The 71,587-nt window shown below is 42.7% G+C and overlaps 8 protein-coding genes and 1 pseudogene across 8 annotated transcripts; 8 read left to right on the top strand and 1 right to left on the bottom strand.

Annotated features, from left to right (window-relative positions):
* Window positions 1–945: 945 nt before the first annotated feature.
* On the bottom strand, window positions 946–1,893 carry LOC128331115 (olfactory receptor 4D9-like). The gene has a single exon (XM_053264470.1). It carries the CDS (start codon window positions 1,891–1,893, stop codon window positions 946–948), a length of 948 nt encoding a protein of 315 aa, XP_053120445.1.
* A 7,766-nt stretch (window positions 1,894–9,659) lies between these two features.
* Window positions 9,660–10,610, top strand: LOC128331114 (olfactory receptor 6M1-like). Its single transcript, XM_053264469.1, has one exon. The coding sequence runs from the start codon at window positions 9,660–9,662 to the stop codon at window positions 10,608–10,610; it is 951 nt and encodes a 316-aa protein (XP_053120444.1).
* A 1,796-nt stretch (window positions 10,611–12,406) lies between these two features.
* On the top strand, window positions 12,407–13,351 carry LOC128331113 (olfactory receptor 6M1-like). The gene has a single exon (XM_053264468.1). It carries the CDS (start codon window positions 12,407–12,409, stop codon window positions 13,349–13,351), a length of 945 nt encoding a protein of 314 aa, XP_053120443.1.
* A 10,983-nt stretch (window positions 13,352–24,334) lies between these two features.
* LOC128331112 (olfactory receptor 6M1-like) lies at window positions 24,335–25,285 on the top strand. Its single transcript, XM_053264467.1, has one exon. It carries the CDS (start codon window positions 24,335–24,337, stop codon window positions 25,283–25,285), a length of 951 nt encoding a protein of 316 aa, XP_053120442.1.
* A 6,684-nt stretch (window positions 25,286–31,969) lies between these two features.
* LOC128331111 (olfactory receptor 6M1-like) lies at window positions 31,970–32,974 on the top strand. The gene has a single exon (XM_053264466.1). It carries the CDS (start codon window positions 31,970–31,972, stop codon window positions 32,972–32,974), a length of 1,005 nt encoding a protein of 334 aa, XP_053120441.1.
* Window positions 32,975–42,424: 9,450 nt separating this feature from the next.
* Window positions 42,425–43,372, top strand: LOC128331110 (olfactory receptor 14A16-like). The gene has a single exon (XM_053264465.1). The coding sequence runs from the start codon at window positions 42,425–42,427 to the stop codon at window positions 43,370–43,372; it is 948 nt and encodes a 315-aa protein (XP_053120440.1).
* An 8,484-nt stretch (window positions 43,373–51,856) lies between these two features.
* Window positions 51,857–52,860, top strand: LOC128331109 (olfactory receptor 14A16-like; annotated as a pseudogene).
* Window positions 52,861–62,420: 9,560 nt separating this feature from the next.
* On the top strand, window positions 62,421–63,353 carry LOC128331108 (olfactory receptor 14A16-like). Its single transcript, XM_053264463.1, has one exon. The coding sequence runs from the start codon at window positions 62,421–62,423 to the stop codon at window positions 63,351–63,353; it is 933 nt and encodes a 310-aa protein (XP_053120438.1).
* Window positions 63,354–69,663: 6,310 nt separating this feature from the next.
* Window positions 69,664–70,620, top strand: LOC128331107 (olfactory receptor 14I1-like). The gene has a single exon (XM_053264462.1). The coding sequence runs from the start codon at window positions 69,664–69,666 to the stop codon at window positions 70,618–70,620; it is 957 nt and encodes a 318-aa protein (XP_053120437.1).
* The last annotated feature ends 967 nt before the right edge of the window (window positions 70,621–71,587 follow it).

Genomic DNA, 71,587 nt, shown 5'->3' with positions numbered 1-71,587 from the left:
AATGAACTCTCATGGCCAGGCATTTTAAAGGTAAAGGTAAAGTGTGCCATCGAGTTGGTGTCAACTTCTGGTGACCACAGAGCCTTGTGGTTGTCTTTGGAAGAATACAGGAGGAGTTTACCATTTCCATCTCCCATGCAGTATGTGATGATGCCTTTCAGCATCTTCCTATATCTCTGCTGCCCGATGTAGGTGTTTCCCATGGTCTGGGAAACATAACAGCGGGGATTCAAACCAGCAACCTCTGGCTTGCTAGTCAAGTCATTTCCCCGCTGTGCTGTTAGGTGGCTACAAAGGCATTTTACTAAGATGTTATTGGCTAATGCACTGGCTGGCAGTTGTCTGATGCTGCCTTGTCTGTACGTATCCATTATCAAAATAGGAGTCAATTTTAAAAGTATATCAATCACTGAATGTCGCTTGCAGTGTTAAAAGTCAAGTTATAAATATTGGTGCGGTTTCCTGATTGGAAACTTCCCCCCATATCAAATTAAGTTGCTGTATGAAACCGATGTGGCATATTGAATAAGAGATGTAGTGATAATTCAGGAAACCGAGTCTCACCTCTGCATGGAACCAGCCATGTGATCCACTTCATTTATACTCATCCCTGGGGAAGAGGGATAATAATACTGTCCTCACTTGCAGGGCTACTGTAAGAATTACAGCAGGACAATGCTTGTGTTGCCCTTTGACCAGCCTGAAGTACTATTTGCATGCTATTTAGCATATTTACTCAAATAGAAGACAACACTCTTAAAAACAGAGGTTAAATACAAGTTATACCCTTTTTTACCTGAAAGAAACCGGACTCTGAATTTAAGACAATCCTCTGATTTCTAATACTAGATAATTTGGGAAAAACCTAGTCTTGGATTCAGGTGAATATGGTACTGTATTATTGATTCACTTCCATATGCAAAGTATATGATTGGGAGATGCATATTAAAACTTGCCTTCTGTTTTGGAGAAGAGCATCTTTTCTGCTACTCTCCTAATGGCATTTTTCATCTCAGTATTTCTTAATGTATAAATGACGGGGTTCAGCACAGGTGAAATTACTGTGTAGATGAGGGAGATTCCTTTATCTTCCTTGAATGCATGGAAGCGTCTGTTATAAATAAAGGCACATGGGATGAAGTGCAAGCTCACCACTAGGATCTGGGCTCCACAAGTGGAAACAGCTTTGTGCTTTCCCTCTGAGATGTGCATTCTAATCTTGATCAAGATGACTGTATAGGAAATGAGCAATCCAAGAAAGACTCCTGTGACAACTAGTCCGTTATTGCAGATAATAAACAACTCAAGATGGTAGGTGTCTCTGCAGGCTAACTCGACAACTTGCGGGACATCACAATAGAAGTTATCCAGGGTGTTGGGACCGCAGAATGGTAACTGCAGGACTAATGCAATTTGAGAAATAGAGTGAACAAAAGCCACTAGCCAAGCCCCCGCAACTACTTTTAAGCACATGTTCCTATTCATGATAGCTATGTATTGCAGTGGTTTATGAATAGCCAAGTACCGATCAGCTGCCATCACCATAAGGAAAAAGATCACTGTTCCCCCTACGAAATGGATGAAAAACATCTGAGTGATGCATCCATTGAAGGAGATGGTTTTATACTGGGAGAGCAGGATTTGCAGCAGCTTGGGTGCAGTAATTGAGGATTCGGTGATGTCCAAAAAAGCCAAGTTAGCCAACAAAAAGTACATGGGTGTATGAAGGTGGCTGTCAGAGATGACAGTGATGATAATGGTGAGATTCCCCAGCCATGTGGCTGTGTAGACGAGCAGGAAGATCACAAAGAGCAAAGGCTGGTGCTGTGGATTTTGGGACAAACCCAAGAGGACAAATTCTTTCACGGTGGTGGTGCAGTTGTCCTGCTCCATCCTGCAACTGTGAATGAGACATGTGAATGAGACATGTGAAAAGGAAAGACAAGAGATTTCAAGTGTAGTACTACTAATACTTTCCCCCTTTAGCAGATCATGGTGAGAAAACCGGTCAACCAAACTTAAATGGATATTGTAACTTTTAGAAGAGACACGAAAAAAAGAACTAAAGTTTGTTGCAGCCAAAGTTATGTAAGAATCAGTTGCTAGCAACCTAACAAGGCAATGGCATGAGTGGAAGGATGGGCTGTGGGGATGCTACGGGGACCTGTGCACAATGTACACAGTCCCTCTGCTCATGTGTAGTTTGCAAGCAGGAAAAAACTCCTCAACTCTTCCTGTGCTCCAGAAGTGATCTGTACAGGAAGAAACGCATCACTGAGGGCCAGATATGTGTTTTCTCTTTTATAGATCATTTTTGAAGCATAGGCAGAGCTCTGAGGTTTTGCCCACTTGTACAACAGCATGTGCATAGAGGGATGGGGGAGTTGTACATGGCTCCCATCACTTCCCAGTAATCCCACCTTATGCTTGTGCTTTGTTAGGCTGCCAGTCCATTCATTTTAACTGTGAAGTTAAACCTTCAGCTTTCTCACTGAAACAGAGTTAATTTTAACAAAAATTGCTTGAATAACTGTTTTATACTATTGTTTTTATTGTGTCTCATGTCTTTGACTTTTGTTGACTTTTTTGGGATTTGTCTCATGTCTTTGACTGTGTTGACTTTTAAATATTCTAAATTTTGTATACTGTCTAGAGATGTACATATCAGGCTACATAAACAATATGATGAATAATAAACCAGAAGGACTTAAAACTGTTCAAATTGCCGTGACCATGCTCCTAGTTTGTTGTTGTTGTTTCAATGTAATAACATGTGGAGTTTAACTTTTAATTTGGTTTGATTTTTCAAGAAGAAAAGACACATTTCAGCCAAATTTTCTTCCACACAAATAAAGGTATTTAACTTTGATTTATTTGTACCATATACTCCCGCTCCCCCCCCCCTTCCCTCTATATACAGAATTTCAAATTCCATTCAGTACAATGTAGCCAAAACAGGTGAGATCTAATGAACTGCTTGTATAAGAGAAAACATTTCACTACAAGTTAGGGTCATTGATTTCCAAGAATTCCCCCTCTCCATCTGCAACACTCCTTGCTTTATCCAACAGTATTCCAAAGGATTCCTTGACTTTTGGGGGAAGACTTCTGAAGTGTAGGATGCAAAGAGCTCTTGTGGCAAGACGGTATCAGGAAAGTGTTCTCTGGTCTTTAAAACTGACTAATTTTTTTTTTAAACCAACCCCTATAAAAGTATTTATGAGAGACACAGGGAGCTGTAGGGAGAAGAGGGGATTCTGCCCCCCTGCCTTACAATGGAAAACATTGTTCCACCAGCATGATATAAATTTGGATGTTGGTAACTTTTTTTACACAGGAACGTAGGATGCTGCCTTATACAGAGTCATTGGTCCACCTAGCTCAGTATTATCTACACAAAGTGATAGTGGCATCTCCAAGGTTGCAGGCAGGAGTCTCTCTCAGCCCAACACAGCATCCTGCTAGGTATTCCAAAAATGAAGGGCACCTTCACTTCTTAATTTCATTATTGATAGGTGGGCAGATTTCTTTCTTAATTTAATTTTTTGAGGGACAAGACTATATCCCCATACAATATTTACTAGTATATGATATAGGCTACAAAGTCTGCAATGTGGGGTTATAATTATTGAAGGGAGGGACCATATCCCAAATGGGGAAATAATTTATTTGAAAAATGCTTTAAAATCCTAGCAGTTTAATAGCAATCTCGATGCTTTGGCCATTTGCAAAAGCAAATAAAACATACTTACTATGAAAGGGAAAACCAACTTTCTACAAGAATCAGCTTGTTCTCAAGTAATATATGATTATTAAAGGCTGCAGCTGTTTCATCTCGGTTCAAACAATCTTCCAGAGATGTTGCACCTTAGGTGAAAAAAACAGATGCTCTAAAACATTTTAGCATGTAAAATACATAAAGAGGAACCACCAGCAGAAATAACCTTGAGGTCCCTGAAAGCTTTGTTTAAAAGAAAGCCTGAGAGACTTATTACACACTATTAGAGGATATTACTGTTGTTAGAGATTACCAAATGTCTCCTAGGAATACAGATAAACTGTTGGAAGAATTTACAGCCAGTGGCTGAGATCCTGACAAAATTTACTAGATGCAGCCCTATTGAAAATTAGTAGCCCTTTAGAGCAGGGATTCTCAATGTTCGGTCCCCAGATGTTTTTGGACTTCAACTCCCATAATCCCCAACCAAAGGCCACTGGGACTGGGGATTATGGGAGCTGAAGTCCAAAAACATCTGGAGACCAAATGTTGAGAATCCCAGCTTTAGAGTAACTCCTGCAGAGTACTACTGAGTTGCTTTGTCTGCATGTCAGCCAGTGCCACTGCGATGCAAGTCCACAGCCAAACTTTTAAACATCTTTGAATCTGAGAAGAGTTTCATGATCAACTTGTGATATAACTTGGTAGCTTGTTGCTGGAAAAAGAAGAGAGAGCACAAATCCCCTTGGGTATAGGTTAGCATGCATAGAGACATTCACTCAATGTTTTTGGCAGTTTCAACGTTTTAATCATATCACATGGAGATATTTTAAGAGTTCTGCAGGGGTCTTCCCTTTGTGGAAAACAGTGTGCTGAGCAGGGAGGAGAGCTAATATGCAGGAGGAGAGCAGGTTCCGTGGTAGCAAGCATTTTTATTCATTGTCCTCTTTGCTAAGCAGGGTGTGCCCTGCTTATTTATTTATTTATTTATTTATTTATTTTTACATTTCTATACCGCCTTTCGTTAAAAGAAAACCCCAAGGAGGTTTACAAAAATTAAAACATACAATAAAAAGCAGTAAAAACACCAAGCTAAAAACAAGCATAAAACTAGACAACAGATAAAAACACATAAAAGCAGCAGTAAAAAACTATTATGTCACAGCCTGGGTAAAAAGCCAAGTCCTTAAAAGCTTTCTAAAATCCGTGATGGAGTCCAAGGAACGAATGGCCACTGGGAGAGCATTCCAGAGTCTGGGGGCAGCAACAGAGAAGGCCCTGTCCCGAGTGCACGACAGCTGGGCCTCCCTCATTGTCGGCACCCGGAGCAGGGCCCCCTCAGATGTCCTTGTCAAGCGGGCAGCAACCCTTGGGAGCAGGCGGTCCCTCAAATACCCCGGGCCCAAACTGTTTAGGGCTTTAAAGGTCAAAAACAGCACCTTGAATTGGACCCGGAAACAAACTGGCAGCCAGTGCAGCTCTTTCAAAATGGGGGTGATATGTTCCCAATGGGCAGCTCTGGATAAAACCCTCGCTGCCGCATTTTGCACTAGCTGCAGTTTCCGGATATTCTGCTTAGCATTTGAATGGAAGACTGAATGTGAGCACTGTAAGTTATTCTCCTTAGGGGATGGGGCTGCTCTGGGAACCAGTTATTCTCCTTAGGGGATGGGGCTGCTCTGGGATCCAGTTCAAATTCGAACCAGGGTGGTTCGAAGGTTCAAATTCGAACCGAACCAGCCATCAGGTTCGAGCTGCAGGTTTGAATTCGAACCGAACCAGGGGGTGGTTCAATTCAAACCAGATCAAACCAGTTTGAACTGGTTATGACATCCAAAAATCAGTAGGATGGTAGCTGGCACCCAGGGGTACCTGCCACCCAAACCCCAAAGCAATTGGACACTCGTACAATTTTTTATGAATTTAAAAAAATATTTTTATTTTTTTCTCATAGGGTATAATGGGACTCAAACCATCCCATTATTCTCTATTGTGGAGCCCCCATGGGTGCCAAAACCCACACAAACCCCAAAGCAATTTGACAGACCTATTATTTTTTATGAATATTGAAATATTTTAAATTATTTTTCTCATAGGGTATAATGAGACCCGAGCCAGCCAATATCCCCTATTGTGGAGCACCTAGGGACATAAATGTGGGGTGGGTGGTAGACAACCAGGGGTGCCTACTATCCACAATGTTCCAAAGCAATCAGACACTCCTCTGATTATTGGTGAATTTTAAAATTATTTTGGAATTTCTCATAGAGAATAATGAGGATTGTAGAAAATGTATAGCTTCACGCCAAGGAGAAAGGGGTGTCCTAGAGTGGAGTGTGGTGGGTGGTAGTCCCAAGGTGGCCAAGGAAGCTATCAGAATTATTTGAAAGGAATTGGGCAAAGGGCTGGTTTTTAAGTGATTTTTGAAGTTTATGCATCTTTGAGGTTAGCAGATGAGAGTGGATTCATGGTTTGACATTGAAAATATCATATGCTACCAAAGAATCTACACTCAGAACACTTCAAAAACAACAAAACCCAGTACTCCATGGATTAGCAACCCATGGGGGTGGTTGGCACCCTCTTTGCACTAGACCACCACTCACTCTGGGACACCCCAGAACCCCACAAGTGGCTTCAAGGTTTTTCTCCATAGGTAAGAATGCAGGTTTCAGCAGCCCCATAACTGCACTTGAGGGGTGCTGGGGTGTTCCAGAGCGAGGGTGCCAACCACTTAGTACACAAAATGGTTCAAATCACCATGCTCTCCTAACCACTTCTGAGGAAATGCCGTTAACTACTCCTGAATGTCATTAACCTCCGTGAGCCATTTTTGAAAGGGCGGTATATAACTCAAATAAACCAAATAACTCAAATGACTTAAATGACTCAAATGTATGAATGAATGACTCAACAATGCCTCCTTCAAGAAATCACATTTGTCTTATTGAAACTGTTTTGGTTCCCCTCAGCACCGCCCCACCCCCATGATCTACCACACATTGAGGTGAGTCACACAATTGTCCTTGGTGGGCTGGGAGGGCTTGGGGCAGGCTGCACTTAACCTACCTTCCCCCAGAGGACTGGACTTGCCTCCATCAGCATGCATCCCACATGCCCACATGGACAACCCTGCTCTGTGCAGCTCCATGAAGCATGGAGCAGGGCAGAGGGATCTGGGGCTGGAACTTGTTGTTCCAGCCTCCAGGCATCCCTCAGTGCAATGTCCTGCATGAGCATTGCATTGGAGATTCTATGCGCCCATCTCTGTGACTCCTCAGGCTGCATGGAGCCCAAAGAATCACACAATACCTGGTAGCTGGGGTAAGTGAGAGAGAGTACCCCTAATCTCTGCTAAGAGCTGGGTTTGTTAATTGGGTTAGGCGGGCGAGAAATGGAGGGATCTGCAAGGATCATGCCACTTCTCATGACTTGACCAACCCTACTTGGGGTAGACCAGGCAGGATCAGGCTGGTCGTGAAAACAACCTCATTCTATTTTAAGAGAAATGTCAAAGGCAACTCTGCACTATAGCCACTGCAGCTGCAGCGGGGGGAGGGGTAGGCTGTGACATAGGAAGTTATATTCTAAGAGTGGGAAGACCATCTAAGATCTGAGGACCTGTGGCCAAGCTTGGGCTCCTAATCAAATGCGTGTCAAATATATATCTTTGGATAATCTCTTATTTTGCAAAATAATTAATCATTTACTCAGGACACTTTTAGATATACAGTGAGGTCATTCACACAGTCAAAAAACTGTGTTCTACCTAAGTTTGGGACCTGTGTGTGCTCCCAATTTGTGGTTGTGTGGAAGCAAGGTAGGAGGAAAACCTGGGTAGAAGTGATTGTGTGGAATCAAGGTAGGAGGAAAAGCTACCCATATTTTCCTCCTACCTTGCTTCCACACAATCACTTCTACCCAGGTTTTCTTCTTATCTTGCTTCCACACAAACAAAAATTGGGAGCACACACAGCTCCCAAACCTGGGTTGAACATAGTTTTTGATTGTGTCAATGCCCTCAGTATCTTCATCAAAAATGCTTTGGAGGTGATTCAGAAATCTATATTTGTTGGATTGATTTAATTTGTCCCTTAGGGATACATACATCTCCTTTGATTCACACCCCCCCCACCCATTTACTCTGTAGAAAGCAGAATTGTAGAAGTCCATTCTTGAGCTTAAAGGATTGTAATGGTGTGTGGTAATGATCTCTTAGCTATTCTAATAGGCATCACGAAACAGTTTAAATAGTATTCACAAATATAGCTTTTTCACTGCCTCCAGCTGTTTCTTTCCACCTCTCGTATCAGTTCTTTCTCCACATACCAAAGTGGTTAATTGGAATGTAACAGACCAAAATACTGAGAATATTAAAAGGGTTTCCAGTACAGCCATGTCATCAAGTATGCACAAAATACTGGGTCCTACCAAATTTGAAATATGTGGATTTTCTCCCCAATTCTGCAGTTGGAAATGAATGAAAAAGACAACAAAATATGGCCTGATGAGACCGTCCTTGGGATTCTTCTTATAATCTTTGATACTGTAAGTTACCTTTTATTTTGATTACCAGGTTTTGCATTTTTAACAACAAATGACAAGAGGTAGAAGAGGGAGCATAAGAAAGGGAAATTCATGTTATGGGTAGCCACAAGACACTATGGTCTCAACTGCAGAGAGACATGTATGGAGGCCAGGGAGAAGGTGAATTAGCATGTGCTATCCATCTTCTTATGGGTAGCATAAGAAGATTTTCTCTCTCTCTCATAATAATTATTTAAGTCATTTCAACACTAACAAAAGAAGAAAGAAGTGTTCACATTTTGTGGGGACATTTTAAAAATTTACTCTCATGAGTATACAAGCAAGTAAGCTACATAAAGTTTTAACCCAGTTTTAACCATACATAATTATTGTTATTTAATGGTATTTAATCCCTTATATATGTAAAAACTGTTCTCTGTAGTACAATATAACCAGTTTAGTTTGTCATTTTTGATAATGCATCCATTTAATTAGCATTAATTGCCTGGAGGGTCGGGTTTGGAGTAATGGGCTCCTTCTCACGGGAACACTTCAAGAAGTGACCGAACCGCTCTCTGTTGAGGATGCTTCAGTTCTGGATTTCCTGCATCATTCAGTGGCTAGGCTTTATGGCCTAAATGCTCCTCTGGTTCTATGGGTCTATAATCCTAATTCCTGGGTTAAAGTACATTATCCTTAGATTTCCTCCTTCCCCCCACTGAAACCCCCACCCTACCCCAACACTTTTCTGTATCATGGTCTTCCAGAAGCATTTGACACCCTCATCTCTGTGTTTAGGCCAATGCCTGTCACATTGGTTTCCGTCGTCTCTTCCTCTGCCAGACTTCTCCTTGTCTGCTGTACATTGCACTGCACTCTACAAGGCATGTAATCTGTTTCTAGGGACATACAAATAGACATTACAACTCTTTCTGGTTCAGAGCTCACGCTCTTAGCCGACTTGCTGCTTCTGTATTAAAAGTATTCCCCTGCCCCATTGTTCATAATCACGCCTATCAAAGTTTACAGGCCAACACAGTGTGAGATGATTCCTTTCAGCATCTTCCTATATCGCTGCTGCCAGATATAGTACCAGCAGGGATTTGAAGTGGCAACCTTCTGCTTATTAGTCAAGCATTTCCTCGCTGCGCCACTTAAAAAGACTGCAATATTGCAATTCCATTAACTGACATTTTAAGCACAACTTTTCCTGTTATCAAAGTGCTTCGTCAGCTAGTGCTCACATGTATAACCCTATGTGGTATTCAAGAGGTGTGTCATGTGGCATCTTCTATGGTTGCCTGGCTCCAATTCTGTGTGTGTCATATCTAGAATTTCTATGCTACACAGAATAATGTATCTATCCCACTGCCCGTGTCTTCATCCCAGGCAATTACATCAACTTCACACGACTATGAAGAACCAGACAAGAACTGAGATGGAATTCATCCTCCTCGGATTCTCTGGGACCAAAAGAGTTCAGTCTCTGCTCTTCACTTCATTCTTTATCACCTACACTGTTGCTTTGGTAGGCAACCTCCTCATTATTACATTGGTCTGGTGTGATAACACCCTTCATAGCCCCATGTACACGTTTATTGCCAACCTGTCCTTTTTAGAGGCTCTGTACACTACGGCAGTTATCCCCAACTTGCTAGTCAACCTAATGAGCCAGAGAAAATCTATTTCTTTTAGTTGCTGCATTTCCCAAGTCTATGTCTACTTCTCAGCAGGTTCAACAGTGTTCTTCCTTTTGACACTTATGTCTTTTGACCGCTACATTGCTATATGCAACCCACTGCGATACACAACCATCATGAACATGTACTTTTGCCTTCACCTTGTAGCTGCTTCCTGGGTGTGTGGTTTCCTTGTTATGATACCACCAGTCATCTTGGTAGCCCGGCTGACATTTTGTGGACCCAATGTCATCAACCATTTCTTTTGTGATGTTGACCCCTTGCTCAAGCTAGCCTGCTTTGATACCAGGAATATTGAGCTAGTGAACGTTGTCAGTTCTGCCTTGCTTCTTCTAGGCTCATTAGTGGTAACAGCGGTGTCCTACTTGTTCATAATTGCAACTGTGATTAGAATTCCCTCAGCCAAAGGGCGTTGGAAGGCACTTTCCACCTGTGCCTCCCACCTAATCGTGGTTACACTATTCTATGGAAGCTCCATTTTTCTTTATGTTCAACCACAAGAAAGCCACTCATTGGACCTCAACAAAATGGCCAGCATTCTGAATACAGTGATAACACCGCTACTGAACCCTTTTATTTATAGCTTAAGAAACAAGAAAGTCAAAGAGGCCCTAGAACGTGTCACTAGAAGGAAGATTTTACCCTCATTAACCTTGGAAGTTTGAGATGGCAGAAATGTGATCTGCACTGTGTACCCTTTAATGACAAGGGCTGATTATCTATCTATCTATCTATCTATCTATCTATCTATCTATCTATCTATCTATCTATTGTTAGAGTTGTATACCACCTTTCATTTAAACAATCCCAAGGTGGTTCACAGAGAAAAATTCAAACAAGACTATAATGATTACACAATTAAAACATTAAGCAAAAAAAATAAAAAACAGGGGTTTCCTACTTGTTCATAATTGCAACTGTGATTAGAATTCCCTCAGCCAAAGGGCGTTGGAAGGCACTTTCCACTTGTGCCTCCCACCTAATCGTGGTTACACTATTCTATGGAAGCTCCATTCTCGTGGCAGAGAATTCCACAAGTTGATTATGCCAGTCATGGCACATTTTATTAGTTTTGAAAGGAACTTTTGCACAGGAGCTCTATAGTGCAAGACATTTTGTTCACTCAGGCCAAAAAAGAAACAAAAAATACCTTTATGTTCACTTTTTGTTCATTTTGATTTTTAAATTTGATTGGATCTTAAATTGCACCTCATCCAGCAGAAGATTATTTTCAGGGCCTACTGGACTCCTCTATAACTTATGCGATTAAAAATGTCCTCAAATAGTAACTGTTGGAGATGCAACAATCCACAGGCCAATTTAACACATATGTTCAGGGAATGTTCCATAGTGCAAGGCTTCTGGAGAGAGGTCACTATGCGAATTAACTTAGTGCTGGATTCCTCTCTTGCACTGAAGGATCAAAATGCAGTGTTGGGGTTTATTCCAACCAGCTGGGGACTAAAATACAGCTCTAAACAATGGCTTTGGCAGAGCCTGCTGGTTGCCAAGAGGTTGATATTGAGGCTGTGGAAATCTCCCAATCCCCCTCGGTGCAAGGACTGGGTTCAGGACCTGCTTAAGCTTGCAAAACATGAAAAATGGGCCCTCAAAAAAGTAAATAAATTGGATAAATGGTCTAAAATTTGGGATAACTTTCTTAATCTTTTCTTAGAATAAGAATCCTTCTGATCTATCCACATCTTCTAGTGCAATGGTGATTCTCCCTTCTTCTCTTACTTTTTTCCTCTTCTGTTTTACTTTCTTTCTTTCCCCTTCCTCTTCTTTCGTGGGGGGGGGGGGCAGGTGTGGGGGTGTGAGGGTAATTTGGGCATGTTGTTGCAAAATATAAAATGTTATAAAATGTTTAAAAACATTAAATAAAAAAACCTTATTTTTAAGAAGTTGTAAATTGTTTTGTATTGCATTTAGTATCCCCCCTTTGGTCTGTTGTAATTTAATGTACTATGTGATTTTATTTGGTCTTTTAATGCTGTGCTGTGTGTCACCCAGAGAGCAATTTGTTATGGGGAGGATAACAAATAATGTTGTTGTATTTTTTGTTGTTTTATTAGAGTAAAAATAAAGTAAACTGTGCCGTCAAGTTGATTTCGACTCCTGGCGCCCACAGAGCCCTGTGGTTTTCCTTGGTAGAATACAGGAGCGGTTTACCATTGCTTCCTCCCATGCATTATAAGAGGATGCCTTTCAGCTTCTTCCTATATCACTGCTGCCCGATATAGTACCAGCAGGGATTCTGTTATCTAAATGCCTCGTAAGCTAGTGCTCACATGTATAACCCTATATGGTATTCCAGAGGTGTGTCATGTGGCATCTTCTGTGGTTGTCTGGCTCCAATTCTATGTGTGTCGTATCTAGAATTTCTATGCTACACAGAATAATGTATCTATCCCAATACCTTTTTCTTCATCCCAGGCAATTACATCAACTTCACACGACTATGAAGAACCAGACAAGAACTGAGATGGAATTCATCCTCCTCGGATTCTCTGGGACCAAAAGAGTTCAGTCTCTGCTCTTCACTTCATTCTTTACCACCTACACTGTTGCTTTGGTAGGCAACCTCCTCATTATTACATTGGTCTGGTGTGATAACACCCTTCATAGCCCCATGTACATGTTTATTGCCAACCTGTCCTTTTTAGAGGCTCTGTACACTACGGCAGTTATCCCCAACTTGCTAGTCAACTTAATGAGCCAGAGAAAATCTATTTCTTTTAGCAGCTGCATTTCCCAAGCCTATGTCTACTTCTCAGCAGGTTCAGCAGAGTTCTTCCTTTTGGCAGTTATGTCTTTTGACCGCTACATTGCTATATGCAGCCCACTGCGATATACAACCATCATGAACATGTACTTTTGCCTTCAGCTTGTAGCTGCTTCCTGGGTGTGTGGTTTCCTTGTTGTGATTCCACCAGCCATCTTGGTAGCCCGGCTGACATTTTGTGGACCCAATGTCATCAACCATTTCTTTTGTGATGTTGACCCCTTGCTCAAGCTAGCCTGCTTTGATACCAGGAATATTGAGCTAGTGAGCTTTGTCAGTTCTGCCTTGCTTCTTCTAGGCTCATTAGTGGTGACAGGGGCATCCTACTTGTTCATAATTGCAACTGTGATTAGAATTCCCTCAGCCAAAGGGCGTTGGAAGGCATTTTCCACCTGTGTCTCCCACCTAATCGTGGTTACACTATTCTATGGAAGCTCCATTTTTCTTTATGTTCAACCACAAAAAAGCCACTCACTGGACCTCAACAAAATGGCCAGCATTCTGAATACAGTGATAACACCGCTACTGAACCCTTTTATTTATAGCTTAAGAAACAAGAAAGTCAAAGAGGCCCTAGAACGTGTCACCAGAAGGAAGATTTTACCCTCATTAATCTTGTAAGTTTGAGATGGCAGAAATGTGATCTGCACTGTGTACCCTTTAATGACAAGGGCTGATTATCTATCTATCTATCTATCTATCTATCTATCTATCTATCTATCTATCTATCTATCTATTGTTAAATTTGTATACCGCCTTTCATTAAAACATCCCAAGGTGGTTCACATAGAAAAATTCAAACAAGACTATAAAAATTACACAATTAAAACATTAAGCTAAAAAATAAAAACAGAGGTCTAACTAAACAGATTTTAAAATACATGCATAAAATAACCATACAAACTACAAAGAAGCAGCAGAAGATACAAGCACATAAAAGCCTAGGTAAAACTCCTGACTAATGAAGCATCTGTGTTGCTAGACTAAAGTTGCAGTGATGCAAGTGAGTCAAGACTTTCAATGAGCTGTCCACCATTCCCAAGATCCCTCTCCTGGTTAGTCAGAAACAGCTCAGGCCCCATCAGCGTATATTTGAAGTTGGGGTTTTTTGCTCCTAGTAGGCATCACTTTACACTTGCCAGCATTAAACCATGTTTGTCATTATGTTGTCAACTCCCCCAGTTCGGGGAGATCCCCTTGAAGCTCCTTGCGATCTGTTTGGGACTTCATTACCCTAAATAGTTTGGTGTCACCTCATCTGCAAATTTGGCCACCTTGCTGCTTACCCTAACTACTAGATCATTTATTAATAAATTAAAAAGCATAGGCCCTAGGTCAGATCCCTGGGGCACCGCACTTCTTATTTCCCTCCATTTAGAGAACTATATATTTATACCTACCCTGTTTCCTGTCCTTCAATTCGCACATGAACCTGTCACCTTATCCCATGACTGTTAGGTTTCAAGAGCCTTTGGTGAGGAACTTTGTTGAAATTTTTTTGAAAGTCCAGGTATACTATGTCAAGTGGATTACTTTTATCTATACATCTGTTGACACTCTCAAAAAACTCCTAAATTTTGGTGAGGCAAGATTTATCTTTGCAGAAGCCATGCTGGTTCTTTTTCAGCACTTATGAATGTGATGTAGTTTCAGATGTTAACAAGTGACTTAGCATGGACTAAGAAAATTAGCGGAACAAAATTATCTCTATTTGATCCATTTCAGATTTATTCAAATTTGTATATGACACTGCAAAAAGGTCACAGCAAATTCAGAACACCAGTGACATCTGCAAGCATAAAATCCTTCTTGTAAATAGTATATAAGCACTTGGAGTGTTCAGGTATGTCTTTCTTTCTCTCTCTTTCTCTCCCTCTACATTTTGCACAGCTGAAATCATACTACCTCCAATATTTCTGTGACTGTATTTAAGTGAAGGTTCCATACATAGCCATAAAGTTTGTATCTTTATGTGTATGTTTTCTATCTTTTGCAAATAAATGGATGTTTTCCAAGTTTTGCCTGAGTATTTTACATTAAAATGTTACTCCTTTGAAACACAAGCCCAAACCTCACTTATGCTAGACTAAAACAAAACAAAACACCTCCCCTATGCCGAAGATTCCTCTCTGCATGCATGGGGGCTCTGTATTGACTTTATTGTGATTTCATTTACAAATACAGGCAGTCCTAATCTTAAAAGGTAAAGGTAAAGTGTGCCTTTAAGTTGTTTTTGACTCCTGGTGCCCACAGAGCCCTGTAGAATACAGGAGGGGTTAACCATTGCCATCTCCCACGCAGTATATTGCTGCTGCCTGATATAGGTGTTTCCCATATTCTGGGAAACATACCAGTGGGGATTCGAACCAGCAACCTTCTGCTTGTTAGTCAAGCATTTCCCCGCTGTGCCACTTAAGGTGGCTTGGTGTCCAAATAAAGACAAACAGCACTTAAGGCATTGGTAAATTGTCACCATTTCACCATTTCACAACTTCCTCAGAAGGAACAGGTACGCAGTCTGGGAGTGCTTCTGGATCTACACCTTTCCCTGGTTGCCTGGGTTGAGGGAGTGGCCAGGAGCGCTTTCTAACAGCTTCGGTTGATATGCCAGCTGAGTCCATTTCTTGAGGTTCATGATCTCAGAACAGTAGTACACTTGTGGTAGTAGACTTGATTACTGCAATGCGCTCTATGTGGGGCTGCCTTGGTATGTAGTCTGGATACTACAATTAGTACAAAATGCAGCTGCCAGTTTGGTCTCCGGGTCATCTTGAAGAAACCATATTACTCCTATATTACAGGGGTTACTCCTATATTAAAAGTGTTGCACTGGCTGCCAATAAGTTTCTGGGCAATATACAAAGTGCTGGTTAGAACCTACAGTATAAAGCCCTAAACAGCTTAGGCCCAAGGTACTTTATTCATTCATTCATTCATTCATTCATTCATTCATTCATTCAATTTATATACTGCCCTTCCAAAATGGCTTAGGGCAGTTTACAACAGAATAAAAACAAGTAAAACCAGTTAACAATTAAAATCAAAAATATAAAAAAAGAATAAAACCAATTAAACATTCAAACTGCTAAAAACTCTGGAGAACCAGGGCAAGCATTACAACAATTTAAACAAATTAAAAACCCTGAAAGGCCAGGCCAAACAGATGGGGTTTAAGGGCTCTCTTGAAGGTCACTAAGGATTTAAGATTACAAATTTCTGCTGGGAGTGCATTCCACAGCCCGGGAACAGCTACAGAGAAGGCCCACCTCTGAGTCACAACCAAACAAACCGGTAGTAACTGGAGAAGGACCTCCTCAGATAACCTTAATGTGCAGTGGGGATCATATAAAAGAAGGCGCTCTATAAGACATCTCAGGCCCAAGCTTTTCAGGGCTTTAAAGTTAATAACCAGCACTTTGTATTTTGCATGGGAACATATTGGCAGCCAGTATAACTGTTTCAAAACAGACATAATATGGTCTCTCCGGGTTGCCCCAGAGATGAATCTGGCTGCTGCATTCTGAAGTTTCCAGACTACATACAAAGGCAGCCCCACGTAGAGCGCATTGCAATAATCAAGTCGGGAGGTTACCAGCTGATGCACCACTGTTTTGAGGTCATCCTCTTCAAGGAATGGACACAGCTGTCGAATCAGCCGAAGTAGATAAAAAGCACTCCTGGCCATGGCCTCCACCTGAGATACCAGGGTGAGGCCTGGGTCCAGGAGTACTCCCAAGCTCTGCACCTGCTCCTTCTGGGGGAGTGTAACCCCATCCAGCACAGGAAGATCTAACCCACCCCTCAGATTCTGAGCCCCCACAATGAGCACCTCCATCTTGCTTGGATTCAGCTTCAATTTGTTATCCCTCATCCAGCCCATTACTGCCTGTAGGCAGGCATTTAGAGAATGAGTGCCATTTCCTGAAGATGAAAAGGAGAAGTAGATTTGGGTTTCATCAGCATACTGATAACACCCAGCACCAAACCTCCTCACCCAGAGGTTTCATGTAGATGTTAAAAAGCATTGGTGACAGAATGGAGCCCTGAGGGACTCCATATAACAGCTCCTGTTTTGAGGAGCAACTGTTACCAAGCTCCACCATCTGGAATCTACCCAAGAGATAGGAACGGAACCACTGGAAGGCAGTGCTGCCTATCCCCAACTCCTCCAGGCCATCCAAAAGGATACCATGGTTGGTGGTATCGAACGCCGCTGAGAGATCCAGAAGAACCACAAAGTCACACTCCCTCTGTTGATTCCCTGGTAAAGGTCATCCATCAGGCCGACCAAGGCTGTCTCAACCCCATAGCCAGCTCTAAAGCCAGTTTGAAATGGGTTTAGATAACCAGTTTCCTCCAAGACCGCCTGGAGCTGGTCGGCCACCACCCTCTCAATCACCTTGCCCAACCAAGGGAGATTGGAGATTGGCCTGTAAATGTCCATCGCTAAGGGGTATAGGGAAGACTTCTTTAAGAGCGGTCTAACCATTGCCTCCTTCAGACAGGGGGGCACCCTGCCCTCCCTCAGTGATGCATTTATGATATTAACTATGCCACCTCCAACAATCTCCCTGATAGATAGAAGCAGCCAAATCAGGCAAGGATCCAGAGAACAGATGGTAGGCCGCACTGCCCCAAGCAGCTTGTCCACATCCTCAGGAGTCGCAGATTGAAACTGCTCCAATCTAATACTACAAGAGGGATCACTGGACACCTCCTCCACAGACCTTGCAGAAATAGTGGAGTCCAAGTCAGCCTGAATACAGGAGATCTTATTCGCAAAGAACCCATTAAAAGCATCACAGCAGAGCAATTCTGGGGACTGATTGGAAGTAGAAGGAACAGAAACCAAACTCCTCACAACCTGGGATAGCTCTGCCAAGTGTGAACCTGCAGCCACAATGCACGCAGACCAGAATCTCTTTTTTGCTGCATGCACTGCCACCACATAAGCCTTCAAATGGGTCACATGCTGAATCCTGTCAGATTCTAACCATGTTCTCCTCCACTTATGCTTTAGTCGCCTACCCAACCGCTTCAGCCCCTGCAGCCCCAGCAGGTCCTCAGTATACCAAGGGGCCATTTTTGCAGCAGGTCAGAAGGGACGCTTAGGAGCAATCATGTCTACTGCCCTTTTGAGTTCCCTCTTCCAGGTTCCAAACAGGGCATCAACAGAATCACCGGCCGCACTGACATCAAAATCCTCCAAGGCATTTTGAAATCCTGCTGGGTCCAGGAACCTTTTTGGATGGACCATCCTAATAGGTCCACCAGCCATGCAGGGGTGGATCGCAGCTGTGAGACCAACCTTAACTAGGTAGTGGTCCGTCCATGACAATGGGGAAACCACTGGATCCCCCACCCATTGAACATCTCCTTGATCCAAACAATAGACCAAATTGAGTGCATGGCCGGCAACATGAGTTGGTTCAGAAACTAGTTGGGATAGCCCCATAGTTGTCATGGCCTCTATGAACCTCTGAGCCACACCAGACAAGCCAGCCGAAAGTGGATATTGAAGTCCCCCAGCACCAAAGTCTTGGAGACTCCAACACGAACTCCGCGACCAGCTCCATCAGCTCAGTTAGGGAGTCAGTTGGGCAGTGGGGTAGACGATACACAAACAGAATCCCCAATCAATCCCTAGTTCCCAGCCTCAACAATATGCATTCAGTATATGTCAGCTGTCTCACAGGGGCCCTGGTAAGGGAAATGGTTTTCTTATGGACCACAGCCACTCCACCCACCCCCCGCCCACTTCCCCTGGCCTGCTCCATGACAGAATAACCTGGTAGGAGATGCTGAGCCCACACTGGACCACTCCCCTCCCCCAACCAGGTCTCAGTTATACATGCCAGGTCAGCTCCATCATCCACGATCAAGTCATGGACAATTTCGGTCTTTTTCTGAACTGACCTGGCATTGCAGAGGAGCAAGGCCAGACTCTGTGGGTCGTTGGAGCTGCTCCCCAAGGCCTGGGAGTTGACAGAGCAGTTGGAAGTGAAAACAGTTACTAAATTACTGATTTCCCTTCCCCTGTAATGGGGATATAGGGCCCATCAAATGAAGGGTACAGAAGAGATGTTAGGCCTGTATGAGCTGGCCAGATTGGTTTGAATCTGGACCAGATTCGAACTGATCTGACCCGGCTAGCTTTGGGCTCGGCCAAACCAGGCTCGGTCCAGTTCAGCTATCGAACCAAGTCAAGCTGGATCTTAGGCTGGACTGGATATACTTGTAAAGGAAATCCTTAAGGCATCCCATTTACAAATAAAGCAACTGGCCCTATCCATCCCCAGCACACCATCCGTCCAGTGGCTGTTGCTGGTGTCTATTATATTTCTTTTAAAGATTGTGAGCCCTTTGGGGACAGGGAGCTATTTCAGCCATTTTTATTTAGTTACTTTATTTCTTTCTATGCAAACCACTTTGGGAAACTTTAGTTGTAAAGGTAAAGTGTGGTGTCAAGTAAATTTCGACTCCTGGCACACACAGAGCCCTGTGGTTTTCTTTGGTAGACTACAGAAGGGCTTTACCATTGCCTCCTCCCGCGCAGTATGAGATGATGCCTTCCAGCATCTTCCTATATCACTGCTGCCAAATATAGTACCAGCAGGGTAAAGCAGTATATAAATATTTGTCATATTCAAAGATGGGTGTAGCCGAGTGAGCATCCAAAAGAGGCATCTGGTGGCGGCTGAAGGTGGATGACAGTGACAGTGGTGGGAGCCCCAGCCTGGGAGAACGGGGAGCTCAGCAGTTCCTCCTAGAGGATCAGAGGCTCCCAGATGGAATGCCTTACAGGTATCAGCTACAGGTATCACCTTACAACCCATCAGCTTTTTTAAAGCTTCATCCCTGGTGTTAACTGAAACTATTCTATTTTTGAGGAAACAAGACTGCTTCTCAGAATGTACATAGAGTACTGAGTTACTGGATTCAGTTCTCAAAAAATTCAGCCCTAAATCCTAAAATATGTAATGTTGTGGACATGGCATAGCAGGGGACGTTGTTATTGTTATTGTTATTGTTACATTTCTATCCCAATCTTCCTCCAAGGAGCCCATAGTGGTGTACTACATACTTAAGTTTCTCTTTCACAACAACCCTGTGAAGTAGGTTAGGCTGAGAGAGAAGTGACTGGCCCAGAGTCATCCAGCAAGTATCATGGCTGAATGGGGATTTGAACTTTTCTTTGCTTTTCTGTGTTTAAAAATGATAGACCAGAAACATTTATATTTCTAGATCTGTTACAGAAGCTTTGAGAGCATTCCAAATCGGATTTGGCTAAAAGAGAAGTGACTGGCCCAGAGTCACCCAGCAAGTATCATGGCGGAATGGGGATTTGAACTTGGCTCTTCCCGGTCCTAGTCCAGCACTCTAACCACTACACCACACTGGTTCTTTGTAAGTAATCAGTGATGCAACTGATGCAGAACATAAAATGCAGAGCTATTGAAATGCATCATTATTGAGCTCTCTCTCAGAGACAGAATACATGGATTATCAAAGTCTTCCTGTCTTATTTTGCAAATTAATAATGCCACCAAACCATCTTCCCATACCAAACACACAAAATCACAGGAGCCCAGATTATGTGAGCTTAATAGGAAACCTTAGTAGTCCTTCCCATTGTATAGGGGCAGAGGCTCTCCTGAGCAAAGAGTTGGTTATGTAAGCACTATGAGACTAGAACAAGCCAGAGACACTCTGAAATATGTAACCACATTCACAAAGGGAACCACTATAATCTGTACTTGACAGCCCAGTTTTGCCCAATCATGGGGGCCACTGGGTTCACAGGCAAGCCCAGTGGCTCCCAGGCGGTTAACCCACTTAAGTACCCCTCCCCTAAAACCGGACGGGTTTGTGGAGTGAGGGCTCCGAAAACCCATTTTTTAAAATTGTGAGTAGCGCGGTGTGGCTCCGTGCTTCGGCTACTCATGAGGAGACCCCCGGAGAGGAGGCAAAAAGCCACCTCCCGGCTCCGGGGATCTCGCCAGCATGCCCTGCGCACTCGTGCAGGGCATGCTGGAGCTTCCAGGGGCTGATCACCCCCGCTCCCCCCTGCCCCCGCTGGCTCTGTCATGGAGCTGGTAATTGTGTGGGCAGCCAATCCTGCCACCCAGGGCTCCCGCCCTGCTCGTGTGTGGGGAAAGCGGGCTTAGCCCACTCTCCCCGCTCACTCTCCTAAATCAGGTCGCACCGATTATGAGACCCAGCTCCTTGTCTCCTTCCAGAGACTGCAGCCTGAGTTTTGAATTTTTATATTAATTTATTTTTGCAATTATAGTTCCAAAGTGTTCACATGCATCTGGTGGCCATAGCTGCTTTCACATCATTCCCACAATGTGCTCTGAAAGATTAGCTTTATTTTAATAAAGGGTGTCGGGCTAGATTCTGATCTACTTACTGCTGCAGCGTGCCTTGCTGCATTGCACTCCAATGTATCTGGATTTCCTGCACAGATGGATACTTTGTATTTATACTTCATGCCTTGCTTTCTATTTTCCATAAACGAGTTGGCTGGCCGTGTTGAGTTCCCATGGCGAGTTCTCGGCATTTGGTCTATGACAACTCTCCATGGCCAGATGAGATGAGTGATATGGAGAGGATGCTAGGAGATATGCCAGTTTTCGACATGCAGATAATGCAGTCCAGATGACAGCCCATGCAAAAAATAATAATTAATAGATAAAAGCCTGCGTGTAACAGCCCGGCGAAAAAGCCTAGCTAGGAGGTGCTGGCCCACTGGGATTGGATCTGATCCTGGTAGTTCTCTAGCGTGGCTTAGGCTGCATGTGAGTACAGCCTCATTTTCTTGATTTCAGCTAAATATGGTATAATACTTTGGAATTTCATCTTGAATACACAGAAAGCTTAATCATGCTAATTCTAAACTATCCGACTGAACTCCCTTTCTCGCATCTTTCACCATTAGCTTAACTACAAAAGATTGGGACTAGGGAGATGTCTGACGACTGGTGTTCTCTAAGGATTAATTTCTCACAACCCCACCGAGAATGGGTATGATGCAACATACTCATCACAGCACAAAAGTATTACAATGAATGCAAACTCAGACATGCTTATCTTCAGAGAGGAAAAGAGACAAGAATCCCAGCTTTCATCGAATCAGGTATCATATTAAGCATAAATGCTGATTTGCACTGTGGTGTTAGAAACAATTCATCAAACTCAGAATTACATTACAAAATGAATGAGCCAGAATTATTCTCCAGAACTGATCTAAGAGTCAATCTGTATATTATGAAGAATCGGTTAATATACTGAAAAGGGTGGAAGAATTCTGCACTAGAATTCCACTAGAAACCACTAGTTTGTGGTTAATACACTAGACTGAGTGACTGGTGTATGTATACTGTAATTTCTATTCTTTCTGAGGGCTGGGTAATAAAGCAATTGAATCAAGTATCCTCTATATGTAGTGGCACACTGAGAATGCATATTGACCCTTCACAAGGTATATATTATAATGGAGGTGGTACACATTCCCCTTTCCACGTGCATTTATCTGGTTTGCATATTCTTTCTCCTATTTTCTGAGACTGGTGGCTGGTGTAGACTGTTTGTGTATACCTGCCTATGTACACAAACACCCCACTCAGGAGAGACTTCTGGCTGAAACTCTGGAGAAGCACTGCAAGTCAGTGTAGACAATACTCAGCAAGAAGGGCCAATGATCTGACTTGGTATAAGACGAACACAAGGATGTAATGAGTAGTATCTAAAGTTGTTTTTTAAAAGGAATGTGTGCTGGAGAAAATGATACCACGTGACTAAGAATACTGGATTTACTCAGTGTGAACTATACAATTCTACACTGTGCAAATGGACAGAGAAAAAATGTATTGCTAAAGGACACTTTTCGTAATCTTTATCTGATCATACTAGATAAGAACAAATCTTCATGAGCCCACAACAGAAATCAAAGAGACAGATAACATTAATGACCCCTTCTTTTTTCCTCACTGACATGATTTCTATGAAATCAGTTGATGTTTCTATCTTTCTATGGAATCTATTGATCTCATTGAGGGAGTTAAGCATGTTGTTACATCTTCCCATGACTGAACACGGCCAATATTTCATAAGTGTCCTTCATATGAAATCTTTGCTTTTTATCCCATTTCTCAAGTTTACTATGGTAAATGATGGATGTTTTTCTCTGATTCTCTTTCCCCTCTTTCCCCCATTTAAGCAAATGTAGTCAGTGGCTGACATGCATCCTAACGAATTTGTTGTGGGAGGAGGTTTCACTGCTGCTGAGCCTCTAGCTACTTGTGCTGAGTCCAGATGCTCTACTGCAAGAATGCTTCCCCATACACAACAGTTGCACCACTCATAAGAACATTTCAAGTTGATCAGATTAGGGGAGAACATGAGAACATAACAGCAGCCCTGCTGGATCAGGCCAAGGCCCAGCATCTTGTTTCATACCGTTGTCCACCAGATTCCGCTGGAAGCCACAGGTAGGGCATGCCCTCTCTCCTGCTGTTACTCCCTTGCAACTGGTACTCAGAGGCATCCTGCCTTTGAGGCTGGAGATGGCCTGTAGTCCTCCAACTAGTAGCAGATGATAGACCTCTCCTCTATGAAGTAATCAAAGCACCTCTTAAAGCCATCTAGGTTGTTGGCTGTCACCACATCTTGTGGCAGAGAATTCCACAAGTTTATTATGCCACTCATGGCACACTTTATTACTTTTGAAAGGAACTTTTGCACAAGAGCTTTATAGTGCAAGCCATTTTGTTCACTCAGGCCAAAAAAGAAAGAAAAAACCCTTTATGTTCACTTTTTGTTCATTTTGATTTTTAAATTGGATTTTTATAACTGATTTTTAAGAAGTTGTATTGCATTTAGTATCCCCCACTTTGGTCGGTGGTAATTCATTTTGTTATGTGCGTTTATTTGATCTTTTAATGCTATGCTGTGTATCACTCAGAAAACAATTTGTTATGGGGAGGAATACAAATAATGTCGTTGTTGTTTTTGTTGTTTTATTAGAGTAAAGTAAAGCGTGCCGTCAAGTCGATTTCGACTCCTGGAGCCCGCAGAACCCTGTGGTTTTCTTTGGTAGAATACAGGAGGGGTTTACCATTGCATCCTCCAACACAGTATGAGATTATTCCTTTCAGCATCTTCCTATATCGCTGCTGCCAGATATAGTACCAGCAGGGATTTGAACTGGCAACCTTCTGCTTATTATTTATTTATTTATTTATTTATTTATTTATTTATTTATTTATTTAATTTATATACCGCCCTTCCAAAATGGCTCAGGGCGGTTTACAATTAGTCAAGCATTTCCCCGCTGCGCCACTTAAAAAGACTGCAATATTGCAATTCCATTAACTGACATTTTAAGCACAACTTTTCCTGTTATCAAAGTGCTTCGTCAGCTAGTGCTCACATGTATAACCCTATGTGATATTCAAGAGGTGTGTCATGTGGCATCTTCTATGGTTGCCTGGCTCCAATTCTGTGTGTGTCATATCTAGAATTTCTATGCTACACAGAATAATGTATCTATCCCACTGCCCGTGTCTTCATCCCAGGCAATTACATCAACTTCACACGACTATGAAGAACCAGACAAGAACTGAGATGGAATTCATCCTCCTCGGATTCTCTGGGTCCAAAAGAGTTCAGTCTCTGCTCTTCACTTCATTCTTTATCACCTACACTGTTGCTTTGGTAGGCAACCTCCTCATTATTACATTGGTCTGGTGTGATAACACCCTTCATAGCCCCATGTACATGTTTATTGCCAACCTGTCCTTTTTAGAGGCTCTGTACACTACGGCAGTTATCCCCAACTTGCTAGTCAACCTAATGAGCCAGAGAAAATCTATTTCTTTTAGTTGCTGCATTTCCCAAGTCTATGTCTACTTCTCAGCAGGTTCAACAGAGTTCTTCCTTTTGGCACTTATGTCTTTTGACCGCTACATTGCTATATGCAACCCACTGCGATACACAACCATCATGAACATGCGCTTTTGCCTTCAGCTTGTAGCTGCTTCCTGGACGTGTGGTTTCCTTGCTGTGATACCACCAGTCATCTTGGTAGCCCGGCTGACATTTTGTGGACCAAATGTCATCAACCATTTCTTTTGTGATGTTGACCCCTTGCTCAAGCTAGCCTGCTTTGATACCAGGAATATTGAGCTATTGAACGTTGTCAGTTCTGCCTTGCTTATTCTATGCTCATTAGTGGTAACAGGGGTGTCCTACTTGTTCATAATTGCAACTGTGATTAGAATTCCCTCAGCCAAAGGGCGTTGGAAGGCACTTTCCACCTGTGCCTCCCACCTAATCGTGGTTACACTATTCTATGGAAGCTCCATTTTTCTTTATGTTCAACCACAAGAAAGCCACTCATTGGACCTCAACAAAATGGCCAGCATTCTGAATACAGTGATAACACCGCTACTGAACCCTTTTATTTATAGCTTAAGAAACAAGAAAGTCAAAGAGGCCCTAGAACGTGTCACTAGAAGGAAGATTTTACCCTCATTAACCTTGGAAGTTTGAGATGGCAGAAATGTGATCTGCACTGTGTACCCTTTAATGACAAGGGCTGATTATCTATCTATCTATCTATCTATTGTTAGATTTGTATACCACCTTTCATTTAAACAATCCCAAGGTGGTTCACAGAGAAAAATTCAAACAAGACTATAAAGATTACACAATTAAAACATTAAGCTAAAAAATAAAAAAACAGAGATCTAACTAAAAAGATTTTAAAGTACATACCTAAAATAACCATACAAACTACAAAGAAGCAGCAGAAGATACAAGCACATAAAAGTCTAGGTAAAACTCCTGACTAATGAAGCATCTGTGTTGCATTCTAGACTAAAGCTGCAATGATGCAAGTGAGTCAAGGCTTTCAATGAGCTGTCCACCATTCCCAAGATCCCTCTTCTCCTTAGTCAAAATCAGCTCAGGCCCCATCAGTGTATATGTGATGTTGGAGTTTTTTGCCCCTAGTATGCATCATTTATGAATAAATTTAAAAGCATCAGCCCCAATACAGACCCCGGGGCACCCCAGTTCTTATTTCCCTCCATTCAGAGTACTGTATTTTTATATCTACCCTATTTCCTTTCATTCAACCAGTTACTAATTCGCACATGAACCTGTCCCCTTATCCCATGACACAAACCTAAACATACTTAGCTAGAAACATGTCTCACCTGTTTCAGTGGTATTCCCTAGTAAATATACTAAGGATGGAAACACACCTCACCTGCTTTCCTCACCTTCCTTTGCAGGTGAGGAAAGAACTCGCACTTAAAATATATTTACTAGGAAGTATATTCACTACTTCCTAGTAGATATACTTTGAATGGGGATATAAGCTCTGTTGAACTGATGAGATGTTGAGGATCAGGGTCAGAACTGACTAGAGTAGAACATAAAATGTGGGAGAGGCAGAATATTACAGCTGCATTCATCAAATTTCAGATTTGATTGATGGAAGAGCATGCGTTACACCTTTATACTCTTTAGGCACTGGCTTCTAGAGATAGGGTTTTGAGAACTAGAAATAAGATTTTAAAATGAGATCTATGGGTTATTTTGCCAGTGATTGGAGTCCTCCCTTCCTTAAGTTCCCTTCCGTCCCTGCAATCAGCTGCAGACACATGCCCAGCACTTTTGCCAGCACTTTCCTGCTCAGCTCTCCTTCCCCTCCCAAATCTCACCCAGCTTCCTCTGATCCCTTGGCACTGGTGGGCAAAAACAGACAAGACAGCATCCTGAGATGCAGGAGGCATATTAAGCCAAGAGAAGTTGGGGAAGGTTATTTCAGCAATAACCAGAGTCCTCCCTTCCCTAAGTTCCCTGCTTGCCTCATAGAAAATGCCCCCCTTCGCCTAGGCAGTTGATTTCGGGGTGGCTGCCCCTCTTCCCTCCTCTTTTTTTTTACATTGGCTGCCTCCTGCGCATCGCACGCTGACTCCTGATTGCTGCCTCCTGCACTCACCCTTGAATTACTGCTGCTATGCTACTCCCGCATGCCCCATTTCTCAAAACTTCGCTTCCCCTAAATTTTCTTGGCTTGTTGTAGCAATGTGCCCTGCTTCCAAGCCCCTCGCCACTGCTCCCAAGCCCCCCCTTGCAGAGGCAGGCTGCAAAGAGGACATGACATCACCTCCTCCGCTCCAGCCCAACAATGAAGGCTGAGCGAAGAGGAGGAGGAGGAGGAGGAGGAGCAGGGCACATGTGCTCAGGCAACCCACCCCCACATGCCCCAGCAGAATTGTACTGCACGGCCCAGCAGAATTGTAAATAGCATGGTGTTGAGCAGCTGGCGGGGGGAAACGAGAAGGGCCGGGGCCAATCAAACTGAACAAATGGCGTGCGACAACTGCTCCTGGTCACCCACCTGACTGTGTGCAGGTGAGGCAGGCAGGGGATCACTTGGCACTTAGCATGGGAAATTGCTCGCCTTGAGCTCCTGAACTCTATAACTTGCACTTGCATGTTTTAATGTTTTCAGGTTCTTCATCACAAAATGAGCACACTTACGTTGACCGCATAAGTCAGTGAGGCAGGCAGGTAGCAGAATCAATGGATTTTTTGCTCCCTGGTTATCTACTCCCTCCTCCTCCTTGCTTTGGCAGTCAGGTCCAGGTGGCCCATGAACAGCAGCAGCAGCACACATGACATGAGGGCAGCACGCTGTGCTGCTCCTCGTCCTCCAGATGTGTGATGCATGCTCTCTGTTCCTCCTCTTGCCACCAGGAGCCAATGGGAGAGCGCCCGCTCCACCCAGACAGATCTGGCAAGTCGCACAGCATGCCTACACCGAGGGAGGAAGGGGAGAGGAGGGGAGGGGAAAGGGGTGGGGAGGGGAAAGGGGAGGGGGCATCGCCAGTCCGGACTTGAAATTTTTTTTAAAATGGGAAAAAAATGTGTTGGGGGAAGCAAGGCCGGGGAATGGCAGGCACTTTGCCCCCCCCCCCAAGCTGCACCCAGGGCACATGCCCTGCCTGCCCCAGCGTTGTTACACCCCTGGTTAGCTGAAACTATTCTATTTTTGTAGAAAACAAGACTGCTTCTCAGAATGTACATAGAGTACTGAGTTACTGGATTCAGCTCTCAAAAAATTCAGCCCTTAAACCTCAAATATGTAGTGTTGTGGACATGGCATAGCAGGGGACTTTGTTTTTCTGTGTTTAAAAATGATACACTAGATACATTTGTATTTCTAGATCTGCTTCAGCAGCTTTGAGAGCATTTCACCTTGAATTTGGTTAAAAGGGAAGTGACTGGCCCAGAGTCACCCAGCAAGTATTATGGCTGTATGGGGATTTGAACTTGGGTCTTCCTGGTACTAGTTCAGCACTCTAACCACTATACCACACTGGTTCCTTGTACGTATTCAGTGATACTACTGATGCAGAACAGAAAATACAGAGCCGTTGAAATGCATCATTATTGAGCGCTCTCTCAGAGATAGAATACATGGATGATCAAAGTCTTCCTGCCATATTTTGCAAATTAATAAAGCAAAGGTGAATGATGCTTTTTTGGTGGGAATGAGGAGGACAATGCCACCAAGCCATCTTCCCATACCAAACACACAAAATGACATGAGCCCAGATTATGTGAGCTTAATAGGAAACCTTAGTAGTCCTTCCCATTGTATAGGGGCAGAGGCTCTCCTGAGCAAAGAGTTGGTTATGTAAGCACCATGAGACCAGAACAAGCCAGAGACACTCTGAAATATGTAACCACATTCACAAAGGAAACCACTATAATCTGTACTTGACAGCCCAGTTTTGCCCAATCATGGGGGCCACTGGGTTCACAGGCAAGCCCAGTGGCTCCCAGGCGGTTAACCCGCTTAAGTACCCCTCCCCTAAAACCTGGCGGGTTTGTGGAGCGAGGGGTCCGAAAACCCGGTTTTTTTATTGTGAGTAGCGCGGTGTGGCTCCGTGCTTCGGCTACTCATGAGGAGACCCCCGGAGAGGAGGCAAAAAGCCACCTCCCGGCTCCGGGGATCTCGCCAGCATGCCCTGCGCACTCGTGCAGGGCATGCTGGAGCTTCCAGGGGCTGATCACCCCCGCTCCCCCCTGCCCCCGCTGGCTCTGTCATGGAGCTGGTAATTGTGTGGGCAGCCAATCCAGCCACCCAGGGCTCCCGCCCTGCTCGTGTGTGGGGAAAGCGGGCTTAGCCCACTCTCCCCGCTCACTCTCCTAAATCAGGTCGCACCGATTATGAGACCCAGCTCCTTGTCTCCTTCCAGCCTGCAGCCTGAGCTTTGAATTTTTATATTAATTTATTTTTGCAATTATAGTTGCAAAGTGTTTGCATGCATCTGGTGGCCATAGCTGCTTTCACATCTTTCCCACAATGTGCTGTGAAAGATTAGCTTTATTTTAATAAAGGGTGTCGGGCTAGATTCTGAGCTACATACTGCTGCAGCGTGCCTTGCTGCATTGCACTCCAATGTATCTGGATTTCCTGCACAGATGGATACTTTGTATTTATACTTCATGCCTTGCTTTCTATTTTCCATAAACAAGTTGGCTGGCCGTGTTGAGTTGCCATGGCGAGTTCTCCCATTTGGTCAATGTTCTCCCAATTGGTTTTCTCCCAGTGGGTCTTCTCCCATTTGGTCTTCTCCAGGTGGGCCAGCTAGGAGGTGCTGGCCCACTGGGATCGGATCTGTTCCTGGTAGTTCTCTAGCCTGGCTTAGGCTGCATGTGAGTACAGCCTCATTTTCTTGATTTCAGCTAAATATGGTATAGTACTTTGGAATTTCATCTTGAATATACAGAAAGCTTAATCATGCTAATTTTAATCTATCCAACTGAACTCCCTTTCTCGCATCCTTCACCATTATCTTAACTACTAAAGATTGGGACTAGGGAGATCTCCAAGGACCGGTGTTCTTTAAGGATTAATTTCTTACAACCCCACAGAGAATGGGTATGATGCAACATACTCATCACAGCACATAAGTATTACAATGAATGCAAACTCAGACATGCTTATCTTCAGAGAGGAATAGAGACAAGAATCCCAGCTTTCATCGAATCAGGTATCATATTAAGCATAAATGCTGATTTGCACTGTGGTGTTAGAAACAATCCATCAAACTCAGAATTACATTACAAATTGAATGAGCCAGAATTATTCTGCAAAACTGATCTAATAGTCAATCTGTATATTATGAAGAATCGGTTAATATACTGAAAAGGGTGGAAGAATTCTGCACTAGAATTCCACTAGGAGCCACTATTTTTTGAATAATGCACTAGACTGAGGGACTGGTGTATGTATACTGTAATTTCTATTCTTTCTGAGGGCTGGGTAACAAAACAATTGAATCAAGTATCCTCTATATGTAGTGGCACACTGAGAATGCATATTGACCCTTCACAAGGTATATATTGTAATGGAGGTGGTACACATTCCCCTTTCCACATGCATTTATCTGGTTTGCATATTCTTTCTCCTATTTTCTGAGACTGGTGGCTGGTGTAGACTGTTTGTGTATACCTGCCTATGTACACATACACCCCACTCAGGAGAGACTTCTGGCTGAAACTCTGGAAAAGCACTGCAAGTCAGTGTAGACAATACTCAGCTAGAAGAGCCAATGATCTGACTTGGTATAAGACGAACACAAGGATGTAATTAGTAGTATCTAAAGTTTTTTTTAAAAAGGAATGTGTGATGGAGAAAATGATACCACGTGACTAAGAATATTGGATTCACTCAGTGTGAACTATACAATTCTAACTGTGCAAATGAACAGAGAAAAAATGTATTGCTAAAGGACCCTTCTTGTATTCTTTATCCGCTCATACTAGATAAGGACAAATCTTCATGAGCCCACAACAGAAATCAAAGAGACAGATAACATTAATGACCCCTTCTTTTTTCCTCACTGACATGATTTCTATGAGTTTACTATGGTAAATGATGGATGTTTTTCTCTGATTCTCTTTCCCCTCTTTCCCCCATTTAAGCAAATGTAGTCAGTGGCTGACATCCTAACGAATTTGTTGTGGGAGGATGTTTCACTGCTGCTGAGCCTCTAGCTGCTTGTGCTAAGTCCAGACGCACTACTGCAAGAATGCTTCCCCATACACAACAGTTGCACCACTCATAAGAACATTTCAGGTTGATCAGATTAGGGGAGAACATAACAGCAGCCCTGCTGGATCAGGCCACGTCCTAGAATTCTGTTTCACACAGTGGTCCACTAGATTCTGCTGGAAGCCACAGGCAGTGCATGCCCTCTCTCCTGCTGTTACTCCCTTGCAACTGGTACCAAGAGGCATCCTTCTTTTGAGGCTGGAGATGGCCTGTAATCCTCCAACTAGTAGCAGATGATAGACCTCTCCTCTATGCAGTAATCCAAGCCCCTCTTAAAGCCATCTAGGTTATTGGCTGTCACCACATCTTGTGGCAGAGAATTCCACAAGTTGATTTTGCCACTCATGGCAAACTTTACTAGTTTTGAAAGGAACTTTTGCACAAGAGGTCTATAGTGAAAGCTATTTTGTTCACTCAGGTCAAAAAAGAAAGAAAAAACCCTTTATGTTCACTTCTTGTTCATTTTGATTTTTAATTTGATTTTTATAACTGATTTTTAAGAAGTTGTATTGCATTTAGTATCCCCCCCTTTGGTTGGTTGTAATTCATTTTGTTATGTGCGTTTATTTGATCTTTTAATGCTATGCTGTGTATCACTCAGAAAACAATTTGTTATGGGGAGGAATAAAAATAATGTTGTTATTGTTTTTGTTGTTTTATTAGAGGAAAGTAAAGTAAAGTGTGCCGTCAAGTTAATTTTGACTCCTGGCGCCCACGGAGCCCTGTGGTTTTCTTTGGTAGAATACAGGAGGGATTTACCACTTCATCCTCCCATACAGTGTGAGATGATTCCTTTCAGCATCTTCCTATATCGCTGCGGCGAGATATAGTACCAACAGGGATTTGAACTGGCAATCTTCTGCTTATTAGTCAAGCATTTCCCTGCTGCGCCACTTGAAGTGACTGCAATATTGCAATTCCATTAACTGACATTTTAAGCACAACTTTTCCTGTTATCAAAGTGCTTCGTCAGCTAGTGCTCACATGTATAACCATATGTGGTATTCCAGAGGTGTGTCATGTGGCATCTTCTGTGGTTATCTGGCTCCAATTCTATGTATGTTGTATCTAGAATTTCTATGCTACACAGAATAATGTATCTATCCCACTGCCCGTGTCTTCATCCCAGACAATTACATCAACTGAACATGACTATGAAGAACCAGACAAGAACTGAGATGGAATTCATCCTCCTCGGATTCTCTGGGACCAAAAGAGTTCAGTCTCTGCTCTTCACTTCATTCTTTATCACCTACACTGTTGCTTTGGTAGGCAACCTCCTCATTATTACATTGGTCTGGTGTGATAACACCCTTCATAGCCCCATGTACATGTTTATTGCCAACCTGTCCTTTTTAGAGGCTCTGTACACTACGACAGTTATCCCCAACTTGCTAGTCAACTTAATGAGCCAGAGAAAATCTATTTCTTTTAGTAGCTGCATTTCCCAAGCCTATGTCTACTTCTCAGCAGGTTCAACAGAGTTATTCCTTTTGGCGGTCATGTCTTTTGACCGCTACATTGCTATATGCAACCCACTGCGATACACAACCATCATGAACATGCGCTTTTGCCTTCAGCTTGTAGCTTATTCCTGGATGTGGGGTTTCCTTGTTGTGATTCCACCAGCCGTCTTGGTAGCCCGGCTGACATTTTGTGGACCCAATGTCATCAACCATTTCTTTTGTGATGTTGACCCCTTGCTCAAGCTAGCCTGCTTTGATACCAGGAATATTGAGCTAGTGAACATTGTCAGTTCTGCCTTGCTTCTTCTAGGCTCATTAGTGGTAACAGGGGTGTCCTACTTGTCCATAATTGCAACTGTGTTTAGAATTCCCTCAGCCAAAGGGCGTTGGAAGGCACTTTCCACCTGTGCTTCCCACCTAATTGTGGTCACACTCTTCTATGGAAGCTCCATTTTTCTTTATGTTCAGCCACAAGAAAGCCACTCATTGGACCTCAACAAAATGGCTAGCATTCTGAATACAGTGATAACACCGCTACTGAACCCTTTTATTTATAGCTTAAGAAACAAGAAAGTCAAAGAGGCCCTAGAACGTGTCACCAGAAGGAAGATTTTACCCTCATTAACCTTGTAAGTTTGCGATGGCAGAAATGTGACCTGCACTGTGTACCCTTTTAATAACAAGGGCTGATTATCTATCTATCTATCTATTGTTAGATTTGTATACCACCTTTCATTTAAATAATCCCAAGGTGGTTCACAGAGAAAAATTCAAACAAGACTATAAAGATTACACAATTAAAACATTAAGCTAAAAAATAAAAAACAGAGATCTAACTAAAAAGATTTTAAAATACATACCTAAAATAACCATACAAACTACAAAGAAGCAGCAAAAGATACAAGCACATAAAACCCTAGGTAAAACTCCTGACTAATGAAGAATCTGTGTTGCTAGACTAAAGTTGCACGATGCAAGTGAGTCAAGACTTTCAATGAGCTGTCCACCATTCCCAAGATCCCTCTCCTGGTTAGTCAGAAACAGCTCAGGCCCCATCAGCGTATATGTTGGAGTTTTTTGCCCCTAGTATGCATCATGTTTGAATAAATTGAAAAGCATCAGCCCCAGTACAGATCCCTAGGGCACTCCACTTCTTATTTCCCTCCATTCAGAGTACTGTATTTTTATATCTACCCTATTTCCTTTCCTTCAACCAGTTACTAATTTGCACATGAACCTGTCCCCTTATCCCATGACTGCTACATTTTCTCAAGAGTCTTTGGTGAGGAACTTTGTTGAAAACCTTTTGAAAGTCCAGGTATACTATGTCAACTGGATTACCTCTATCTACACACCTGTTGACACTCTCAAAGAACTCCAAAATTTTGGTGAGGCAAGATTTATATGTGCAGAAGCCATGCTGTTTCTCTTTCAGCACTTATGAATGTGATGTAGTTTCAGATGTTAACAAGTGACTTATCATGAACTAAGGAAAAGCATGAACTCAACAGCAGGCATAATCCAAAAGTCAGAATCCAAATTAGCCTAATGGATATAGATATAGATATAGATATAGATATAGATATAGATATAGATATAGATATAGATATAGATATAGATAGAGATAGAGAGAGTAATGATAAGATCCAGATCTGTGGTGTTCTACTACTAGAAAAACATTTGGTCTCAACGTTTCTGGATGTACAGATGAATTTGAAGAGATATAGCAAAATCCAGCTATAAATTACATGATCCAAGTTTTGATAGTGTTGCTTCACTGGGGGGACAAATAAGCCATAGACACAGCCTCAATATGACATTTACATGCAATACAACTTGCAGATGGAGAATTCAGGTTGCTTCCCAATATTACTTTCAGCAGACACAGAAGGTGGCTGAAGAGTCACACCCGAATTTAAAAATAAACGAAAATGTAATATCACAAGAGTAGCACAGAAATATCTGTTTCAGAGACAAGACCTGCAGACTTAAAGAGCTCTAGGAAGCTTACCCTATCCATGCCTCTCCTCTAAATCAAACAAGTTTATTACCCTTCTGACATTCTGAAATCACACATTTAAGTCTCTCCTCTTCTCAAAAACACAATGGACACCACAAACCTAAGCATACTTAGCTGGGAACATGTCTCGCCTGTTTCAGTGGTATTCCCTAGTAAATATACTAAGGATGGAAACAAACCTCACCTGCTTTCCTCACCTTCCTTTGCAGGTGAGGAAAGAACTCGCACTTAAAATATATTTACTAGGAAGTATATTCACTACTTCCTAGTAGATATACTTTGAATGGGGATATAAGCTCTGCTGAACTGATGAGATGTTGAGGATCAGGGTCAGAACTGAATAGAGTAGAACATAAAATGTGGGAGAGGCAGAATATTACAGCTGCATTCATCAAACTTCAGATTTGATTGATGGAAGAGCATGCGTTACACCTTTATACTCTTTAGGCACTGGCTTCTAGAGATAGGGTTTTGAGAACTAGAAATAAGATTTAAAAATGAGATCTATGGGTTATTTTGCCAGTGATTGGAGTCCTCCCTTCCTTAAGTTCCCTTCCGTCCCTGCAATCAGCTGCAGACACATGCCCAGCACTTTTGCCAGCACTTTCCTGCTCAGCTCTCCTTCCCCTCCCAAATCTCACCCAGCTTCCTCTGATCCCTTGGCACTGGTGGGCAAAAACAGACCAGACGGCATCCTGAGATACAGGAGGCATATTAAGCCAAGAGAAGTTGGGGAAGGTTATTTCGGCAATAACCAGAGTCCTCCCTTCCCTAAGTTCCCTGCTTGCCTCATGGAAAATGCCCCCCTTCGTCTAGGCAGGTGATTTCGGGGTGGCTGCCCCTCTTCCCTCCTCTTTTTTTTTACATTGGCTGCCTCCTACGCATCGCACGCTGCCTCCTGATTGCTGCCTCCTGCTCTCACCCTTGAATTACTGCTGCTATGCTACTCCCGCGTGCCCCATTTCTCAAAACTGCGCTTCCCCAAATTTTCTTGGCTTGTGGTAGCAATGTGCCCTGCTTCCAAGCCCCTCGCCACTGCTCCCAAGCCCCCCCTTACAGAGGCAGGCTGCAAAGAGGACATGACATCACCTCCTCCGCTCCAGCCCAACAATGAAGGCTGAGCGAAGAGGAGGAGGAGGAGGAGGAGGAGCAGGGCATATGTGCTCAGGCAACCCACCCCCAACGTGCCCCAGCAGAATTGTACTGCACGGCCCAGCAGAATTGTAAATAGCATGGTGTTGAGCAGCTGGCGGGGGGAAACGAGAAGGGCCGGGGCCAATCAAACTGAACAAATGGCATGTGACAACTGCTCCTGGTCACCCACCTGACTGTGTGCAGGTGAGGCAGGCAGGGGATCACTTGGCACTTAGCATGGGAAATTGCTCGCCTTGAGCTCCTGAACTCTATAACTTGCACTTGCATGTTTTAATGTTTTCAGGTTCTTCATCACAAAATGAGCACACTTACGTTGACCGCATAAGTCAGTGAGGCAGGCAGGTAGCAGAATCAATGGATTTTTTGCTCCCTGGTTATCTACTCCCTCCTCCTCCTTGCTTTGGCAGTCAGGTCCAGGTGGCCCATGAACAGCAGCAGCAGCACACATGACATGAGGGCAGCACGCTGTGCTGCTCCTCATCCTCCAGATGTGTGATGCATGCTCTCTGTTCCTCCTCTTGCCACCAGGAGCCAATGGGAGAGCGCCCGCCCCACCCAGACAGATCTGGCAAGTCGCACAGCGTGCCTACACCAAGGGAGGGAGGGGAGAGGAGGGGAGGGGGAAGGTGAGGGGAGGGGAAAGGGGAGGGGGCATCGCCAGTCCGGACTTGAAATTTTTTTAAAAATGGGGGGGGAATGTGTTGGGGGAGGCAAGGCCGGGGAATGGCAGGCACTTTTGCCCCCCCCTTAAGTTGCACCCAGGGCACATGCCCTGCCTGCCCCAGCGTTGTTACACCCCTGGTTAGCTGAAACTATTCTATTTTTGTAGAAAACAAGACTGCTTCTCAGAATGTACATAGAGTACTGAGTTACTGGATTCAGCTCTCAAAAAATTCAGCCCTTAAACCTCAAATATGTAGTGTTGTGGACATGGCATAGCAGGGGACTTTGTTTTTCGGTGTTTAAAAATGATACACTAGATACATTTGTATTTCTAGATCTGCTTCAGAAGCTTTGAGAGCATTTCACCTTGAATTTGGTTAAAAGGGAAGTGACTGGCCCAGAGTCACCCAGCAAGTATTATGGCTGTATGCGGATTTGAACTTGGGTCTTCCTGGTACTAGTCCAGCACTCTAACCACTATACCACACTGGTTCCTTGTACATATTCAGTGATACTACTGATGCAGAACAGAAAATACAGAGCCGTTGAAATGCATCATTATTGAGCGCTCTCTCAGAGATAGAATACATGGATGATCAAAGTCTTCCTGCCATATTTTGCAAATTAATAAAGCAAAGGTGAATGATGCTTTTTTGGTGGGAATGAGGAGGACAATGCCACCAAGCCATCTTCCCATACCAAACACACAAAATGACATGAGACCAGATTATGTGAGCTTAATAGGAAACCTTAGTAGTCCTTCCCATTGTATAGGGGCAGAGGCTCTCCTGAGCAAAGAGTTGGTTATGTAAGCACTATGAGACCAGAACAAGCCAGAGACACTCTGAAATATGTAACCACATTCACAAAGGGAACCACTATAATCTGTACTTGACTTGGATGGAAAGAAGACATTGGTTTTGTATGTACCCAGGAAGTGTGTGCCAAAGGACATCTGCCAAGATAGCAATAATAATAATAATAATAATAATAATAATAATAATAATAATAATAATAGATGATGTGGGAGACTGACTTGTAGAATGCTATTGACCAGCTAGTAGACCATGATGATTACCATGTTCATTTACGGCTGTCTTTTCAGCTGAAATGCTGAGACATGAGATGTTGAAATTTGAATCTTCATTAGTGTTGGGTCTGAAATACTCATTTTTCTTAGCTAGTAATTCACATTCTGTAGAGCTGGGCAATCACACAGGGCACCATGCACGGGGTTCAGGGGTCACCACTGGACTCCCCTGAATGGAAATATAAAATTATTGAAGGTTCTGTGGTCTGGAAAGTTTGCGGGGCATCAATTTTTTGTGTGTTAACATTTATTAAACTTTGAATGACATGACACAATCAAAATAATAACAAAACCCCATAAATCCATCCAAACACTTTGTATAGATCAGGCATTACCAACTTGTGGTACTCCAGATGTATTTATTTTATTATTTATTAAAATATTTGCATGCCACCCCTCAAAACCCTACTGCTTAGGGTGGCTTACAACTTTAATAAATAGATACAGTATAAAGTGAATCGTAATTACACAAGTTAAAAGAATGTTTTAGAAGTTTCAAATTAAAGCTTATCAGTAAAAAGCTAAAAACAAAGAACTATAAAATCAAAACCCTACCAGATATAAGCAGGCAAAACATTAAAAAGCCGCTCTATAAAGTTGTCTTTAATTGTTTTTTTAAAAAACACTGAGAGACGTAGCATGCCAAAGCTCTTCTGGGAAGACATTCCACTGAAGGGCCATAACCAAAAAGATCCTGTCGCTGTGCTAGGACATGTGCCAAGGACTGTGCCAGGATGTGTGCTGGCCACTGGAGATCCCACAATGCACTGCATGACATGCACAGTGAATTGTGGGATTCCCCCTGGAGATGGGTGCTCTAGGAGCCCATCTCTGTCTCCACTGCGGCTAAACCTAGTCCAGGTGAACACATGATCCAGTAGACCAGGTTAAGTGAGCACTTGTTCCCTTCACCTAGTGTATCAGCCAGGCTAAAAAGCTGGGCTAGGTGGTGCTGGCCCACTGGGATTGGATCTGATTCCAGCAGTTCTCACATGCAGCCTAACCTGGGCTGGGCATCCCTAGCCCGGGTTGGCTGCATGGGAGTACAGCCTCATTGTCTTGTATTCAGCTAAACAGGGCATAGTACTTCTTTGGAATTTCATCTTGAATATACAGAAAGCTTGATCATGCTAATTTTAATCTGTCCAACTGAACTCCCGTTCTCGCATCCTTCACCATTTTCTTAACTACTAATGATTGGGACTAGGGAGTTCTTCAAGGATTAATTGCTTAAAACCCCACCGAGAATGGGTATGATGCAACATACTCATCACAGCACATAAGTATTACAATGAATGCAAACACAGACTTGCTTATCTTCAGAGAGGAATAGAGACAAGAATCCCAGCTTTCATCGACTCAGGTATCATATTAAGCATAAATGCTGATTTGCACTGTGGTGTTAGGAACAATTCATCAAACTCAGAATTCAATTCTGAAATGAATGAGCCAGAATTATTCACCAAAACTGCTGGGTTAATATACTGAAAAGGGTGGAAGAATTCTGCACTGTTTGTGTTTGTGGTTAATGCACTAGATTGAGTGACTGGTGTATGTATACAGTAATTTCTATTCTTTCTGAGGGCTGGGTCATAAAGCAATTGAATCAAGCATCCTGCATATGTAGTGGCACATTGAGAATGCATATTCATTCTCATATTCTCATATTCTCATTTGCATATTATTGAGAGCCAGCATGGTTTAGTGGTTAGAGTGCTGGACTAGGACCAGGGAGACCCGAGTTCAAATCCCCATTCAGCCATGATACTAGCTGGGTGACTCTGGGCCAGTCACTTCTCTCTCAGCCTAGCCTACTTCACAGGGTTGTTGTGAAAGAGAAACTTAAGTATGTAGTACACCACTCTGGGCTCCTTGGAGGAAGAGTGGGATATCAATGTAACAACAACAACAACAACAACAATAATAATATTCACTCTTCACAAAGTGGCTACATATACATGCCTATGTACACATACGCCCCACTCAATTTGCTGACATCTAGATTTAATATTCCTGATCTTTCCATTTTTGATGACTTCTCTTTGCTGGATGAAGGATTAATAATGCAACCCAGCCTCTGCAGTCTTCAAAATTTTGGCTTTGGGATCTTGTTTAGGGATTTTTGTCTAGTGGTAGCAAACATGAATTGTCCCCTTTGATAAGCCTTGGTTTGCATTTTGATTGGTGACTACATGTGAGCATAGTAAGGGACCATATGATCCCACAGGGACCATAGTATGGGAAACTATGGTCTGGGAAAGCTTGTGTTTCACTAAATATATTCATCCTTCAGTGTGACTCCCAAGTCCTTTCACATTGCCAAGGACAGCGTTGACACCACTACTTATTTTTAGTTAGTGAGCAGCTTGTGAGCAGCTTCAAAGCAACAAACACCCAAAGATCTCATATGTGCATTCTTCTTCCATATTAAAACATTATATTGAGAAGTTCAGATCAGGTTATTATCGTCTTATGTAGTACCTCCATGATAGTACTGTTCCCCTTGCCCATTAAAAATATACAGAGTATGTTTTTATATTGGTCAGAAGGAAAATAATATTTCAACCTCAGTTTAACTGTGCTCTTTAAAATAAGGTTCCTACTTCAGAAAACTATTGTCCTTTAATGGACACATGAAACTGTCCTTTTCTAAGCTTCATCTTTGGTCCATCCAGTCTTGCAGATTCTATACTGACTGAAGGAAGCCATTCTAAAGGCCCATTTAGACATTATGTTATCTGTTTACATTTGTCTGCACACATTTCTCCATGACTGAGTGCAAATTTTTTTCTCATTAAAAGTGAACTTGGGTACAGGGCCCTCAGATACATGGTGCAGATAGCAAGTATACTACTGTGTGTACATAGAACATAGTATGTGAAAAGGGCTATGATTGATCTTTTTGAAACTTATTACTTCATCTCAAAAGGGAGATGAAAACTGGAGATGCAGGGGATACAGACTAGGAATTTTTTAAGCTAAGCAAAGTTCTACTATTGAGCTATCCATGTACTGTTATATATCTCACACATTTCCTTAAGAACCGTATAATGCTTTCTATATGTGTCAGTAGCAGCCAGTGAGGCCTGCCATTGGTGGGGGCTGTGAGGACAGAAGAATATAACTTTAAATACAGGAGAACTTACTTGCCACCGACACATGACATCCTATGGTAATCAGCAGTGCATGAAGCAGCAGCCCATGGAAGCTCTATCTTGACCCCTGCTGACCTTCGCACATGTGCCATGCTAACCTCTCATATGCTGTCCACACATGAAAGGAGACCAGTGGAGCAGGTGAGGTGGGGCCAATGGAGCGGCAGGATGCTGGTTCAGGAGCTACTAGTTTCCTTAGGATGCTGGGTGGTGGAGGTGGTGGGTATGTTTTCCATTATATAGATAATGGAATAATATAAATAATAGTTTGATTAAAATATATATATATTTCACAAACTTCACTCCCTTTATCCCGTGCAGCAGACCTCACTGACTGCCAATGATTTGTGGTAGGTATATAACTTGAGATACAGTCGTCCCTCTCCAACTGCAGGTTTCCCTATTGTGAATTTGAGTATCTGCAACTGATAAATTGTCACCAGTCTTTCCAAATGTAACCTGAGTATCCACGATTTGGTGGGTTTTTAAAATAAATAAATAAATAAATTGGGGTTTGGGGTAATTATGTGGTCCAGAGGTCTTTTCCGGTGGTCAGGTGTTATTTTCCAGGGTCAGGGGTGATTCTTTCTTTCTTTTTACCCTGTAAGATACTCTTTCCAAAATCTCTTGAGAGTCTTCTTTCACAACATGAATTATTTTCATGCTGTGCGCTTTCATGATCTGTGGCCATAAGAAAAGAGGAAGTGAAATCAACTGCTGGTAGAACATAGGAGCATGGGAAGCTGCCTTCTACTGTGTCAGATCAGTATTGTCTATACAGACTGTCAGTGGCTTCTCCAAGGTTACAGGCAACAGACTCTCTCAGCCCTATCTGGAGATGACAGGGAGGGAACTTGGAACCCTCTGCATGTAAGTGGGCAGATGCTGTTCCCAGAGTGGCTTCATCCCTTAAGGGGAATATTAATATTTTACAGTGCTCACATGTAGACTCCTATTCAAATGCAAACCAGGTGCACCCTTCTTAGCAAAGGGGGAAATTCATGCTACAAGGCCAGTTCTCATACTGTTTCATTCCTACCGAACATTTCAGACACTCTGGAACAAAGAGAAGTGCAGACTGGCTGTCACAAGGTGTTCAGGAAGCAGATGTGTGGCTTTCCTAATGTCTCTAAAATTGCATACTATAGTAGAGAATTTCCACTGTTTTGATAACAATTGAAAATGGCTAACGAATATAGGAAACTTAACCTTCAAAAGTGTTTGTTCATTTGCTTCATGTAAGGTTTACTGGAAAAGAATATTTTTATTCTCTGAAGTAATGGGTCAATGAAGTCACCTAAAAATCCATTTTCTCAGCAGTAGCTCAGAAACCCAAATATAAGTATCATGTTAGTAGCTTGAGGAACTTAAAATGACATATTTGAAATTTAGATGGGTGGTAACTTCCAAGTCATAATTGCCTATCACAAAGTAACAAGGGCATTAAGACCTTCCCCTGAAGAAAAGGACTATAAAAGTAAAAACCATGGGGTTCATGGTTGTCGTCATTATTGTTACAGTGATTATTACAATGGGACATCACACCAGGTTTCCAGCTCAGGGTTTGACTACCAATTTCTTTCCCCTTTGTTGCTGCACTTTGCTCAAAGACTACTTAGACTGGGGAGGTATCTAAAAAGCTCTTTTAGCTTAAATAAATCTCTTTACCTTTTGTTCTTTGAGTTTGTGCTTCATTTTCTAAGTAGTGGGCAAACAAGTGAGCACAAACCTGAATCCCATAGCTAAGCTCTGACCAAGCAAGTCTAATGGGGAATACTGGGGATAAATAATTCTAACAAGATTCCAGATTCTGTACCTCTGGAGTGGTTCTGTTCCTCACGTACATTGCTTAACTTGAGGCACTTTATTTAACTGTTCATCTGATTAATTAATAATCACAAGTCACATATTCTTACAACCAGTCAACTCTATTGCTTCTATATTGCTTTGATTCATTAACTGACCATCCTATCCTCTTCCACAGAATATTAGGACACACAATGGCCAACCAATCCTCTGTGACAGAATTCCTTCTCGTGGGATTTTCCAGTGACCGTGACATACAGATACTGCACTTTGTGATGTTTCTCTCCATTTACTTGTTAGCTTTGATTGGGAACTCTCTCATCATCACCGTGGTAGCCCTCAATCAGAACCTTCACACCCCTATGTACTTCTTTTTGGCCAACTTATCATTGTCAGATGTTTGCTATATTTCCACCACTGTTCCAAAATCCATGGCCACTTCCTTGACAAACAACAAACTGATTCCTTTCTCTGGATGTGTGGCTCAGGTTTTCCTAGTTGTCACCTTTGTGAGTCTTGAATTCGTCCTCCTCACTGTCATGGCTTATGACCGCTATGTAGCCATCTGCCATCCTCTACGGTACAGGTTAATTATGACCTGGGATGCTTGTATTCAGATGGCAGCCGCTTCCTGGTTTGGCAGTTTGATTCATGCAGTGTTACAAACTAGCATCACATTTAGGTTAAACTTCTGCAGGAGCAACATTATTGAGCAGTTCTTCTGTGATATACCTCAGGTGCAAAAGATCTCTTGCACTGATACACAAGCCAATGTAGTCCTGATATTTGTCCTTGGTTTCATTCTGGATTCATTCTTTTTTGTGTTCATTTTTGTTTCCTATGGCTACATTTTATCTTTTGTGATGAAGATTCCATCAGTTCAAGGCCGATGTAAGGCCTTCTCTACCTGCATCCCCCACTTAACTGTCTTTTCCTTATTCATCATCCCAGGTGTATTTTCGTATATGAGGCCTAAAGCACTTTCCACTCCAATGATGGATTTGGTCTCTGCTGTTTTGTATACAATTTTACTGCCATTAATGAACCCCATTATCTACAGTTTGAGAAACAAGGATATCAAGGTGGCTTTGTTGAAACTACCAAAGAAGTTGCAACATTTCATATTGGGCCAGTTGAGATGATACTTTTAAATTAGCATTTAGTATATCTGTGGTTTTTAAAATGATAGATTCATGCACAAGTATTTTCCAGGGCAGAACTGATAGCTGTGGCTCCTTGGTTTTTCATGGAGACATGCTGACCTGTGTAGACAGGTACTTATCCATATATAGGTACAGTTATTCACATGTTATGCTGAATGCAGGTGCAGAAGTACACTTCCTATCTGTACCATGCATTTGAAGGGCCTGTATCTAGGCTCGCTTTTAAACTGAATTCAGGTACAGTCTTCCACACAAACACATGTACGAGTGTCCATACATCTGTAGACTCTTAGAGCATAATGTCTGAATTGGGCTAAGGCGTTCTATGTGTTTGGTATGGGAAGAAAAAGTACACTTGTACCCTTTCCCCATTCTTTTTATTATTCATATGTTATGAATCATGTGGATAAATTCTCGTGAATGGGATCCTAGGTGTTTTTATATTTCCCCCAATGCCCCCCCATCCCCCTAACATATTAAAGGAGAAATAAAGGTTTATCTTTGTAAGTAAGCAGTCATACAACTGATGCAGATCAGAAAATACAGAACAGTTGGAAACCATCATTATTCATTCTCTCTCAGATTCTGAATGCATGAATTATCAAAAACTCCCTGGCTTAGTTTACAAATTAATAAAATAAACGTGTGTTTTCCTAGTGGTCACCTTTGTGAGTCTTGAATTTTCCTTCACTGTCATGGCTATTTGGGTGGCAATGCCACTATTTGGGTGGCAATGCCTATTTGGGTGGCAATGCCATCAAGCCCAGTACTATTCCCATTAAGGAAATAATAATGGCCATATGGTCCTGCAACTATGTTGGTGCAATATTTAGCAGCTGAGCAAGAGACCTCTTGAACAACTACATGGACATTGTGTTTTTGACCCATGCAACAGAACGGGCATTATGCTAAAACTGGTGAAACACAGTGTAGTATGTCACTAATAATTTCTAATCTACTTTCCAGTAGGCTTATGAGGCCACTGTGCATTCTGTGTGTCCCCTCATCTGTGTTTCTGTGTGTCCATGCGTGTGTCCCCCACTATCATCTCCGCAATGCCTAGAACAATATGAACCAAATTGGGTACAGTTGTAAGGACACATAGGGACACCTCAATGACATAGTTTGTGATGATGTCATGCACCCCAATTCAAGATGGCAAGTAGGCTAACTTGTGAACCACCTATCCAATTTGATCCAAATTTGATGCAGGGGACGTGTGAACATTTGAAGTGCAAGTGGGCTGATGTTTGGACTGTAACCGAATTGAACCAAATTTTGTAGAGTGACACACAGGGACAGCTTAACATTTTAGTTTGTAATGATGTCATCCTCCCCAATTTAAGGAGGACATGTAAATGTTTGAGGCACAAGTGGACTAACTTGTGATCCGCCTAAACGATTTGAACCAAATTGGGTACGTTCGTAGGGATGCATAGGGACACTTCAATGGCATATTTTGTGATAATGTCATCCATCCCAATTCAAGGTGGCAGATACAAAAACATTTGAGGTGCAAATGGGTTAGCTTGTGGATCATGGCATCTAACCAAATTGAACCAAATTTGCTATAGCTGTGGGTTCACACAGGTACAGCTCAAGACAGTGGACACACAAATGTTTGAAGTGCCATTGGGAACCGATTTGGACCAAATCTGGGACCATTGAGGGACATATAGGGACACTTCAAAGGCATAGTTTGTGATGATGTCATCCACTCCAGTTCATGATGGTAGATGTAACAATGTTTGAGGCACAAGTGTGCTAACTTGTGAACTGCCTAACTAATTAGGACCACATTTAGTCCAGCTGTAGGGATAGTGGAAGGAAAGGGGACAGATTAGTTCTTACTAGAACAACTTTTTAAAAGAGGAATTATTGTGCACACAGAGATCAGTGTATCTCTGTCTGTGCATGGTGTCTAGGGCATGGTTGATTTTTGAATTGTCATATGTTAGGAGATGGAGGGGGAGTGAAGGGGGACCTGGAAGGGCTGAGAACTTCTGTTTCCCAAATGCTACTTTATATGATCAATATGTGGCTAACTTCTTAATATAATGATAAATCTTGATAGAAGATTTCTCTCTCTCTCCCTGAACATTGTCTTATTGTATTTCATGGAATTCTTAAACAGTTCAAAGGATGCTTTTTTCTTATAAAGGTAGGGAGGCACTTCACATGGTGTGAAGTGCTGGAGGGGGTTATGCGGGGAGAGTGGGCTTAGCCTGCTCTCCATGCAGGTGATCAAATGGCAGCCCTGGGCAGCCAAATCGGTCACCCATACAACTGCTGGCTCCGTGATGGAGCCGGTGGGGGCTGTGGGGATTGGGGGTCATGCGGCCACCAGAAGTTCCAGGATGTCCCTTGTGAGCATGTGGGGCATCCTGGAGAGACCCCCAAGCCTGGGAGGCTGCTTGCAGTCTCCTGGCGGGGGTCTTCTTATGTGCCACTATGGTTCAGAGCTGTGCCATGGCAGCACATGATCAGAAAACCTGGTTAGCATAGTGCTTGCTCTGCTAACCTGGGCGAAGGGGAGGGCTACTTTAGTGGGCTTGCTGCCAGAGAACCACCGTGCTCACCCACGAGCCATCTGGTTCTCATGATGGGGGACAACTGGGCTGGGCTTCTTTAGCCCTGTTTCCCCCCATCATGAGAATAACCACAGTGATTGGTTGACCAAAACTGACCTGTCCAGAGATCCTAGTGGAAGATTCAAACTGAACACACTTAGCACAGGAAGTAGCATAGGAAGTACCATACATACGAAAAATGACTCTTCAAATCTCTGACATGCTGTTACCCGTTCAAATCCAAGTCTCCCATATAGGTTGGTGAAACTTCAGGGAGACTTCAGAGGACTATTTTAATAAGTCCCTCTGTGTCTACCATCAAGACTATATAAAACTTGAGAGGAGGCTCTTGTAACCATAGGAAGAGCAGAAATGAGGAAATGTCCCTCACATAGTAGCATCTTCTTCTTGCCAGGAACAGCCCACAGGAGGAGGAGATGTGAGTAATTGTGTCAACTTGTTCTCTGAGCAGGGAAAATAATTTGTTTCTTGACTATACGGCAAAGCTTTAGTAGAAGATGGCAGAGTCGGAATGTGAGGTTATGAACAGGATAGCCATTAAAATGGCCAATGAAACCAAAATGAAAAATCAGGAGACAGTAAATATTTAAGATGCAGATGTTTCTGCCCTGATTATTTCAACAGTGGTTATCAGCTTCTCAAGAGAAATGTTTTTGGTAGGGATGTGCAAAAAAATTTCGGGCACAGAATGATCTGTGCCCAAAATGAACAATTTTGGGTGATTTGGGGCTGAACCGAATCACCCCCGATGTCCCCCGATATTTTTCAGGCACGAGCCAAATCACCTGAATTTCGGACCTGAAAAATTCGGGTGATTTGGTTCATGGTTGATTTTTGGTGAATTTTTAAAGTTTTAGTGACTTTGGGGCAGTTTGGGGGCATAGCATGGGATCTGGGCAAAAGGAGTGGGGTGGGGTGGTAGTGCCTAATGGGTGCAGGATATCACCCCAATTTCAGGGGGATTGGACAAAGGGCTGATTTTTGGTAAATTTCTGAAATTTGTATGTCTTTGGGGCAGATTGGGGCAGATTGGGGCAGAAAGTGGGGCCTGGGGCAGAATAGTGGGGTGGGGTGGTATTGCCTAATGGGTGGAGGCTACCACCCCAATTTAAGGGGGTTTGGACAAAGGGGTGATTTTTTGAGAATTTTTGAAGTTTTAGTGACTTTGGGGCAGTTTGGGGGCAGAAAGTGGATCTGCCCCAAAATAGTGGGGTGGGGTGGTAGTGCCTAATGGGTGGAGGCTACCACCCCAATTTCAGGGGGATTGGGCAGAGGGCTGATTTTTTGAGAATTTTTGAAGTTTGGGTGTCTTTGGGGCAGATTGGGGGCAGAAAGTGGATCTGCCCCAAAGGAGTGGGGTGGGCTGGTAGATAGTCTCATTTGCTGGTAGATAGTCTCATTTGCTATGATAGAATGAGAATTCACATCTCAGAAGTTTTTTCTGAGGTGTGAATTCTCATTCTATCATAGCAAATGAGATTTTTTTCAATTAAACAACTCTCATGACCCCACTTTCACTTTTTCACACTTTCCTTTACTATGAATAATATGAGGAAGTAATCAATTTAGCGCACTTCACCTTATGAAGACAAACCTCATAAAAATAAATTCACCAAAATTCACCCCTCTGCCCAATCACTCTTAAATTGGGGATGGGTGGTAGCCTCCACCCATTAGGCACTATCTACCAGCCCACCCCACTCCTTTGGGGCAGATCCACTTTCTGCCCCCAATCTGCCCCAAAGACACCCAAACTTCAAAAATTCTCAAAAAATCAGCCCTTTGCCCAATCCACCTGAAATTGGGGTGGTAGCCTCCACCCATTAGGCAATACCATCCCACCCCACTATTCTGCCCCAGGCCCCACTTTCTGCCCCAATATGCCCCATCTGCACCAAAGACATGAAAATTTCAGAAATTTACCAAAAATCAGCCCTTTGTCCAATCCCCCTGAAATTGGGGTGGTATCCTGCACCCATTAGGCACTACCACCCCACCCCACTCCTTTTGCCCATATCCCATGCTATGCCCCAGAACTGCCCCAAAGTCACTAAAACTTTAAAAATTCACCAAAAATCAGGACTTTGCCCAATCCCCCTGAAATTGGGGTGGTAGACTCTACCCATTGGGCACTACCACCCCACCCCAAAATTTTGCCCCTGGGCCCCTTTTTACCCCCCCGAATCGATTCAGATTCAGATTCAGATTAAATCCGAATCCGAACCGAATCAAGGGTGATTTGGGTGACCCAGATTCGGGCACAAAACAGAACAGGGGTGATTCGGTTCGGGTCCAAGCCGAATCACCCAAAACCCCGAATTGCACACCCCTAGTTTTTGGCTGAACTAGGTTGCAGTTTACATTACTGTATGTTGTGGTTGTGGCACTGAAGATGCTGTCGGTGATTGGCTGAGTTGACGTGACTCCGAATGCTCAGTTCCTGAGGATATAAAGCAGTTTGCAACCCAGTCTCTTTAAGGGATGGAAGGGTAGAATTAAATGGAACTAAAATCTCACAGATTGGGTGACTGAGGACTGGGAAGAAGGCACAGGAGGTAGGGATGTTAAAACAACAGGGAGCCCAGAACCAAGAAGGCTGAAGGAAAGGTGGCAAGTAAGCATCAGATAGAGAAAGAGGATGCAGAAGGTAGGGTCGATGAAGTGTAAGAGTTGGGGAGCGGGATTTGAGACAAAAGCACTATTCACACATTATATTCAATGCACATACAATCTGTGTACAAAGGGTACGCTTTGCACAGATGTGGATGCATGTACAGTCATTCTCATGTTACGTTCAGTGTATATACAGTAGTACACTTGCTAGCTGCACCCTGCATTTGAGGAGGTCCTGTACTTGGGTTCACTTTTAAAATGAATGCATGTGCCATCATTGACAAAAAAAAGAGAATGAAGCTATTCTCTTGGTTATACAAAACCGAGCTAAGGGAACCTAGCCCAATTTTGCATGACCGTGAGAACCACCAGGTTCGCAGCGGAGTCCGGTCTCACAAAAGTGGGTCACCCACTAAAACTACCATAAGCCCACTCTCCCCTCTAACCCTCGCGAGGAGGGTCTCACAGATTGTGAGACTCGCCTCAGTATGTTTACGGACATATGGATGCAACTACAACATAATAAGGCAGTTAATATATGATTATAATTAGGGTAGGACATGTGTCACAAAATGAGAGAACTCCTTAACTAGGACAAATGTCCTATCCTACTTCAGGAGTTGTGCGTACTCTCATGTTGTAATTGTGTACAAGGGAAACAGCAAGGTTGTAGCGGCAGGAAGTGATCATCTGGAAAATAGGACCTGGGTTGGTCAGTGATTCCTCCTACCTCAGTAGAGTGCTGAGAAAGAAAGCTGGGTAGGACAGCACAATCTGACCCAGCTCCTCTCTTCCAGACAGTCTCTTCCTTTCCCTAGTCCCTCTTCCAGTCCCTTCCTTTCCTTTCCCTTCCTTTCCTTGCTGTTTCCCTGACACATGATCATAATATGGGAGCTTGCACAGCTCCCAAAAGAATTATAATAGTTTGAACTGCCTTTAAACCACTTTAAACTGGTGTGTGAAGGAGCAATACGACATAACTTTAAAACAACCAGGGTTTTGTTTGTCTGTTTGTTTGTTTTTGAATGAGGGTAATGTTACGCTAGGGAGAAATTTTTGCATTTATATGAAATGTTGTGACCTCTTCTTGTGGTAACAAGCAGAGGAGCAATTAGGTGATTTTGGAGCCTGGAACTAAAGGCCTTTGGAACCTCCCACCACACTGTGGAGCCCTCCCCCCCGCCCTTGTGCAAGTTAAGCATCATCCCCCTACACACACAAACACACACACACACACAACATGAGACAGGCAGTATTTTTCAACTTGTGGGTTCTTGAGGGCACAATCAGCAGCTGAACTGACAAGAATGTAAGGATATCCATCGGTGACCACACCACACAGGACAGAATAAAGAGGATTTGGGGCCTACCAGAAGTTGTGGATGCCCTGGACTTTGGCTCAGAAATCCAGGGGTAGGAGATTCTCTGAGCAAGCAGGGCTTGTCCCCTTTGCTAAGCAGAGTCTGCCCTGGTTGCAAATGAATATGAGAGTATGTGTATTAGCACTGTAAGACATTCTTCTTAGGGGATGGGACTGCTCTGGGAAGAGCATCTGCATGCTTGAATGCAGAAGCATTCAAGTTCCATGCCTGGCATCTCCAAGATAGGGCTGAGAGAGACTCCTGCCTGCCACCTTGGAGAAGCCACTGCCAGTCTGTTTGGATAATACTGAGCTAGATGGACCAATGGTCTGACTCGGTATATGTAAGCTTCCTATGTTCCTGTGTAGATTAGTATTTTGTGTTTAGTAGCTGTCTTATCATCTAAATTACGTGGCATTTCCTCCAACTTGACATGTGTCTGGAGAAAGCTGTTCACATGAGAAGTTCTACCTGGGCTTGCACAGCCCTACTTGGGTAGGACAGCTCATGTGGAGCACTGCCCCTCCAGGTAGCCCGAGGTTTGCCCCTGGGCCATTACCCAGGTAGAATGGTATGATCCTGGCTCTAGCCCTGTGCCTAGAGCTCCTGGCTTGCAGGGAAATCTCCCAACGCACTGCACTCTTCATATGGTGCTTTGTGGGATTTCCAGAGGCCAGGCAGCATTTCCCCAGCCTCCAAAACACTGCTCACCGTAGCTGCAATCATGTGTGTGGCTGAATGGCATGGCACATTGATTTTGATGGTCATGTGCAGGAAGATAGGGATACTCCTGCCTTTCCCTCAGCCCACTAGTGAATTGGGTCATGTGAATGACTTTTAAGTATGGTATAATATGAATGGGCTAGGGAAATTATCCAACTCAGGCTACACACATGTAAATCTCTCTCTCTCTCTTAATAAGAATTTTTGTTAAGAAGTAAACCATAGGAGACAGACTCAAATCACCATAAAGACAATATAAAACCAATCATTTTTCATAATGAAAAGACCTCATTTTTCTAATTAATTACATCAGTAAAGAAAAGATATCTAGAATAAGATAAAGCAAAATAAATTCAGACTCTTAAAGTGGTAAAATCTGATCAGCTTCTTGTAAGTTACATATCGAGAACACTATAAGTCAAATCCAGAAAATGGGAACAAAGTTTGACCATAACGGATATTATAATTTATAAAGGGTTCCCAAACAAACATGAATGATTCAGTAGATATACCATGTACATAAGCTGAGACTTTTGAAATTGAAGCATAGTCCCACACTTCCAAAAATCAATCATTTAAGGAAGGGATTTCCAAAATACGCCAATTAGAAGCATGTATAATCCTAGCCGCTGTAATCATATATAAACACAATTCATGTAATTTGGCAGGAATATAAGATTTATCATACTTAAAAGAAAAAATTCTGGAGGAAAGGGAATCTTAACTTCTAAGATTTGTTCAATTTTCATATGAGTTTGTTTCCAAAACTGTTGAACTTTACCATAACTCCACCACATATGGTAGAATGAGCCTAAATGTGAGTTACATTTCCAGCATTTCTTAGAAAAAGAACCATTTATTTTATTAATAGTCAAAGGAGTTATACCATCTGATGAACATCTTATACCAATTTTCTCTTAGATTGGTACACAAAGTAATGCACACCTGTAAATCTCATTGCGTTCAATGGGAGATAGAAAGCAAATGCTTTTAAAATGTAGTAATGTCTCTCATAATTGGAAACAAGACTCTTATTAGTTTATTTTTTAGAAGATATCAATTTGATCATTGTTCTTATTAAGATTCCAACAAATTGGTTGACACCCCCCCCCCGTTTTTGCTCATTGCTTAACACTCTTGTTTCCTTTTCAGCTTATGTTTTCCCAAGTAAGAAAATGGTAAATCAAACAACAGTGGCAGAATTCATTCTTCTGGGATTTTCTGATGTACAAGAGCTACAGGTATTACTTTTTGTTCTGTTTTTCTGCACTTACCTAGCAGCTCTGATGGGGAACTTCCTCATCATTGTAATTGTCGCTCAAGACCATAATCTGCACAGCCCCATGTATTTCTTCCTTGCCAACTTATCCTTTCTAGATGCTTGCTTCATTTCAACCACTGTTCCCAAATCTCTGGTAAATGTCATGATGTATGAAAAAATGATTTCATTCACCGGGTGTGTCCTGCAGGTTTTCTTGGTATTGACATTCGCAAGTGCAGAGCTGTTCATTCTAATAGTTATCGCTTATGATCGCTATGTCGCCATCTGTCATCCTCTGAAGTACAGGCTGATTATGAACTGGGATGCCTGCTTTTATATAGCAGCTGTTGTCTGGGTCAGCAGTGTAATCAGTTCAGTGGTGAACACTGCAACCACATTTTGGTTACATTTCTGCCGGTCCAATGTCATTGAACAATTTTTCTGTGATATCCCACAGTTATTAATGTTATCTTGCACTGATACAAAGGCAAATAGATGGTTCCTTTTCATACTGGCAGTTATTGGGACATCCTTTTGTTTTTTCTTTGTCATGGTTTCCTATGGTTATGTTTTCTCCACTGTGTTCAAGATTCAGTCAGTTCAGGCCAGGCATAAAGCCTTTTCCACCTGCACTCCACACCTGACTGTGTTTTGCTTGTATATCCACAACTGCCATGTTTTCTTACTTGAGACCAAAAGCCTTGTCCTCTCCACCTGTGGATTTGCTTTTTGCTGTTTTGTATGCAGTTTTACCACCACTAATGAATCCAATCATTGAGAAACAAAGAGATCCTGAGAAACAAAGAGATCCAAAGGGGGCTGTCCAAAATGGCAAAGAAAGTTTTTTATTTCACATTTCAGTCCCATGGAGTTTCTCAGTCTAGGAGCACAATGCTTCCTACTTGTAAATACATTTAAACTGCAGAGATTTACATGAGAGAGGTTGAGGCAAGTCTCACGATCCGTGAGACTCGCCTCTAGGGGGTTTGCAGGGAGAACGCGCTAAGTCTCCTCTCCCCGCAGACGATCAGAAGGGAAGCCCTGAGCGGCCGAATCGGCCACCCACACAACTGCTGACTCCGTCACAGAGCTAACAGGGGCTGCGGGGATCAGGGGCAGCGTGGTCCCCGGAAAATTCCAGATTCCCCACGCGAGTGTCCTGGACATCCTGGAGAGATCCCCAGGGTCGGGAGGCTTGTTTCAGCCTCCGAATGGGGATCTCCTCATGTGTTGCCGTGGTGCGGAGCCGTGCTGTGGCAATACACGATCAAAAGGTCGGGGTTAGTGGAGCACTCGCTCCGCTAACCTCGGCTAAGGGGAGAGGGATTTAGGAGAGTTTGCTGGTGGGAGCCACACAGCTCCCATGACAGCAGGCGATCAGCAAAAAGTGGGCTAGGCTCCCTTAGCCCGCTTTTTGCTGATTGTGAGAATCTCCTCATTGAATAGAGCTCTTTCTGAGTTGTTAATAGAGATTATTGTGTTCCCCAAGGCTCTACTATTTCTCTTCCATTTAATTTACTGGGATGGACTGGTGGTGAACATTTTATTTGAAAAAGATCCCACTTTATCTCACATTTTACCCCTTTAGACAAAATTTCCCAATATTACACATTACACTTGCACTGAAGTTTTGAAAGGGAACCATTGTACTATTTGTACCATTTGTACCATTCAGGAAAGGGAATTCCTGAATGATACATTGCAATTTTCTTGGTATTTATGTTTGGGTGATTGATGCAAATCTATGAGCTGCAACCTGGTTTGAGCCATAATTATTCATAACATCTGAAGAGGGCTTGTTTTTCAGCTGCATGCAGTCTTGGGCTGGTAGAGAAACAGGAGTTCAGCTAGGTAATTTCAGACTCTGTACCTAATAGCCTTACAAGGGGCCCACTTATCAGTAAAAGCTCTTAAAGCAGTTTGCCTAGAAAAATAAATATTAGTTAAATAAGAAAAATTACTAAATAAATTTGGCAAAGAGGTGCCTTTTAACATGGTGATTATTGAGCAACAGGAGAGTAACTAGCCCTCTCCACCCCCAGCACAGTACCTCCAGTGACTGTTGTTGGTGTCTATCTGATGTTTCTGTTTAGATTGTGAGCCCTTTGGGGACAGGGATACATCTTATTTATTAATTATTTCTCTGTGTAAACCACCCTGAGCCACTTTTGGAAGGGTGGTATAGAAATCAAATCAAATCAATCAATCAATCAATCAATCAATCAATAATGGAAGATAAATAAGATGAGAGTGAAGAAGCGGGTGTCTGGCCAGCTAAACTCAAGCTTCTGGCTTAGAGTGCATCCTCCATCAAGTTCAGCAATGACCACCCCACTGAGCATGTGCTCTAACCTATATCCTGCAGGTTGGAGCCACAGATATAAGAAGGTTCTACAGCAGCCACCTTTTGGGAGCCCAGCCCTTCAGATCATCAAAAGGGACCTTAGCAGTTGTAGTTCAGACAAGGTGCAGGGTGAGAACTTGTCACATCCTCTTACCTGTGGCTCACTGCTGGCTGCTACCTTTCAGCCTGAAAAGAATCTCTGGCAAGAAGGGGGAAAGGGGAGGGAGGAGCAGTCAGCTTTTTTGGCTTGGAGTGAAGGCTTTTTCAGGCATTGTGCACTCCTTCAGAGACAAACCAGGACATCCAAAACACACTAGGGATCAGGTAGAAGATTCTGGGGTCTCTTTGTGCCAGAAAGCCATGTTTGGGGGTTAGCACCCCTTATCAAGCACCCCTCTCAATGCATTCACAGCATGGGATTATGAGATCATAGCCCCCTTGAAATGTTCACTTAGCCCAGACAAAGGGCTTAGCTCAAATTGGTCATGATCATAGGCAAAGAGTTGGGCAACATGCCTAAAGATTCAAGAGTCAACAGAAACCAAAACTTTAACCTCTTAATAGGGGTAAAAGCCAGCTGAATAAACTGGTTGGGGAGGAGATCCTCTTGCCTATAAATAATGTGTGGAATGCTTCTTAGCAAGAACACCAAAATGGTTATTTCCCATCCCATTCAAATTGATTGATTTACTAATGAAGATAAGGGAGAGATGTGTATAAGCAAATAGTAGATGTGTATCTTTATACCTGGAGTCATCGTGACCTCTGAGATAGAAAAACAACCATAGCCTATTCACCTCACACAGCCACATTTGCATTGCTTGCCCTCACATTTTTGTCCTAAAGGTTCCTAAATGTACCTGAAGTGACTAAATTCATTTAGCAATGAACTATGTCTTACACAGAACTCCTCTCCCTGCAGGGAAGGAAAAGTCACCTGACTGAGTCAATAGTTGTCTCAGGGCATGTTTTTAGATATAAATACCCCAGCCAAGCAACCATGGCATCGGACTCTGGATCCTGCAATCCTACAGACTTTCTCACACAGTGAGCTGTGGCTCTGCCTCTCATTCATCTTCCTGGCTGCATCCTGCTCTACACCCTACTTTAAGGAGGCATGCTGCCTGGCCATTGTGCACTGAATGCACCCAGGAAGGGTAGGCAATACTATCAACTCAAGTCATCTACCCCTATGCTTCCTCGCCTCTTTCCACCTCCTTCCCTACTCTCCAGGCATTTGGTATTGAAGTAGGCTCTTATTTAGAATCTTAGCCAAATTAATAAAATTGCCTGATTAAACCTTTTTTTTTACTTTTGTAACTCTCTATTTTTACCTTTAATAAAGCATTGAAACTGTTCCTACGTTTCCACATTTTTTCCAAATACACCAACACTGCTAAACTGATACTGTGACAGAACTGCTCCCCCCATTACAAGTTATTTTTCCTACTTTAGCCAAAAGCATAGCTGGAGCTTCCTAGCCAATTGCTCCAGCACAGTTTTTGTAACACTCAGTACTTGTGCCCAAAAGTCCAGCTTGCTCTCTAGATAGACTTGGAAAAGAATATTGGCCAATGCATTTAATAGAATGCATAGGATAAGTCTCCAAAATATTATCTTCAGTTATAATTAATGCATTGGTGAATATTCTTTTCCAAGTCTAGCTGTACTCCTGCAAAGATTATATAGTTGCTAAACATATGAACCATGGCTCTTTTGTGTAAAGGTTAGGGATGTGCATAAAACCAGCCTGGCCTGTTTGGTTTGAATGTGAACCAGCTTTGAACCAGGGTTTGTAGGTTCAGTTTTGGTTTTGCTCGAAACACCACACCACCGCCCAGTTCAGTTCAAATTCAAAACATTCAAACCAGTTCTAAAAGGTTCTACACAGGCTAAAATGGGGAATCAAACAGGCCCATTATTCCCAATGCAGAACACCTAGGGGCACAAAACCAGAGGGGGTGGTAGCCACCCAGGGGTGCCTACCACCCACTGAACTGCAAAGCAATAGGACACTCCTGTGATATTTAATGGTTTTTTGAATATGGTCCCCCCCCCCAATTTTTGAATTTTCCCATAGGGGATCATTGGGATTTGAGGCAGCCCCATTCCCTCCTTTGAGGTGCCTGGACACCCCAAAGTGGGTTTGGAGCATGGCAAGTTGTGCCACAACTCCCCCTAGGAAGCCCCAAGCCAGTGGGGTTCATGGATCCTCCCCCAGGATTATTATTTTTTTAGTTTCTGGCCTCTTAACAGTCTATCAGAGAAGATGCTATGGTTTATATGTATATGTATGAAAAGTTCTTCATAAGGATTCCTTCAGAGAACTCATACAGCAGTCCAAACACAAATAGGATTATTGGTTGCTGTATGACTCCACCACGACCTGGACAAAATCAGTGGGGGCCCCACTGAATGGTGAGAGGAGCACGGGAGGGGCCACAAGACGGAGGGAAAATCTGTCTGCACTGGCAGCCGTCAAGCCCCTGCCCTCCACCCCCACCACGGAAGCATCTTCCCAGGCAGGAGACCCCCCCACACAGCTAGGCTCTGCAATGGGGTGGCAGCACTGGAAGTGGACCCAATGGACCTACCACTGGTCCTGGTCCTGGACCTGGTTCGGCAGCAGTAGGCTCCTCTGGATAGGAGAGCCTTTGTGCCACTTCCTCACCTGGGGCAAAGAACTCACCAATGGGGACGTGTGGAACCCCATGCCATCTAATCTGTACCTACCCTGGCCTCCCACTCCAGCTTGGGGTTCCCTCCCACCTCTGCCTGCCACCCTGCAGTGAACTCTGCTCACCACATGGTGCTCAGGCATTCCCAAAGTTACCCTGGGGACTGTTAAATCTTTTTTGTTTTGTTTTGTTTTACAAAAAATAAAAATAAAAATTGAGGTGTGTGTATGAAAAACCCAATTCAAAAATACCTAATTTTAAAAAACTTACCCAGCCAGCCAGCCAGCCAGCCAGCCCTCCCACCCACCCACAGCAATACAACACAATGAAATACAATATAATAAAATATAATGGGGGCAGCTAAGTAGGTACCTGTAAAAACAAGAAAGAACCTGTTTTTTAATAAGACACAGAAAAAATACCTTCCCAGGCCCAAACCAGAAAGGAGGCCTTATTTAACAAAAGCTAAGGACAAAGGGGGCACCAAAAATAAACCTCTTATTCCCTCGTTGTCCTGGAGATATTCTACCCCACACAGTAGTCAGGGAGGGAAAGCAAGCTGGCAGGCAGGCAGGCACAGCTGGGACAGGGGGGAGGCCAGAATGAGCAGCCTTGCAGCTGCCCACCCACCCAAACAACACTGAATAAAACAAAACAAAATAAAACAAAATAAAAAGCTGGTGGGGAAAAAATCTGTTGGTATCATGGGCATGCAACTGGACTCCGAGGATGAGGAGGAGGCAGGCAGTGTGACCATGGAGGAGGGAATGCTGCAACCTCAAAGGCAAGAAGTTGCAGAGGCAAGTGGGACTGACTCATGGGACATTGAAAAAGAAACAAGGCCTAGTACAACAGCTCCTGTGGAGGAGGCGCAGCTGATCTCAGCTGTAGAGAAACATAAGTTTAAGAGACAGGAGGAGATAAGGAAATGCACGTGCAGAACGGCTTGACTAACAAGGAGAGCTGCTGAGTCAGGGACCCATGATTGAGAGCACATGGCTTCAGCATATTTAAGATGTCTTCACCTCAGCCGCATTGCTGATAGCAACGTCATGCTTTGGTGAGCTACCCAGCTGTGTTCATGCTTGTTTTCGTGCTCTGACTCCAGACAGTTTGGACTCTCTTTGTCGAATTTGACCTGGACTTGGTTTGCCTGACTGGATAGTGTAACGACTTGGACTGGCTGTGGTTTGGAAATTGCTTACTGCTTGGCTCTGACATTTTCCTTTTGACCCTTTGCCTACTTCACGCTCCATCTGCTGATATATAGCTTGATTAGCCTGACAGGTTTACGACAGCGAGGAATAAGTGAGCGGGGAAGAAAGGGAGGGAAAGAGGACAGAGGGGAGGTGCTACTGGAGTACTCTGGAGCAGGCGGAGTACTAAGCACAGCAAGAAAATGGTTAAAAAAGAAAAGCACCTGCTCCTGAGAAACCAAGAATCCCCTCGCCCCCCCCAAAAAACCCCAAACGAAACAAAACACTGGTAGCGGCTGAGCTGAGGACTCTAATTTCAACTCAGCCAAGATTTAAAAGCAGCAGCCACCACAGAGGCAAAATGGGGGGCAGTGTAGGTTAGGAAGGGAAATGGGCCAGAGAGGCCTCTCAGACCAATGAACCTGCCCCCTCCAGGCCCAGAGCAGGAGAGAAGAGAGAGACGGTCACTCAGTCACTCACTCACTCACTCACTCTAGTGGTGGTGGGGGGAACCAGCAGCAGAAACACACACACAGTCACACCAAGGGGGGAAAGGTTTAAAGCAGAGAGGAATGGGGGGAAAACAGGCAGGCAGAGGGGCACTGAAGAGAAAAAAAACAGCACAGATCTGCAGGAAGACTCTAAACAGCAAGCAGCAGCCAGCAGCATTCAGCCAGCTAAGCAATACTGCAGCAAGAGACTGCCTTTAAACAGAACTCAAAATTCCTTCCTTTTAGAGCCCTCACCTTTTTCCTCCCCCCTGTCCTATAGGTTGCCATTTCTCAAGGAGTGGCACAATTGCAGAGCCTACCAGAGAGCCAGACTCATCTGGCCAATCAGGGAAGCATAAGCTGGGCAAATGAAATCAAGCAACACAAGTGACACAACATAAGAACAGCCCTGCTGGATCAGGCCCAAGGCCTATCTAACCCAGCATCCTGTTTCACACAGTGGCCCATTAGATGCCGCTGGAAGCCACAGGCAGGAGTTGAGGGCATGCCCTCTTTACTGCTGGTACTCCCCTCATCTATCCACAAAATGGATGATAGCTCCTAAAATGGAAGCTCCAGCTTTCGAACTGGTTTGAATCTGTTTGAATCGAACCAGGCTTGAATTGTTCAAACTCGGAACAGCATTGCCAATGCTGTGCCCAGTTTGGTTTGAATTTGAACCTTCAAACCGAACTGGCTTGAATTCGAACCTGTTTGCACATCCCTAGTAAAGATCAGGCTAAATTTCAGAATCTGTTAGGAGCCCAAGAACAGAATAATATAACAATGGCCCATCCACGTAATACATTATACATTGCAGTATCACTTTACTCCAAGTATCTGAAAATCTCCCACCAGTTCAAATCCAAATCTTCAGATTAATTTGGTGAAACTTTTGATAAATCCTGCAGTGTTCTGGCAATAGAAAAACCGGGTACATTGTACACATGCTCTGAACCCCCGCCCCCACACTGATGCATTCAGAAGTCCTGTCCTGAGCTGTCCACAGTTGCAGCATTTGTCCACAGAGATAGAACATCTTTATTATGGAGAGATCCACAGGAAATCACAGGGATAATCTGTCCATTGGTATAGTGTTTTTCTTTGCAAATGTTATAACTGTAGACAGCAGGGGAGAGTAGCATGATTTTGAGTTCACCATTGCAGGGACAGGGCTTCAGAACATGCTCTCAGGGATACAAGTCTACTGTATCCTGCTTTTATATCACCGGAACAAGTTTAGAGTATGGTTATTTATTATTCTGACTTCATCACAGAAGTTGACTGGAGATGTTGTGGGGCATCTACATGATGTTGAAAGAGATACATAATTTCTTCATGCCATTTGCTAGACATCTGCTGACAATCTGTGAAAAAAAAGTGTCTTTTTCAAGTGAGAATAAATGTAGTATAGAAAAGAAATGACTTTTAAAGTGATTTTCCACGCCAGCAGATGGAGCTAAATTAAGCAAACTGTTTACGTGTCATGCAGATATCTCCCATCAGAATTTGTTTTGAAGCTGGAATAAACTACAGCAATTATTTTAATTGGTTGCTCTGGTTATTTTCTTTATATAAGACTCTGGAGAGGAGGCCCTTTAAGCCCAAAGAAGAGCAGAAATGCATGTATTTCCCCCACACAATACCATCCTTTTATTTTATGGAACAGTTCAGGTAATGAGAAGAAGTGAGTAATTGTGTACGCTTTATCTCTGAAGAGAATATATAAGCCTTAAAAGAAGATGCCAAATATATAATTTGAGCTGTATAAACTGGACAGCAATTAAAAGAGGAAGGAAATCAGCTGTAGATAAAATATCCGAAATAGATTAAGTGAATTAATAATTCTAAAATGAGGTATATTTGTTTGCTTCTTTGCTGAGTTCTATCTGTTGCTTTTTGTAATTTGTTTTCTTTATACATTTCTGCAAAAATATAAAAATATATAGGGGGGAAGCTTTTTTTTTTTTAAAAAATGAAGTTAAATCATGAGGCCATATAGTGGAACAGCTGGTATAAAAGATGCACCCATATCTGCCCATTTGCAGTGATGGTTATTGAAATATTTGTGATTTTCAAAGAAGTTTTATGACTTTGGGGTGAAGAAGTAATTATCACTGTATCAAGTTAAATGTATTTCTGTCAAATTAGTTGCAAGCTAATTGTATTGGGGTGTATGTGGCATTAAATACTCTGCCACTGATTACTTGCACAGGTGTGTCTCAAAATGTTCAGCTCCTGCATGAAGAAAGTTATGGGCGGGGGGGTTGGAGGTCAGATTAAATGGGACTGAAACCTCACACAGTGGGTGGCTGAGGACTGGGAAGCAGACACCGGAGGTACTGTAGGTGGTGCTAAACTGACAGGGGCACTATCCAGATTACCCACTAGAACTGTTGTGAAATGCTTCGGCTTGAAGGATTGAATTGAAAATGATCCCCAGAATCTACAATGGAAAATATAGCTACTTTTTTGCAATGGACATATAACATTATAGCACTAAATCACAGTGATGACATCCAAAATATGTGAAATAGGGTGAAAAAAGGAGTATGCAGGGAGTGGGGGGGGGGGCTGATGTAAGAAAGTGACTATGAGAATGAACTCTGAAAAAACTCAATGTCCAAATATGAGAGTGAAATTCTGCTAAGAGGAAAAGAGAAGCGCTCAGTGGCAAGAAAACTCAAGGAGCTAGAAGTGACAGTTTAGATGAATAGTTACCGTACACAGGGGCATAACTATAATTGGGCAGATGTGTTCAAAGAACACAAGCTGCCTTGGGCCTCTGCAAGAAGAGGGGCCACCGAGGACCCCTCACCTGTTGCCCCCACCACCACTCACCTGCTGCAAACACCCTGCCAAGCTCCCTGCCATTCTCATCTGGGGTCTTGTACTAGCCCCCTCAGGATCACCCCCTGCATTGCTGTCAGTACCACTTGTCTCCTCCTCCTGCCACTATTTCTTGGCTGGCTTGCATGGTGGTGGGCAAGTGCATGGACACTTCCCTCTCATGCATGTGTGTGAGAGAAAATTTCACTTGCCTGTTCACTGTTATGCTAGCCAGCTTGAAAATGTTGGTGGGGAGGAGGAGGAGGCAGGAGGAGGTGAGTGGCGGTGGCAGCAAGGCAGGAGGCAGCATCAGGTGGGCTAGTGCCAGCCCCCACATAAAAATAGTGAGGAGTGTGGGGCTTGGAAGGGTGGGAGCTTTGCAGTGCATGGGTGACCTCCCCCACACAAATCCCTCAGAAAACTATGGTGGTGCACAACTGAGATTCTGAACACAGACCACTACATGACTTCTTATGCCACTGACTATATGTTCACTACATTCTCATCTGAGGACACACACAACACTTATTAGTACTGCATACTTGAACCACTTCCTTGAGTGGATGGAACTGCTAAGATGGACCAAAAAAAAATAAAAAAAGGTCAAGATGGCCAGAAGAAGAATTGGCCTCAAAGCCAATTGGCCTCAAAGCCACAAAGAGGGTGAAGGTATGCTAGCTTGAAATACTGGAGCAGGGTTTTCCATCCATAGGTCCCCCAGTTGTTGAAGTCTCCTGTACATCATTTAAAGTCATATAGCATATGTTCTTGAACATTAATGCCTCAAAACAATGGAAAGAAACTCAACTTGCTCATGAATTTATTTTTAGAGGAAAGCAAATTGAACATTGGTCATATTAATGAACCCAGCATTTCTTTAAAAATATACTATTTTTTGAACATTTTTGTTTCCTTTTCAGAGTATTCTTCCAAAGTAAAAATGATAAATCAAACGACATTCACAGAATTCTTTCTCCTTGGATTTTCTGATGTTTGGATCACACAGCATGTGCTTTTTGTGCTGTTTTTATGCATGTACTTTGTCGCCTTGATGGGGAACTTTCTCATCATCCTCACCGTAGCCCAGGACCACAATCTTCACAGTCCTATGTATTTCTTCCTTTGCAACCTATCGTTTCTAGATGCCTGCTTCATTTCAACCACGGTTCCCAAATCTCTGGCAAATGCCTTGATGTATGAGAAATTGATTTCATTCACTGGGTGCGTCATGCAGGTTTTTTTGACTTTCACATTTGCAAGTGCAGAGCTCTTTATTCTCACTGTCATGGCATACGACCGCTATGTCGCCATCTGCCATCCTCTGCAGTACAGGCTGATTATGAACTGGAATGCCTGCCTCCAAATAGCAGCTGCTGCTTGGGTCAGCAGTGTGATCAATTCAGTGGCAAACACAGCAAACACATTCAGGTTAAATTTCTGCTGGTCCAATGTCATTGAGCAATTTTTCTGTGATATCCCCCAGTTGTTAATGTTATCTTGCAGTGATACAACAGCCAATAGATGGCTCTTGTTTATGCTTGGAATGATTGTGGCCTCCTTTTGTTTCTTCTTTGTCCTGGTTTCCTATGGTTACATTTTCTCTACTGTGTTCAAGATTCAGTCAGCTCAGGCCAGGCATAAAGCCTTCTCCACCTGCACTCCCCACTTGGGTGTGTTTTGTTTGTTTTTGAGTACCGCCATATTTTCTTACTTGAGGCCAAAGTCCTTGTCCTCTCGGCGGGTGGATTTGCTGTCTGCTGTTTTGTATGCAGTTTTACCACCACTGATGAATCCCATCATATATAGCTTGAGGAACAAAGAAATCCAAAGGGCTGTGTGGAAAATGGCCAAGAAAAGATGCCTGCTTTTTTAGGCAAAGGTTTACATTAGTCCCACGGATGTTCTCAGACTAGGAGCACAATCCTTTTGATATTAAGTATGGTTTAAGTCACAGTAATTTAATTTGAAGAGATTGGCTTACCAAGTGTGCAGCACACCACTGATTCAAGAGCAGGGCTGCTACCATGCATGGAGTGCCTCTGTAGTGCCTACGAATTGTGTCAGTAGTATAGCATTGATTCCCCCTTCATTCCTAATGGAAGCAGTGTGGCTAGATTGCTGACACAATACTTAGGTGCCACAGGGCCTCTCTGCCCTTGGAAGAAGCAAGGATTGGGTGGGCAGATCACACACACATGCCCAGCTTTTGGATTGGCAGGACACAGCATTGCTTGCAAGTACATTGTGTGTCATTCTTTCTAAGTTCCTTAACAGAGATATTTGAGTCCCTCAAGGTTCTTCCTCTGTCCTGACATCACATGAATGAGGCTAAAGATGTGGTGATCTTAATATGGGGAAGACATTTTTGCTGCCTAATTTTCAGCCTCTTTTTGATAGCATTTTAGTGTCAGCCTGCTGTTATTGTTTTATCTTTATGGGCAGCATCCAGATAAAAGTTAGTCATGACTAAGCACCACTGAAACCAATGGCTGACATCCTGACTACATTTCTCAATAGTAGAAATTGATTTCAACAGAAATCAATAAGTAAATTTCAACAGAATGCCCTCTAGTGAATTTAGGCAGGATGTCAGCAAGTGAAATAAGTCATGACTGAGTACGTAAGTAAGTTTTATTTATGGTCTTAGACCAGCAAAGCAAAAGCAGTAATAACTGAAGTTCCATTAATTTCAATGGGAATTAGTCTCTCCATATGGGAAGAATATGCCCCCTAATATTCTCTGAAATTTATTAGGCAGTGAATAGGGGAGGAGGTAGTGGAATTCTCATGAATTTCTACTGAACTCTCAAATTTTCTCCAAAATTCTCATGAAGGTCTTTTTTTCAGCAGCTAGCTTTCTATAAATTGCCATTTTACCCCAGAATGATCTGCATTCAGAAGAAGGAAATAAAGGAGGGAGCATGCAGTAGTAGCCATCCACTGTTGAGAAGGACAGAAATTTCTTGAATGTTGTTGCTTCTTGTCTAAAAAGAGCAAGTGAATCTCTCCACAACTGGCTGATAGAAACTGTTTAAATTTAAAACAAAGTTTATCAACAAAATCACATTCTTTTCCCCAAGAGCAGAGAAACAAAGCCCCTCATTGTCTGGACAAGTGTTACTTTCTGTAGTCTAGAAAATGTTAATTTGCATTTCCAAAATGTTGTTCTGAGCACCTAAACACTGATTTGAAAAAATGTTATATTTTCCATAAACTTTGTGATAAAATAAAATTGGTTCTATAGTAGCTTGAGCATCCTTTTTAAATGCTCCCCCTCCCTCCACCTAGAGTATGTTCTTAAGGTAGTCTAGAACAGGAATTCTCAACGTTGGGTCCCCAGATGTTATTGGACTTCAACTCCCATAATCTCCAACCAAAGGTCACTGGGGCTAGGGATTATGAGAGTTGAAGTCCAATAACATCTGGGGACCCACCATTGAGAATCCCTGGTCTAGAAGGTCTGCTTCCTCTTTTAGCCATGCTCCCAAGGATCCATCTATGGATATGTGAATTATTCTTCTATGTACAAAAATGTCAAGAAGTGAAACATTGTGAATGGGAGATAAACTCTCCTCAGCATCCTCCCCTCTGCCAAGCAAAGCGTGTTGGGGAGGGGGGCAGTGGTTGGATAACCTGCTCATCCATGTCTAGTTATGACTAACAAAGTCTTGATGCTGCCCTGTGGTTTTAATTGTGTTATGATTTATGTATTTATTCATAAGCAATGATATAAATCTAGGTTTGAAAGCAGAGGGACTTTTTAAAAAATGCATTTATAAAATAATATCAGCTTTATATACCCATGACCCCATTACCTTCTAACATCATTGTGAATGGGATTTACAAAGCCAACTTCCATAATTTTAGTTGGGAACTGCATATATCTTGTTTACAGGCCAGTTGCTGCTTTGATGGAAAACTTATTCAGTCATTATTCCCCCTCTGATAAAATGAACAAGGCTGGGGGCAAAGAGAAGCACAACACCTGCATATGCCCCACTGATGTGCTCACTGGCTATACCAGCAGGTTCTCCACATGTTTGAACCTTGTCTGTGAAGCACAGGACTTAATGCAAGTGGGGTTTCTCCAAGCAGAAACCTGAACCATACTGGGTTTTTTCAGGTGCTGGCATCCAGAAGAAAGGAACATGGGCACACCAGGAAGAGATGTCCACACTGTGTCCCTACTACTGGTGCACCTGTGTCCCCAAAAAATATGTCCCTGAGGGCTGCACTTGCAGAGGCAGAGCAGATAGTCGAAATTTGCTCCCCACCCCACTGCTCCTCAGATACTGAACAGCTAGGAAAATTCTCTGTAGCTCAGACATGTTTTTCTGACACTGCCATGCTTCATTCATCAGGATATCAGCCAGAATACTGACTTAATAGAACCTAGATTCTAGGACAATATCTGGGTGGAATTATAGAAGAACTAATTCCTCTAAAATTATAGATTTTAGAGGAATTATAGATAAAATGGTCTAGTAATGATTTAAAAAAACAGTAATGATAAAAAGGGTTAGTCACAAGTCTCTTACCTTTCATTCTTTCCCTCAGCTCCAATGTTCTTTTTCTCTTCCAAATACCTCAGAGTCTTCCCATACCTTCAAATCCCTTTCCCTCCAGCAGTTGCGGCCCATGAACATGCCTCCAGGGGGGTGGCAGGAGGCATCTTTAAGAGTAATTAATTCGGTGCTCACCTCCACTGCCATGGCACCTGAACACTGTTTGGAGCTGCAACATGCCACCCAGCAGCTCCTACAGCGGGGAAGTGCCTCCGCCACTCACCTGGCCGCTGGCGGGGGCTGTAGTCCAATAGCAGCTGAAGAGCTGAAGTTGCACAGCCCTGGTTTAGAGTGATGCCTGTTACTACCATCTCCCTAAGTGGATTATATATATTTAATAGTGGAAGATGATTTTTTCTTTTTCTAAGAAGGTAAATGGTAGCAGCCTTGTCTGTTAGTCTTGCCTTTCAAGGATGTATCTCCCAACTTACTCTGCAACCTTCCGGTTTATGTAAGAAATGATGAAGTAACCTGAGAATGTTGACATCATAAATCCATAGGCCCCAAGACATAGACTGAAGGTATGTGCTGTAATGATGCTCAGCAGGTCTGGATCAAGATCACTGCCTAGACAGGACAACTGCATAGCAGCCATGAGTCCCATTATAAAAATAAAGCAGTATATAAATAATTGTATTTGTATTTATTTTTAACACATGTATAGTTGATCTCTCTATAATATATATAACCAGAAAATGCCACAAAATCATTTTTTAAAAAGCTTAACATCAGTATATAATACAAGAAACCAATTTCAAGGATAGTGGCAGTTGTCCATAGTCAGTGAGATTTGGGCTGGGGCTAGGAAGGGAGGAGGAGGGAAGGCTTCTGCTTACCTTTGTCTTGGTCTTTTAGTTGGACATTGGTCTGGAGAAGGATGCACCCAGGCAGGCACTTAACAGGTGCAGTTTTCCTGATCACTTCTTAGAGACGCCCCATATGAATTTCTGCCTGATGCTAGGTCTGTGCACAAAACTGGCTTGGCCTGTTTGGTTCAAATTCAAACCCAATTCAAACCAGTTCTAAAAGTTTCTACATAAGGTATAATGGGGACTTAAACTGGACCATTATTACCTATGTAGAGCACCTAGGTGCACAAAACCAGGGTGGATGATAGGCAGCCAGGGGTGCCAACTATCACCCCAGCCCCAAAGCAATTAGACACTCTTATGATGTTTAATGATTTTTGGAAGATTTTTTTTTCATATTTTGCATTTTCCCCATAGGGAATAATGGGGATTTGAGGATACCCCAACTGGTCCCCTGGTGGTGCCTGGGCACCAAAGTGGGTTTGCGGGCAAGACAGGCATGGTCACAGTTCCTCCTGGGAGCCCCGAGCTGATGGGGTTTATGGTTTATTTTTAAATATATATATTTTAAGATTTTAGCCTGTTTCATTGCAATGAATAGGAATTCCTCCCCCATTCAGAAAAAGAACATTGTGTGACCTGACCTCCTTAATTTCTGTGAACTCTCAACAGGCAGATCAGATCAATGATTTCTATTTTATTACCAATAGAATGTTCAGGGCTTATAATAGTAGAATGTTAAAACTAATAACTAATTCCCATCTTAATATACTGTCATGACTGTGCCAGGATAATCTAGGAGGAATTATAGATGAGCTACTTAAAATGTTCTCACTATTTTTTAAAAAAAAATAGAGCTAGTCATGAGTATTTTCACTTTCATTCCCTCTCTCAGCTCCAATTTTTCTTCCATGGATTAAATGCTTTATATATTTCTTTCTCATACAGATGGTGGTTGGATGATCAAACTGGTCTGACCTGATATCCTAGTGAAACAGGGTAAAAAAAATCTGATAACCTATCATCTGGTTGAATCAAATTTTCCCCTTTAGGACGGGGATACGTTGACACATAAACATTTTAATTGGTTCCTCAGAGTCTGCTCTGGAGAAGTAATATAAGACTCTGGAGAGGAGACTCTTGACACTCATAGAAGAGCAGAAATGCTAACGTTTCCCTCACACAACACCATTTTCTTATTGCTAGGAACTGTTCACATGAAGAGTAGGTATGAGTAGTTGTGTAACCATGTTCTTTGTATTGGGGGAATGATTTATGTCTAGATTCTACAGCAAAGTCTTAATACAAGATGGCAATATGAAGTGAACAGAAATTTAAAGAGGCAAGAGAAAAACTCTACAAGTGCTAAACTATGAAGCAATATGGTGAGACAACAGAGATCTAAGATGCAGCCATTTCTGCCCATGTTTCAATAGTGGTGATTGAAAATTCTGTGACTTCCAGAGAATCTTTATAGCTTGATCACTTTGGTGTTAAGCACTTACCACTTTATCAAGAGAAGTGATTTTTCATTTAATCAGGATCAGTGGCTCAGAATGTTCATTGTTCAGTGCCTTAGAGAACAAGGACATTTTCGGTGCAGCTTATCTGAGGGGGGGAAAGTCAAATAAAGGAGGACTGAACCTTCACACAATTGATTTCTGAGAAACTGGAAGAAGTCACAGGAGGTAGGATGCTAAAACTGTTTTGTCATAAACTGTCCAGAGACTTGCATTTTGGGTAGTATACAAATATGTTAAACAAACAAACAAACAAATACATAAATACATAAAATGGCAGGGAGTCCAGAACCAAAGAGAGAAAGAGGATCCATAAAGAAGGGTCAGAGAAGTGTGAGGAAGAAAAGGGAAGATTACATTAAAAGTGGATGGAAAAAACAACTATAAGAAGGGACCCTTTAGAAATTCATGGCTTTTAAAAAGAGGAGGGGTTATACTAGAAGGTAAAACGAAATGCTAAGTAGATTTGCTTATCATGTGATAAGAGAATTCAAGGAAGTGGGATGGGAATAGAGGGCTGAATGTAATATCTTGATTTGATGTAAGCAATCAATTTGTTTTCTCCCCCCGCCCCCCGCACTTCCCCCCCCATCTTATATCCCACTCTTCCTCCAAGGAGCCCAAAGTGGTGTACTGCATACTTAAGTTTCTCCTCACAACAACCCTGTGAAGTAGGTTAGGCTGAGAGAGAAGTGACTGGCCCAGAGTCACCCAGCAAGTCTCATGGCTGAATGGGGATTTAAACCTGGGTCTCCCTGGTCCTAGTCCAGCACTCTAACCACTACACCATGCTGGCTTTTCTTGGCTTTCTTGGCTTCAGGCTGCTATTAGTTGTTATTTCATAACACTAAAAAACATAATGGAATAGAATTACTGAAACAAGGCAGAAAAGAAATACTAATGAAGCAGGAAATGTATTGTTAGGCATATGATCTGTCATTTCCTTCAATGGGAGATATTATTGTTATTGATGATGATGATGATGTCACTTTTCAATAAAAAATCATCTCAGAGATGTTTATACAGAAAAAGAATAATAATAAGAAAATGGTTCCCTGTCCCCAGTTTTTGCCCAGTCAGCAGGGGAAATAGGCATGTGTTTTTCAAATGTATTACCACCTCATATGACAGGAAAGAAATTAAACACATCTATCTGTTTATGTCTAGGAGAAATCAAGATAGTCCTTTTTTTCATCAAAAATCCTGCAACATGCTTCATTTTTCCTTTCTTGCTCTGTTTTTGAATACTGTTTAGTTGCTTTTTTGAGTATTTTTCTCCAATTAAGAAAATGATAAATCAAACTAGGAGAGAATTTATTCTTCTGGGATTTTCGGAAGTTCGAGAGCTACAGATTCTACATTTTGTCTTATTTTTATGCATCTATCTAGCAGCTCTGATGGGGAACTTTCTCATCGTTGTGACTGTAACCCAGAACCAGAACCTGCACAGCCCCATGTATTTCTTCCTTTGCAACGTATCCATTCTAGATGCCTGCTTCATTTCAATCACTGTTCCTAAATCTCTGGCCAATTTGTTGATGCATGAAAGGCGGATTTCATTTTCTGGATGCATAATGCAGGTTTTCCTGATAGTTAAATTTGCAAGTGCAGAGCTTTACCTGCTGACTATCATGGCTTATGACCGCTACATCGCCATCTGCCATCCCCTACAGTACGCTGTGATCATGAACTGGGATGCTTGTTTTCAAATGGCAGCTGCTGCTTGGATCACAAGTTTAATCAGTGGATTGGTGAACACTGCAAACACATTTAGGCTACATTTCTGCAGGTCCAATGTCATCAAACTTTTTTTTTGTGATATCCCTCAGTTATTAATGTTATCTTGCACTGATACAAAGGCCAATACTTGGCTGATTACCATCATTTCAGTTACTGCGGGCTCCTTTTGTTTTTCCTTCGTGATGGTTTCCTATGGTTACATTTTCGCCACAGTGTTCAAGATTCAGTCAGCTCAGGCACGGCATAAAGCCTTCTCCACCTGCATGCCACACCTGATTGTATTTTGCCTGTTTCTTAGTACTGCCATGTTTTCATACATGAGACCAAAAGCCTTGTCCTCTCCACCAGTGGATTTGCTCGCTGCTGTTTTGTATACAGTTTTACCACCACTGATGAATCCCATCATCTATTGTTTGAGAAACAAAGAGATCAGAAAGACTGTGTGGAAAATGGCCAAGAAAAGGTTTGGATTTCGCATGGCCCTCCCACTGAGTTTTGCAAAATAGGAACACAATCCTTCCCAATCTTCCAGTGATTTATGTTGGAAATATGGAGTATAGCTACCTATTTATAGGTTCTTATTAGAGATGGTTGAGGCACTTACCTTTTACCTAGCTTACCATTTTGAAGTAGTGGTAAGCCAATTGACTTAACTCGCATTTCTGTCGCTTTGAACAGTATTTCTCAAGATTAAGCATTAGCTATCTTTTGGATTTTAAAGGGGAAATTATATAAATTATTAATGTATTTGTCTTGTGATTATTTTGGCAGTTAGAATTACTTTGATTATAATTCAGGCATGGTTTTATTGCATGGTAAATTCATTACCTGACCACTCTTGAGGCCTCTTCTCCTACTGGCAAGGGCTTCGTGTGTGTCCAGATCCTGAACCTATTCACATCATCTGGGGAGGTCCAGTTACAGTTGCAAACCAGCTCATTTACAGTGACTTGGAACTGGGTCTTCCCTATGATTGTCCCAGGACTTTGGAATAGCAATAGCAATAGCACTTAGATTTATATACCGCTTTATAGCCGGAGCTCTCTAAGCGGTTTACAATGATTTAGCATATTGCCCCCAACATTCTGGGTACTCATTTTACCGACCTCGGAAGGATGGAAGGCTGAGTCAACCTTGAGCCCCTGGTCAGGATCGAACTTGTAACCTTCTGGTTACAGGGCGGCAGTTTTACCACTGCACCACCAGGGGCTCTTATTGGAATGTGTTCCTTGTCAAAATAAGAATGTATCATATACATCCTTCTCCAAAATAAAAATGTCAAAATAAGAATGTATATCTTGCTCTTTTAAAAAGACACACCGGTTATCTCAGGCATTCAGTTAAAAACAATTTTAAACTGTTCTAATTATTCTTATTCTGGTTTATTGTTGTATTTTTAAATAATGTACACTTCCTAGGGACACATATATCATGTGTTCTACAAATACAACACATACATTTATCAGAAATATC

Source organism: Hemicordylus capensis, chromosome 6 (genome assembly GCF_027244095.1).
Source record: "Hemicordylus capensis ecotype Gifberg chromosome 6, rHemCap1.1.pri, whole genome shotgun sequence".
Classification (NCBI taxonomy): domain Eukaryota; kingdom Metazoa; phylum Chordata; class Lepidosauria; order Squamata; family Cordylidae; genus Hemicordylus; species Hemicordylus capensis.
The sequence above is the reverse complement of the archived record's forward strand: the minus strand, read 5'-3'. Positions and strand labels throughout refer to the sequence as shown.

Bases quoted from the DNA above. Each gene is read 5' to 3' on its own strand.
- LOC128331115 (XM_053264470.1), bottom strand. From the start codon at position 1,893: ATGGAGCAGGACAACTGCACCACCACCGTGAAAGAATTTGTCCTCTTG.
- LOC128331114 (XM_053264469.1), top strand. From the start codon at position 9,660: ATGAAGAACCAGACAAGAACTGAGATGGAATTCATCCTCCTCGGATTC.
- LOC128331113 (XM_053264468.1), top strand. From the start codon at position 12,407: ATGAAGAACCAGACAAGAACTGAGATGGAATTCATCCTCCTCGGATTC.
- LOC128331112 (XM_053264467.1), top strand. From the start codon at position 24,335: ATGAAGAACCAGACAAGAACTGAGATGGAATTCATCCTCCTCGGATTC.
- LOC128331111 (XM_053264466.1), top strand. From the start codon at position 31,970: ATGTATCTATCCCACTGCCCGTGTCTTCATCCCAGACAATTACATCAA.
- LOC128331110 (XM_053264465.1), top strand. From the start codon at position 42,425: ATGGCCAACCAATCCTCTGTGACAGAATTCCTTCTCGTGGGATTTTCC.
- LOC128331108 (XM_053264463.1), top strand. From the start codon at position 62,421: ATGATAAATCAAACGACATTCACAGAATTCTTTCTCCTTGGATTTTCT.
- LOC128331107 (XM_053264462.1), top strand. From the start codon at position 69,664: ATGATAAATCAAACTAGGAGAGAATTTATTCTTCTGGGATTTTCGGAA.